The following is a 72,089-nucleotide window of genomic DNA, read 5'->3' on the forward strand; positions in this document are numbered from 1 at the left end:
ATTGTTCTTCGCGATCGCGAAGAAATGGACGCGATCACGTAGTGATTTATGGAACTAAGGGATTTTCCTCAACACATTCGAGACAGGCCGATCGCGTTTGCGTAGAGTTGGGGCAAGTCTTCTTCGCGTTAGCGTAAGAGGGATCGCAGATGCGTAGGGTTAAGTTGGGAGCTAGAGTTGGAGGGCTTCTTCATCGCGTTCTCCTAGTTCAAGTCGTGTTCGCGAAGTTCTGAGCCAACTATAAGTCGCGTTCGCGAGGAGTGTACCACGAACACGAAGTGTAATTTTGTGGCAGTCGCGTCTGTGCTTCACAATCGCAAAAGTATTCCCATGATTGCGATGAGTATTGCTGGAGCAGTGTTATAAAGTACTCTATTTCGGGGGTTTCGGCTATTTTTACATTTTTGGAGCTATAAAGCTCGGATTGAGGCGATTCTTGAAGCAATTTTCACCATGTGGATTGGGTAAGTGTTCTCTACTTATTTTTGATTTTATATCATGAATCTATCTTCATCTTTGGCATTTGATTAAGGGTTCCAAAAGAGAAATTGGGGGGGGGGGGTTGCCTAAAGTTTCATAATGTGAATTTTTGAGTTTTGAACATCGATTCAGAGTCGGATTTGAGAGAAACTAGTATGGTTGGACTCATAATTGAATAGGGTATCGGATTTTGTGAGTTTTGTCGGGTTCCGAGATACGGGCTCGGGTTGGACTTTTTGGATGATTTTGGGCTTTTGATTAAAGATTCAACATTTATCGATGGGTTTGTTTTCTTTGGCATTATTTGATGTATTTGAGTTGCTTTTGGCTAGTTTTGAGTCATTCGAAGGTCGGTATGTGCGAGATGGCATTTTTGGAGCATCACTTGGCTTGCTCCTTATTGGAATTGGCTTGCTCGAGGTAAGTAACACTTCTAAACTTGGTGTTGAGGGTATGAAACCCCGAATTATGTGCTATGTATTTGGTGTCGAGGTGACGCACATGCTAGGTGATGGGCGTGTGGGCATGCACAGTGTAAGTTGTGACTCTGTTATTCCTATAGTACTATGTAGCTACCTTATCTTATCTGTAACCATGAAATTTCTACGTACTTGAGCTTTGAACTGTGATCCATGTTAGAAACCATGTCTAGGCCACATGCTTATCTTGTTGGGACCCACTGAGGTCGTTTCTGCTGTTGAGTTATACGCATTCATATGCATATCATATCTCAGTATCTATTACCATTTATTAACACATCATATCATCATTTTGGGCTAGTTTTATGATATTGTGAGCCCGAGAGACTTGAGAGATTGATGACTGAGTGAGGCCGAGGGCCTGAGTGTGAGTGATATTATGGGATCGGGATGCACACCGCAACATGTTATATCGATTATATTTATGGGATCGGGTTGCACGCCGCATCAGTTATACTAATTTATGATAGCGCTTGGGCTGAAGGAGCCTCTCTGGAGTCTGCACACCCCCTAGTGAGCGCGGATGATTATATTGAGGGATGTATCTTCCCTGAACATGGATCTTGTCCGAAGCATTTATATACCTGGAGATGGATCTTCCCCACGTGCTGGATTTGGACCTACTCGGTATTGAGTGACTGATGGTCGGTTGATGTATATATTCCGGGATGGATCTTTCCTGGGCCAGATTGGCCATATACAGTAGTGACTGATTGAGCATGAAGAGTGGAAAGTGTGAGACAGTAAGATTGAGTACTCTGAGAGTGTGAGTACATGAGTTCATCTCTGAGATACATTGTATTGACATGTACACATGACATACAGGCATAAAGATGTATTTTACTCATGTTGTACAGTATCACGTCATTCATGACTTCTTACACATATTGACATATGGGCATAAAGAGGTATTTTACACTTTCTATCTGTAAAGAAAATGAAACATCTTATTTATTGTTGAAAGGTTTTTTGGGAAAAATTACAATTTTCAAACTCACGCGTCTTCGACGATTTCGGTAAAGATTTGGGTTTTCACTGATATACTTGAAAAGCGGAACTATTTTTTGGGAACTATGAAAAAGCTAAGCATTTTATCTCTAAGTTACTACTTTTATTACTTGTTTTACATTATTATGAAATGTTGTTGGCTATTGGTATTGGACCCAACCTTTGTTCCAGCTCGCGGCTTTCAACCCAAGGTTAGGTTTGTTACTTATCGAGTACATGCGGTCGGTTATACTCAAACTACACGTCTGCACCTAGATGTTGGTTGTTGATGTTGATGTGATCGACGGGAGCTGGAATTGAAGACGTGCCTACGTTCTGGTAGTAGCTGTCTCTTGTTCATGGTAGCCTTAGATTATAAAAATCTGTTTATGTATTTTTCGAACAAATGATGTATTTATTTCATACCAGCCTTGTAAATTCTAATCTTAGAAGCTCATGATTTTTACTACCAATTCTTGGAAAATGTATAAGATTCAGATAATTTCTTCTATTTAATTTTTTTATTAATTTCATTGGAATTGGACAGTTGTTAATTGGTTTACCTAGCGGTTTGGGTTAGGTTCCATCACTACTAGTTGGATTTTGGGTCATGACAGTATATTAGACTCTGGAGGGGCGGATCCTGCCCAAGCTCTAATATAAAGCCAATATGGCATGTTGCGACATCCAACCCGATCACATTATAATAGATAAAGCCTATAAGGCCCACTGCGGAGTGTAGCCCAATCCATAATAATAATATATATAAAGTCAAGAAGGTCTGTTGCGGCGTGCAGCCCAATCCACAACCTCACTCACAACACAACTCTCAGGCCCCAACTCAGTCATTAGTCTCTCCAGTCTCTCGGGCTCACAAATTTCATACCAATCATCCTAAATAATGATACATGATGCAACAATAAATAGCTACAGAGACTAAGATATGATATGCATATGATGGATGTGACTGAGTACGTAATTACCATTTAAGAAAATAATGACCCTAGTGGGTCTCAACAAAATAAGCATATAGCCTAAACATGATTTCTAATATGAATTTCAGCTCAGTTACTCTAACACATAGGGATCACATGAATAGAAACAAGGTTTGATAGCTACACAGTACCACGGAATCGACCGAATCACAATTACCACGATGCACACCCACACGCCCGTCCCCTAGCATGTGCGTCACCTCAGCACCAATCACATAACACGTATTTTAGGGATTCATACCCTTAGAACCAAGTTTAAAAGTATTACTTACCTCAACCGCGCAAATCTCTACTCCAACAAGCCCTTGTCTCGCGAATCAGCCTCCGAACAACTCGAATCTAACCACAAACAACTTAATACAATTAACACAAGCTATAAGAATCAATTCCATTCGATAAAGTTAAGTTCTTTAACAAAAGTCAAAAAGACAACTCAAAAAGTCAACTCCGGGCACACGTCTCGGAATCCAACAAAATATATAAAATATGAACACCCATTCAACAACGAGTCCAACCATATAAAAATCACCCAATTACGACCACAAATTGACATGCAAATTCCCAAATCTTACTCTACAATCCCTAGTCCAAAATTCCCCAAATTCCACCTTAAAACACATAATCAAGGTGGAAAATTCAACGAGTATTCAATATTAATGAATAAAAAGACCAAAAGTGGCTTACCTCTTTAAATCTAGTGAAACCCCTCTCAAAAATTGCCACTACCCGAACTTGCAAAGTCCAAAAATGAGAAAATCCTCAAAACCCTTGATTTTTATTTTCTGCCCATGCATCTTCGCACCTGCGGACTCACCAGCCGCACCTACGACTCCGCTTCTGTGGAAGAAGGTTCGCTTCTGTGGAAGTCACTTAAGAAACCGACCAGCCGCACCTGTAGCTCAAAACTCGTATCTGCGGCCTGCTCTTAGCTCCTGCACATCCGCGCATGCGGATTCCCATCCGCTTCTGCGAGTCCAAACCCATATATCAAAATTTGCATCTGCGGAGATTCATCGCATCTGCGGGCTCGCATATATGGAAAACACCTCGCACCAGCGACCACTGCCCAGACCCATAGGACCGCTCATGTGACCCCATGCTCGCTTCTGTGGTCGCGCACTTGCAGCAAATTCTTCGCAGGTGCGATCGCACCAGATCTGAAACACTTTAGCATTTCCTCAAGTCCAAACTCATTTTGATTCCAACCCGAAGCACTCCCGAAGCCTTCGGGACCCCATCCAAGCATACCAACACATCCCAAAACATCATACGATATTAGTTGAGGCCTCAAATCACATAAACAACATCAAAAACAGAAATCGCACCCCAATTTAAGCCTAATGAAACTAATGGATTTCCAACTTCAATCGATGTCAAAGCCTATCAAACCAACTCCGATTGACCTCAAATTTTTTCACACAAGTCATAAATGACACAACATACCTATTCTAACTTCCAGAACCAAAATTTGAGCCCGGTAACCACAAAGTCAACTCTTGGTCAAACTTCTCAACTCTCCAAACTTCAACTTTTCCAACTTTCGTCAATTCAATCCAAAATCATCTACGTACCTCCAAATTAATATCCGGACACACTCCTAAGTCAAAATCACCATAAGGAGCTATTCGAACTATCAAAACTCTATTTTGTAGTCATTTACATATAAGTTAACATCCGGTCAACTCTTTCCACTTAGGCTACCAACTTTGGGACTAAGTGTCTCAATTTATTCTGAAACATCCCCGGAACTAAATCAATCAACCCGGTAAGTCACCTAACAACAAACAAACATGAATAAGCAATAAATGGGGGAATAGGGCTACAATACTCAATACAACCGGCCGTGGCATTATATTCTCCCCCTCTTAAAAAAACATTCGTTCTCGAACGGGTCTAGAATCATAACTGGAGTCTCAAATAGGCATGGATATCTGCTCCACATCTCCCGCTCAGTCTCCCAAGTAGTCTCTTTGACTGGCTGACCTCTCCACTATACTTTCACTGAAGTTATATTCTTTGACCTCATCTTTCGAACCTACCGATCCAAAATGGTCACCGGCTCCACATCATAAGTCAAATCCCCATCTAACTGAACCGTGTTGAAGTCCAAAACTTGAGACGGATCACCGAAATACTTCCGTAGCATGGAAACATGAAACACTAGATGAACACTCGATAGTCTGGGTGGCAATGCAAGCTTATAAGCCACCTTTCAAGCACCTCAAAAGGGACAAAATATCGAGGGCTCAACTTGCCCTTATTCCCGAACCTCATAACACCCTTCATGGGCAAAACTCTGAGCAATACCTTCTCCCCCACCATGTATGAAACATCATAGAACCTTCAGATCGGCGTAACTCTTCTATCTAGACTATGATATGCGAAGCCGATCCTGAATCAACTTAACCTTTTCCAAAGCATCCTGAACCAAGTCAGTACCTAATAGCCTAGCCTCACCCGACTCAAACTAACCAAGCGGAGAAGGACACTACCTCCCATACAAGGCCTCATACGACGCCATCTGAATACTCAATTGGTAGTTGTTGTTGTATGCAAACTCTGTAAGCGATAGAAACTGATCCTAATAACCCCCAAAATCCATGACACGAGCGCGTAGCATATCTTCCAATATCTAAATGGTGCGCTCGGACTGTCCATCCGTCTGATGCTGGAATGATGTACTCAACTCAACCCGTGTGCCTAACTCTTGCTGTAATGCTCTCTAAAATACCGATGTGAACTGCGTGCCCTGATCTGAAATAATGGGCACTGGCACACCGTGAAGGCGAACAATCTTGTGGATATAAATCTCAGTCAACTGCTTCGAAGAATAGGTAGTACCAATTGGAATGAAATGTGCAGACTTAATCAACCGGTCCACAATCACCCAAATAGCGTCAAACTTCTTCAAAGTCCGTGGCAGCCAAACTACAAAGTCCATAGTGATATGCTCATATTTCCACTCAGGAATCTCAAGCCTCTGAAGCAAACCACCCGAACTCTGGTGCTCGTACTTCACTTGCTGATAATTTAAGCACCAAGCTACAAACCTCACTATATCTTTCTTCATTCTCCTCAACCAATAGTGTTGCCTCAAGTCCTGATATATCTTTATGACACCCAGATGAATGGAATATCATGAATTGTGGGCCTCCTTAAGAATCAACTCACGTAACTCATCCACATTGGGCACACAAATCTGACCATGCATCTGCAACACCTCATCATATCCAATAGAAACCTCATGGGCATCGTTGTGTTGAACCGTGTCCTTGAGGATAAGTGAATGGGGGTCATCATACTGATGCTATCTGATGCAATCATATAAAGAAGATCGAGAAACTACACAAGTTAGAACCCGAATAGGCTCCAAAATATCTAACCTCATGTCCTTATTGATTAAGGCCTGAACATCTGACGCAAGTAGTCTCTCACCAACAAGAATGTATGCAAGGGTGCCCATACTTACCGACTTTCTGCTTAAGGCATCAGCCTCCATATTGGTCTTCACGGGATGATACAAAATGGTAATATCATAGTCCTTTAGCAACTCCAACCATCTCCACTGCCTCAAATTTAGCTCCTTTTGCTTGAACAAGTGCTAAAGACTCTGTAAATACCTCACAAGACATACTGTAGAGATAATGCCTCCAATATTCAATGCATGAATGGTGGTTGCTAACACTAAATCATGAACGGGATAGTTCTTCCCATAAGGCTTCAACTGGCGTGAAGCATAAGCAATCACTCTACCCTTCTGCATCAAGACACACCCAACACCAATCCGAGAAGCATCACAATACTGTATAAGAACCCGATGTTGAAGGCAAAACTAGAACTGGAGTTGTGGTCAAAGCACTCTTGAGCTTCTGAAAGCTCTCCCCATACTCATTGTACCACCTGAATGGGGCACCCTTCTAGGTCAACCTGGTCAAAGAAGTTGTAATGGATGAGAAACCCTCCATGAAGCGACGATAATATTCATCCAAGCCGAGAAAACTCCAAATCCCAATAGTTGAAGATGGTTTGGGCCAACTTTGAACCGCCTCAATCTTCTTCGGATCCATATTGATCCCCTCAATAGACACCACGTGCCCCAAAAACACCATCGAACTGAGCCAAAACTCACATTTGGAGAACTTAGCATAAAGTTTCTCCTCCCTCAACGTCTGTAGTATAATCCTTAGATGTTGTGCGTGCTCCTCCTGGCTACCTGAGTACACTAGAATATCATTAATAAATACTATGACAAACAAATCAAGATATGGTTGGAATACATTATTCATCAAATGCGTGAATGTTGCTGGGGCATTGGTCACCCAAAAGACATCATAAAAAACTCATAGTAACCATAGTGGGTCCTGAATGACGTCTTCAGAATATTCGAGTCCCGAATCTTCAACTAGTGATACCCAAACCTCAAATCAATCTTAGAGAGCACTCTAGCTCCCCGAAGCTGTTCAAATAAATCATCAATGCATGGCAAAGGATACTTCTTCTTAATTGTAACTTCGTTCAACTATCTATAGTCAATGCACATATGCATATTACCATCCTTCTTCTTCACAAACAGAACCGGTGCACCCCAAGGCGACACACTAGGCCTAATGAAATCCTTATCAAGAAGCTCATGAAGCTACTCTTTCAATTCCTTCAAATCTGCTGGTGCCATACGATACAGAGGGATAGAAATATGCTAAGTGCCCGGCACCAAGTCAATACCCAAATCAATGTCCCTGTCGGGTGGCATGCCCGACAGGTCTGCATGAAACACATTCGAAAATTCTCGTACACAGAATCAATGGTAGGAATGTCAGCACCAACATCCCTCACAAAAGCCAAATATGACAAGCACCCCTTCCCAACCATCTGTGGGCCTTCAGATATGAAATCGCTCTACTGGGAACATAGTCCAGAGAACCTCTCAACTCGATCCTAGGTAACCCTGACATCGTCAACGTCACAGTCTTAGTGTAACAAACCACAATAGCATGACATGGGGACAACTAATCCATACCCAGAATCACGTCAAAAATAATCGTACTAAGCAATAAGAGATCAACTATAGTCTCCAATCCCCAAATAGTCACCACACACGACCGATACACTCGGTACACAATAATAGAATCGCCCATATATGTAGATACATAAACAGGCAAAACTAAGGACTCACGAGGCATATCCAAATAACGAGCAAAATATGATGATACATATGAATAAGTAGAACCAGGGTCAAATAATATGAAAGCATCCATGTGGCATATTGAAACAATACTTGTGATCAATGTGTCTGAAGCAATAGCCTCTGGTCTGGTAGGGAAAGCATAGCATCAAGCCTGACCGCCACCTGATCGGCCTCCCCCTCTAGGGCTACCTCTAGCTACCTAAGCCCCACCCGAGCTGGTTGGGCAGGTGGTGAAGTACTGGTGCGGAAGTCAGAATTGGACCCCTCTACTGAATTGGACCTCCCAAGAAATGGGGACAATACCTCTTCATATGTCCAAACTCTCCATATTTGTAGCAACTCTGATTCGTCAATAGTGGCGAACACTAAATCGAACCCCGAGAACCAGAATACCTACTAGAAGAACATGGTGCAGATGAACCCTGAACTAATGGAGCACGAGATGGACGCTGAGCTGAGAGGGCACTAAGAGATGACTGGATCGGACGGGCACTATATGAACCATGGCTAGTTGATGCACCATGATGAACCGGATGAGCCATTTGAGCGGACCTATAAGGACGACCCCTGCTGTGGTGGGATTGCCCTACAGAAGAAACACTGTTATAACCACCTGAATCATGAGGCCTCTTGGCCTCCCTCTCCTCACGCTCCTGACTACGGGTCTGATCTAGCCTCCTAGCAATATCAACCACCTTGTCAAACCTAGCATCTGATGCAATCTCCTGAGTTATGACAAAGCACAGTCCATAGTTGAGGCCATCAATGAACCTCCTAATCCTCTCCCTCTCTGTGGGAACTAACCAGATCGTATGTCTAGCCAACTCTGAAAATCTCATCTCGTACTAGGTTACGGACATACCCTCCTGATGTAGCTGCTCAAACTGCCTAAGGGACTCCTCCCTACAGGTATGTGGAACAAACTTCTCCAAGAAGATAACGGAGAACCCGTGCCATGTAAGTAGTGCAGCGCCAGCTAGACTGCTCAACTCATATGCCTCCCACCATCTGAAGGCTGCCCCCGACAGTTGAAAAGTAGTAAATGAGACTCTACTAGTCTCCTGAATACCCGTCGTGGTAAGGATCCGTTGGCATCAGCCTAAGAAGTCCTAAGCATCCTCCGACTAAGTCCTTCTAAATGATGGAGGCCTAAGCCTTCCAAACCACTCTAGCCTCTTCTGCTCCTTATCACTTATGGATGGACCAACTGGGGCCTGAGCTGCTCCAATCGGTTGGGCTGATTGTACCCTCGGTGTCTGAAGTCCCTGAACTACCTGCTCTGGAGTACGGGCGGCAGGAGTCTGAGCACCTCCCCCGGCCTGAGAAACGGTTGGCGCGGCCGAAACTGAAACCGCCTAAGCAAGGATAGTGCATACAGTTAATATCTAGGCCAAAGCATCCTGAAGGCCTGGAATCATAACGGGCACAACTGGTGCCTAAGCTAGTCCCACCGACTCAACCACATCGAGTGTCTGCTCCTTAACTGGAGCAACTGGTGGATCTATATGTGCTGCTCCAGCTGTTGTACGAGCTGCACCTCGGCCTCTCGCGGCCCTAGCTAGTGGTACTGGTGGTTGTCCGCCCCGTCTAGTAGAACGTGTCCTCACCATCTATGAGAGAATAGAATAGCAGAAGTTTAGTTTCCAAAATCAACAAATTCGCACGACAAGAATACAAGAAAGTGAAGTTTTCCTAATGGTTTGGTAGCCTCTCGAAAATAAGTACAGACGTCTCTGTACCGATTTGCAAGACTCTACTAAATTTGTTCATGAGTCGTGAGACTTACGTAACCTAGGCCCTGATACCAACTTGCCACGACCCAAATTTTACATGTCATGATGGCGCCTATCATAATACTAGGCAAGCCGACAATCACCAATAACTACATATTTTGAATTAAAAACATAATGAAACAAGTTTAATAATGAAAAATCTCAAATATAACTGATAAGAAATACTGCGACTCAATACAAAATTCCCCAAAATCCGGATGCCACTAAGTGCATGAGCTAATAAACATCAATATAGTCAAAAATTCTAATACAACTAGAAAGATAGAACAATGCTAAGTAAACTGAAAGGAAGGAGAGTCGAGATCTGCGGACGCCAAAACACCTACCTCAAAAGTCTCTAAGCAGGAAATGCTCCAAGTCTAGCAACCACCGTGCCTAGAAGTACTTGGATCTGCACACAAAATGTAGAGTATAGTATGAGTACAAACGACCCAATGTACTCAATAAGTAACAGGACTAACCTTGGGCTGAAAGAAGTGATGAGCTCAGAAAGGTACAGTCCAAATCTTGTTAATAACAATAGAGATATGACAGGAAAATGAGAGTAATAACTCAGAGAATATCATAATAAATTGTACTTGTATATTGTATAGAAATGTAGACATGCTTTCAATTTTAATAGTTTAAGCTCAACATTGATAAATTATGCTAAGTATGACTGATTTGAGGAATGTTACATCTCTATATCTACATGTCAAATGTGCATGTTACATGTAATGCATCACAATGATAACCTCATGTTCACACTCTCAGAGTACTCAATCTGACTATCTCAACTCTCACTCATCACACTCAATCACTCAGCATTGTATGGTACCTGCGCTCGCTGCTGGTATGTCAGACTCCGAAGGGGCGGATCTCGACCAAACGCTAATATAAAGCCAATATGGCCTACTGTGGCGTGCAGCCCGATCCCATAATAATCGGTAAAACCTATAAGGCATGTTGCGATGTGCATCCTGATCCATAATAATAATGTATATAAAGCCAAGATGGTCGTTGCGGCATGTATCCTGATCCACAACCTCAATCACAACACGGATATCAAGCCCCAACTCAGTCCTCAATCTCTCCAGTCTCTTAGACTCACAAATCTCATACGAATCAGCCCAAACAATGATACATGATGCAACAATAAATAAGAGAATGAGATATAATATGCAAATGATGGATGTGACTGAGTATGTAATTGCCATTTAAGCAAATAAATCAACAACAGAAATGACACCAATGAGTCCCAACAGAATAAGCATATATCCTACACATGATTTCTAACAAATTTTAACTCAATTACTATAACACATAGGGATCACATGAATATCAACAATGTATGATAACTACATAGTACCACGAAATCGACTGAGTCATAATTACCACGGTACACGCCTACACGCCCGTCACCTAGCATGTGTGTCACCTTAACACCAACCACATAATATGTATTTAAAGTATTCATACCCTCAGAACCAAGTTTAGAAGTGTTACCTACCTCAAACCGCGCAAATCTCTACTCTAACAAGCCCTTTCCCCGCGAATCAACCTCCGGGCGACTCGAATCTAGCCACAAATAACTTAATACAATCAACACAAGCTATAGGAATCAATTCCATTCAATAAAGTAAAGTTATTTAACAAAAGTAAAAAGTCAACTCAAAAAGTCAACCCTGGGACCACGTCTCGATATCCAACAAAATTTATAAAATCCGAACACCCATTCAACAACGAATCCAACTATACTAAAATCACCCAATTTCGACCACAAATCGACACTCAAATCTCTAAATCTTACTCTTCAATCCCTAGTCCAAAATTCCCCAAATTCCACCTCAAAAACACAGAATCAAGTTGGAAAATTCCATGGGTATTCAATATTAATGAATAAAAATGATCAAAAGTGGCTTACCTCTTGAAATCTTGTGAAACCCCTCTCAAATATTGCCACTACCTGAGCTTGCAAAGTCCCAAAATGAGAAAACCCTCGATTTTTATCTCCTGCCCAGGCATTTTCGCACCTGCGGACTAACCAGCCGCACCTGCGGCTCCACTTCTGTGGAAGAAGGTTCGCTTCTACAGAAGTCACTTACGAACCCGACTAGCCACACTTGCAAGACCGCTTCTGCAGCTTGTTCTTCGCTCATGCGCATCCGCATCTGTGAGTCCAGCCCCATCTATCAGAATTCGCATATGCGGAGATCCGTCGCATCTACGGGCTCGCAGATGCGAAAAATACCTCGCACATGTGACCACTGCCTAACACTCATAGGACCGCTCCTGCGACCCCATGCTCGCTTCTGCGGTCGCACACGTGTGACAAATTCTTCGCAGGTGCGATCGCACCAGACCTGAAACACTTCAGCATATCCTCAAGTCTAAACTCATTCTGATTCCAACCCGAATCACTCCCGAGGCCCTTGAGACCCCTTACAAGCATACCAACACATCATACAATATTATTTGAGGCCTCAAATCACATCAAATAACATCAAAAACACAAATCGCAGCCCAATTCAAGCCTAATGAAGCTAATGGATTTCCAACTTCTACAATCGATGCCGAAACCTATCAAACCAACTTCGATTGACCTCAAATTTTGCACACAAGTCATAAAGGACACAACAGACTTATTCCAAGCTTAGGAACCAAAATTCGAGCCCGGTAACTACAAAGTCAACTCTCGGTCAAACTTCTCAACTCTCCAAACTTCAACTTTTCCAACTTTCGTCAACTCAAGCCAAAATCATCTACGGACCACCAAATCAATATTCGGACACACTCCTAAGTCTAAAATCACCATACGAAGCTATCAAAACTCCGTTCCAGAGTCATTTAGATATAAGTCAATATTCGGTCAACTCTTTTCACTTAAGCTACCCAACCTTGGGACTAAGTGTCCCACCTCATTTCGAAACATCCCCGGAACCAAACCAAACAGTACTGCAAATCACATAACAATAAATGAACATAGAATAAGCAATAAATGGGGAAATGGAGCTACAATACTCAAAACGATCGGCCAGGTCGTTACATTGAACCTCTTGGCAGACTTCACGACCATATCTTGGCCATGCCTTTCAATAAAAAGGGAAAAAGCCGCAACCTGATAACGTATGTTGTGACTCCATTATACTTGCAAGTTTCAATTAATTCAAGAAAATCAATTAGATGGGTGTGAGGATCTTCACGTGCATCAACAGTAAATTGACACGATTGCTGAATAGTTTGAATCAAGCCTATGCAAATTTCAAAGTTATTTGCTGCAGTTGGTGGTCTCCTTACATTTGATTCTCCTTCAAAATGTTATGGCCTTGCATAATCTCTTAGTATTCTATCACGTCATGGTGTCACCTCATCAAACTGTTCTTCTACTTGATGTGGCAGGAGTTGGTTGTTGTTGTTAAGTTCTTCGTTCTCTATTTCTTCTTATGAAAAAATTTGAGATCGTGAAACCTGTTCTTTTCGCAACAACCGCAATGATTTTTCAATTTTAGGATCATACTCAATTAGTTCTCTTGAGGAGGATAGGCCATACATTTCTTATTTTTTTTGCAAAAAAGTTAAAATAATTAGACAATAAAAAAATTATCAAATTAGTAGTAAACAATTAATCTTTAGTAGACTTTGCCAATCTCCGGCAACGGTGCCAAAAAATTGACGAGTGTCTGGCGTATATAAAATTTAAATCGTACTCTGTCAAACTAACGAACAATGTATGAATAAAACAATAGAACATATTTTTATTTTTCACAAATATAATATAAAAGTGTTAGGATCCTGACTTCACTTAATATTTTTATTATATAGTAGATATATTTATTCTTCAATTTCTTGGCACGCCAAATGTAAAAATGCCTCTCACGATTACATTTATATATTATTGCTATAGTTGAACAATTAATTGCACTTCTCTCAGTTATACAAATTAATCTTTAAAATAGTAATATCAAAGAACCAGAAATATATATTTGAACCAGAACATGCTCTTTTAAAGTAAGTCCCTTTTGGTTACCCTACTTGTTATAACTGATACACTATCAGCATCTCTCGATTGCAAATAAGGTAGAATCAATTTTAACATATAAGAGCTACATGTCACTAAATTAAAGTTAACATCTATAAATACCAAAATTAACGGTATTACTTCTTCCGCCTCTCTCGATTACAGAATTAGCAATAAGTTAATATGTAGTACGAAATAGATAGATGTTAACAAATCAAATAACAACTAACTATAAAGCAGATAAAATTTGAATCGAAAGCTTCAACTCAAGCATGTGAAATTAAGGAATAATATCTACTATTATATAAAAATATTAAAATCTGTCATCCTCCCAACACATGGGATTACTCCATATTGGAGCTAGTACTGCAACAAAAATATTCTTGTCCATTAGATAAGAAAATAGAAAGAAATATTCAGAAAAAATAATTTACCCTATTTAATTAAAAGTAGGATATAGAATAATTTTCAAAGCTAAACTTTGTTAGGAACTAGAAACAAAAGCCACAGTAATGATTGGGCAAAAAAAAAACTGAACAACTGATTGAAATGAAAAGGAAAAGCTCTGAAATGAATTCAATTGTCTGCCGAGCTCTCCTTTCCCCAACTGCTTTCTTCATTCGCCGAAGTATGCTTTTATAACCAAACCATAACAAGTTGGCTTGGTTATAGCTACTCGTTTTGATTGTGAAAGATTCTTTTATTCTTGGATCTGATAGTGGACACTTTGTTGCGGTAGATGAAGTTTATACAAGTTCATATTTTTTTCGTAACTTGCTTTCTTTTTCTTGAAGCCTTATTGCTTTTGCACCAATTCTTCTTGTAACATTTCCTGCGCAATCAAGTTAAAAATATAAAAGAAACATGATAATTTTTATGCTTTTACGAAGAAAGTTATATATTTAAAATCAAATAAAATACCTTATCAACATTAAAGATCAAATTGCTTCATAGCCCATAGCCCACTAAGGTTTTTATATCTCTTCTATCCACTTTAACTCCAAGCGCGAAGCTGCATCTTTGACAAATATTTGAATCCTTGGGTGACGAATTTGACAATTTGCCGCAAACTTCCTACTGCATTTGGTATTCTCTTTCATTTCAGTGTATACAATCAGAAAACTTCATTCTTAAAGCTCAAGTTTCTCAAATTTGAAATTTGACTGATTAAAGAATTTTAGTGTATCATTCTTCTTCTTCTATGGTAATTTTAGCGTTGAAAGTAAGGTCTAGTAGTGCCTAAAAGGTATTTTCTTTGTAAACGTGTATAATCGTTAATTATACACAATTATTAAATGTAGAACATCATCTAAACATTATAAATACATGTATATACATTGTGTAAATGTGTTTACGTGTATAATTTTAATTGTATATACCCGTGTATACGAATGTATAAAAGTGAAAATGATTTTTTTTTGTTTTAACCTTTTTCTCGTGTTGTACAACCTCCTTTACTCATTTTTAACTTATTTCTATTTTAGGTTAAATTCTACTAATGGTGCCATTAAAGAAAAAAAGCAAAGAACTATAATCTGGTGATGATATGTATATAAGAAGGAATAGCGGCCTATTTTACCATTGACAAAGCAAAAAAGCAGCAAAATTATTTTTTATCAATTTATATTTAAATATATGTCTTACTAATTGTTTAATTGAATTCTTCTTCGTTTAAATTTAAATATATGTTTAGTTACTATTTAATTGAAACCACCAAAGTCACAAAGAGAAAATGCTATCAATTCCACACTTCTCCTCAAATATATGAATGCTGAATATCATGGAGGCAGTAGTATTGGCCGCAACAATTAGTTGTGGGAAAAAATATTGGAACTAGGCTTATAGGCTATAGATTTGCAAAGTTATGAAGGAGAATGTACGTGTATGGATTGAAATTGTGTGTAATATTCCAACTAGTAAAAGACTCCAACTAGTAAAAGATTCCGAAGTGTCACTGTCCTATTTGCTAACAGTCGTGGCCGCTCGTAAGTCCCAACAAAGACACTCCTCGGAAACCCCTTTCCCTTTCGGCTAAAGAAATATCTTCTTGTTCCAATCGCCCTGATATTTATATGTATATATAAACCACGCGCTCACTCTTTTTTCAGTCTTTACTTCTCGCGATACTTTTCGCCGTCGGCAAGAGATTATTGTAGCGTAAAGACACAGCAATGGCGCCGCCGGTTATTGAAGGTGGCGGAGGAGAACAGCCGGCCCCTGCGCAGCAGCAGCGGCAGCAGGGAGGAGTTGGACAGATGCTGACGGGGATAATAAGAGTAGCGGTTTTCTGGTACTTCGCTTCCAAGTTTTTCTCGCCGAAAAAGCCAATCTCCTCCGATCCGTCTGCTCCTAATCTCCAGATCTCCAATCTCTTCCACAAAGGCGAACCTTTGGTCCGTCCTCCTTCCCTCTCTCTCTCTCTCTCTCTCTCTCTCTCTCTCTCTCTTTGAATACTATTTCTACTTACTAGTATTCATCTGATTGTATAATTGTAACTGTGATACTAGGTTATTTACTGATAATTACCTAATAGGTGACCTGGTCATGTAAATATGGGTGTTTAACAGTTCACAGTAGAGGCGGATTTAGAAAATAGTAGTAGTCGGTTCGGAGTGTGCGCAGTTAATTGAACCCCTTGCCACAAGCTAGCTCCGCTGCTGTCACATTGTGAACAAATTTGTTATAAAAAGAAATTGCTTGATGGATTTCGAATGGGATAATTGGAGCACACAACAGTGAATCTGAAACTGATTGATTTTTAAGTTTTGAGCAACAGCTGAACGTAGAAAGATAGTTTCTTTCTCCTTTCTGCATGTAACTTGCTGTTTGTCCACCACCACCAACATACCCAGGGTATTCCCGTAGATGGGTTTGTCCACCACCAACAACATCAACAGCATACCCAGTGTACTCCACACAGACCTTTGCTGTTTGTCCATAGATAACATTTGGAATTTTTGAAAAAAGAAGAAATCAAACCAGTGTTTGTTTTACAATTTGGTGAATTTCAATTTCAACTCGAACTATAGATTTTGAAGTTTGTAAAACTGGTTTGAGGAGTACTTCAAGTGAAATATGATTTGCACTTATAAAACTTCACCTTTTTTTTTCCCCAACTGAAATTCATGTTTAATACCCAACTTCCAACTTTCAAATACCCTTTTTCCGACTTCAACTTCAAATATTCTTTGTATTTTTCAATCTTCAACCATTTATTTTCCTAATTTTGCGTATGGATATTTAGCTGAAGTTTGATGCAAATAGAGTGGACAACTTTTGTTGTTTCAATGGTAACACTATTTCCTGGGAAACGGAGTTAGGGAATCGAGTGATGTGCAAACTTGGATGTGATGTGCGAAATAATGGAGTTGCTGCTAAGCTGTGCTTTTTGCCCAATGTGAAAAATGATTCACGGCAAAAGATATTTTAATTGATGGATATAATTCTGTAAGATCAAAGGACAAGTAAAGTTTGAACCACGCCACTTGCAAAATCCTGGTATTTAAGTGGAGACGGTAGAGGACAAGCCCATTATATACTGAGTTTCGTACCGTGCATCAACTGTCCTTGGGGTTTTTTTGATTATATAAAAAAGATCGAGGACAAGTACTTGTTTTGTTTGCAATTGCGATTGATATGAACTTGTCCCGTGAAATTCTTATGAGTTTGCTACCTCAGTAATCCCCCTCTTCGCCCATGCCTAAAGAAAAGACTTAAGTAGAGAATGATAGAAAAGAGGGAGAGAGAAATAGATTCTTGTCTTGTGGTTGTATTTTATCACTGGGGATCCTATAGCAAGCTGTTATCCACTACTGTTTCTTTAAACATTGAACTAGCATCATTGGCAAAATGATTTGCTCGAGTGGTAAGAACATTCCGTTTACAACCAAGAGGCTGGGAGTGCGCAGAGTGGGAAAAACCAATGCTGGCTTAGGAAGGGAGTGGCTTTAGGGCGCTTGGCGTTTACCGCATAAAAGAAGTTCAAATAGTGTCATTCACAGATAATAGCAAACTTATGTACCTACATAATGCTATTCCGTTTTATCCATTTGCTAATAAAATAACATAAACTTTATAAAAACTGAAAAGTCTGTCATTATGCAATGAAAATAAAGCAATTGAGAAAATTTTAATGCAGTAGAGGATTGAGGAATAGGAGGGTTTTTTTTTTTGGGGAGGGGGGGGGGTTACAGGATTATGCCAGGTATTTCCTATAAGTGCTTTGTGAATACATCATGTCTTATTTAACTACAATTATGCTCAACTTGAAACTTTCTGGCATGGCCTTTTTATAGGACATGTGGTTCTATCTTTCCGAACAAGAAAAATTCAGTGACTTTGGCAGTGAAGGTGCACTTATTTGGCATGAGACAAATATACCATATGCAGTTTGGGGACCAGAAAGTACCAGGTCTATTTCTTTGAAGTATAATCCATCCGAGGTACCATTAACTGCCTTTTGAAGTGTCTTATTCAATTAGAAGAAAAAATTGATTCAGGATACTGTCTTTTGCTTTTGAATGCATGTGCATTTCCTGTTTTGCACTTTTATTGTGGCACAGTACTCATCTTTACTTGGTTGCCTATGATTTTTCCTCAGGCAGTGAAGCATAATGGGAGTCTATATGCTCATGTTTTCTTTGCACGTTCTGGGTATTCACCCGATCCAAATGATCCCGAGTATCAGCCATTGGCTGCTTTTGGTCAGACATATTGTAAGATCATATTATCTGTGAAGTTTTTGTCCTTACCTATGGTGGTAGAAGGTGGAATTCCTTAAGTACCTAATTCTAATGTACTGTTTCTGTGAACTCAGCTGTTGTGAAATATTTGCCCAAATCTAAAGCAGACAAGAAGAAGAGCCTTTTAAAAAATTCTGAGGACTCAAATGAGGGTCTTACCATTCCTGAGGTACACCTGTGTTTTTTATAGTTGGAGTGTGTGCGTATGCAGTATCTGTGGGCTTGTTTTATGGCTTAAGCATCAAATCTTTAGTTTCTGCATTTAATGCCTGAGTAATTTTTTCCCTATCTCAGTTTTCCTCAAATATACCCTCTAGATTCTTAACTTCGGATCCCACCCAACAGAATAATCTTTCTGACTATTTCACATGATGACATCAACTCCCGAGCCAGCATAATGACTGTTTTGACTATTTCACATTGTGGTGTAATAAATTTTGTTTGCTCCTATATGAGTTATCGTTCCTTTCGTCACCATATAAGGTTTTAATTCCATATGATCATGAGGTATGATGAGCAGTTTTCTCAGGCAGTTCAAGAAGCACAAGATGATAAGGAGGATGCTCCTGTTGAGTGGATTTCATATTGGAAACCTAATGTTACAATCAACTTGGTCGATGATTTTACAAGGTATGCATACTTGCCTCTCTTTCTGATCTGTTTAACTGTATTTCCTTCTAATGTATACATTCTAACATTCAGTTCTTTTTCTTCTTTCTTTTTCCACTCTTTGCTCTTTTCCTTTTTGCAGATACACTGGAAATGCGATTCCACCTATTGTTGCTCCTTGTATCCTTGGTTTTATGGCCTATGTGTCTTATTCTTCTTGTGGGTTCCTTTTACACACTGTACTGTGCTGAATAAGCTGCAATATTAGATACTTCTGCAGTACGCAAGAAGCAGCTCGATTAAACTTGTGGAAGAAATTGGTAAACTTGTTTCACGCAAGTTTATGATTACCTTCATGCTAAATCCTATCTTCTCTTTGCTATTTTATTTCTGTGTGAGTTGGCATCTTTCATCTGTTCTTCTTGTTAGCAAAAGATATTTTCCCACAGTTGAATTCCTTTACCTGACTTGTTAGATATGAATATCGAATCCACAACAGGAAACTACTATCCGACCGTTTTCTTCAATGAGTTTTGGTTACTTAGGGATAAATTAATAGCTCTCAATGAATCAGTAACTGAGGTGCCTCTGCATTTAGAGGTGAGCCCCATGAGCATGACAAAATGGCAGCTATTCCTGCAGATTGACCAATCCTTCCAGGTTCATCGTAGTTATGGTAGCATGCTCGAGGGGGAGTCTGATGAACTAAAGGTATAGTTTACTTCTTTTTTCCTGGGGTACTATGTATGCATTGGCATAGCATTTTTGCACATGAAATATCCAGATGCAAGTGATTTGTAGTTGAGCCTGAAAAGTGTGTAGATAAATGTAAATATTATACAGACACCACAATGCTCAAGAATAGGGGTGTACAAACCGAACCGGGAAACCGCACCAAACCGAAAAGTCAAACCAAACCGACTAAAAAACCCGATTAGGTTTGGTTTGATTTGGCTTGGTATTGAGTAAAAAAATCCAAACCAAGCCTACATATAGATATGTAATTTTTATATATACTTTTAAGATTTTATATAGAGTTTTCTTTAAAAAATATCTAGAAATATTTGGGATTATCTTGCGGGATATAATATTTAATAGTATATGAAGTGCTCCATATTTATTAACCTATTATTCTCATCAAGTGTTATTGAAATGCGTCAATCTCTTTCTTCTTCCATATTCGTATCATATGTTAAGATCTACTGAATTGTTATATCTTTTTCGAATGTAAAGTGATTATTATTATTATTATTATTTAGGTATCATTTTAATTTTTATGTTTAATTACTAAATTCGGTTAACCTTGAAAGTGTACATCAACGAAACATTATTATCAGACGACTAAAAAAATAACTAATATATGTTACTAAGAAAATTCTCTCACAAAATATTTTAATAGATAATTTTTGTCAAATTTTTATATTTTTACTAAACATATATTTACTTATCAAAAATTTAACAAAGTAAGATTGAAATAATATTTAAGTAACAAAAAACCCGAAAAATCCGAAAAATTCGACAAAACCGAACCAATCCAAACCGATATAGTTGGTTTGGTTTGGTTTTGATAAAAACCGAACCAACCCGGTCCATGTACACCCCTATACTAGATGTTGCAAAAATTGGAAAACCAGGAAAAGTACATTATCTGTGTATATTCTGTTTATTACCTAGAATATGCATACTTTTTTTCTATCTGAATTTACTTTGTTATACTTCTTTCTTTTATTAGTACCAATTTGCATGTCTGCGTCCAGTAAATATCTATAAAATTTCCAACTCCAAAAGTTAAAACTAACGTATAGAGTCCTGCTTTAGATCATTGTGGTCATGGTGTGAAATTTTATCAACATACATTATTGTCACACAATTCAACTATTATATATGTGTTTGTCACGTGATTTATTGCACTTTTTCCAGAGAGTTTTTTTGGAAGGAAATCCATACCTTTTGGGAGTGACCATGATGGTCTCACTACTGCATTCAGTATTTGACTTCTTGGCGTTCAAGAATGGTAAATATAATTTTGCTTTGAGCATTTGGGCCTTCCTAGGAAATGACAGGAAGCGTGCAGTAGATCGGATTCAGAATAAATATGTTTTCTTTCCTTGCAGATATTCAATTTTGGAATAAAAACAAATCCATGGAAGGGTTGTCTGCAAAATCAGTCATAGTGAACTTTATTTGCCAGCTCATTGTCTTCCTGTACTTGCTTGATAATGATACTTCATGGATGATACTTGCAAGTTCTGGTATTGGTTGTTGTATAGAGTTCTGGAAAATAGGGAAGGCGATGCACATTGAGGTATGATCACTAATAATAGAGATGAATTTTTGTTCAGTTCTTTAATTGTCATTTGGCGTCATTGTAATAAAGTCTTCTAATTTCATGTTGGTGCTTGGCCGTTAGTTCATTCCTCTATTTGCTTTAGACAGTTAGAGTGATTGGAAGTTCAAGGCAAAATTTTATTGATATTTCCTGCCCTTTTTTTCGGTAATCTTATTGAGCATCTCAGTCCTCCGAAATATTTTCTTATTTACTATGTTCATTGACTAGTAATCAGGAGAAACACACACACACACACACACACACACACACACACACACACACATATATATATATATATATATATAAACAGGAGCCTACTAACATGGTTGTAGTAGGTTAGCAATGTACGCAGATTTGGTTTGCCTTAAATGCCCCTGACAACAAATTAAACAAGCATAATGATTAGGGGCTTTTTTGTCTTTATATCAAATCTTAAACCCAGATATATTCTCCCCTCTTGTTCTTTTTACTTCTCGCTGTCGTTTACGGCGAAAGCGGAAAAGAGAGAAGATTGATGTGGCTACTCAAAGAAATACCCAAACAACTCTAAATCCTTGAACAAGAAAGAGACCCATTATCCGACATCTCCAATTCCAATCTCATATCAGTTCCACTCCACAAGCTTTGCTCTTCCTCAGCTTCTTCAAAACATCAAAAATGTTAATTTCAAATCTGATTTGAATACCTCAAAGCCCAATAACAATTCCTCCAATAACACTTCCACGGAGGTTGGCGTTAAAACTAGTGGTTCTAAAAGAGCAGGAAAGAACAATAAAAAGATATTCCCGTCAGCCAAATGGTTCTGAAAAGAGAAACTATTGTTTGTCTTTAATTTATTTCCCAATTTTATGTTTGTTATTTTGGGCAGTCACCATTGACGAGGGAGACACAGAAAAGAGAAAGGAAAAGGACAACCATGTTTAGATTTTGGTAAAAAGACAGTAAAGCCCCTCCTATTAATGTTTTGTCAGTGTGCTAATAAGGTATTTAAGACAAATCAAATGTGCGTGCATTGCTATCCTACTAGAACTATGTAGTAGGTTAGCAAACCCCCCCCCTCTCTTTACACTTTATATATATATATATAAAGAGAGAGAGAGAGAGAGATTTACTGTTCCTTATGTCATCATGATCGGGCTACTTATCTTATATGATTGCTTCTTGTGTGGTTCTCGCTTAGTTTAGTTTGATGTACTTGGAAGATGTGAGTTGCTTAGGGGGTAGAATACTATAACTAAATTGGAGATTAGAAATTGAGAATTCAAACTTCTTAATGTCTTCTTCATTGTTGCTACCTTCTTTTTACATACTGTGATTGATTAAGCATAAATTCAAACCGCCAACAGTTCTATTGTTAATTGTCCTTGATTTCTAGATTGACAGATCTGGTAGAATACCTATGTTGAGGTTCCGAGATCGGGAATCGTATGCTGGAAATAAGACGAAAGAATATGATGATCTTGCCATGAAGTATTTGTCCTATGTGTTGTTCTTCCTTGTCGTGTGCTTTTCCATATACTCTCTAATGTATGAACGTCACAAGAGTTGGTACTCGTGGATCCTCTCATCCATGACAAGCTGCGTCTATATGTTCGGTAAGTTTCTATTGGTCTTTTCATCTTTTATCTTTAGGTATTTAGGATCTCAGTAATGTAGTTCAAAGCCTCGCATCAGTTGAACAATGTGATAAACATTTTCAGATCATCTTGCAACTGATAGTACAATTTCCATAAGTGCACAGTTCACACTTTCTAGAAGCATGTACTCTTAAAAACATTTAAAGCAAGGACTTCTGATAGCATATACTCCTATCACTTTGCTTCTTGGTAATTTATTATTTTCTACTCTTATTGTTGCAGGTTTTGTTATGATGTGTCCCCAGTTGTTCATCAATTATAAGCTGAAGTCTGTTGCTCATTTACCTTGGAGGCAGATGACTTACAAATTTCTCAATACCATTATTGATGATTTGTTTGCATTTGTAATAAAAATGCCATTGCTACATCGCCTGTCTGTGTTCCGTGATGGTAAGTTTTTGAAATAATATTCTTTGTAGTTGATCGGTTGTTTTTATTTGGTTAAGTAGCGGCCTTTCTCCTCTGACCGTTGGAATCCAAGCCAGTTTTGCCTGTTACTTTGAATTGTAATGTTGTTTCATAAACTCAAAGCCATAGAACATAATACAGACTCTTTTGAGAGTTTCATTGACCGTCTTTGACCTCTCTATTACGACACCAACGCCAAGGTCTTGGGACTTTCTTGGTTAATCAAGTGACCAGCTAGATAAGAACATCTTTTAAGATGCTAAGTCTGTGTTCTCACTGTTGAGACTTCAATACTGGTTGCTATAGACATCTTAACAGAAGCTCGAGCAATCTTTAACCATTATAAACGATGACCTTGGTTATTTGATTGTAGCAGCTTATATGTTGGATTCAGTTGACCATTTTGTAATACTGTTTTTTGTGAAAACCAAAGGAGCAGTAAGCAGACATTGCCTGGATGCTACTGTTCCTTTTACATTTGTCTTCAGCCTAATTGATATAGTTGAGCCACTAATTTTTGTGGTCATTTGTGTGGTTCTATTATATGCATTAGCTTTCATCCAATTGGGTTATTAATGCTTCATCTGTCTTTGCCATGCAGATCTTATATTTTTAATATACCTATATCAGAGATGGGTTTATCCAGTGGATAAGAAACGAGTCAATGAGTTTGGTTTCGCTGGGGAGGATACGGATCAAGCTTCTAGTAGTTCAGAAACTTTAGCACTGAAAGAAGACGAAAAGAAAACTAACTAAGCTGAATTTCGCTTACGTTTTACTACAGCATCAATGAACTATGGAGTTTGGTTTTGGAATGTTCTCAGAAATGAGTAGCTTCATCGAGAATCTGAGATGACAGACAGCGGCTTGAGAGGTATTTCTGGCACTTCCAGGACATTAAGCTTCCCCTGACTTTCCTTAAGATCCTTTTCTTCAGTTTTTTTTGAAGCCATAGTACCAGAATCTATTGTCATAGGTTTTTTGAGTTTGTTTTTCTTTTATTGCTTGTTGGAATCATGTTTCGGGTGTAACTAAGATAACTGCTTAGTGACTTTAATTTACTTGATATTTTTGACAATCGTCATTCAGAAAATTTTCAAATAGCAGTCTTGGAAAAGCTTGCATATGTGATAATCTAACCAGAATTTAGGCTATGTCAACCCTTTTCCAAATGGAGTTTCATAGCAGAGGAAAAGAATTGTTAACTGATTATAAAGTCGTACATAGTTTCATTTCCACGGACACTTGAGATCCTTCGTTCCTCTTAGTAGCGGAGTTTGCAACTGGCATTTGAATATTTACAGTATGATTTATTTGAAAATAATTCAAAGTGCAAGAAAAAGTCGGTCAAACCATTAACGCACGCTGTTTTTCGAAAGTGAGGAATTGACAAAATTACTTGTGTTAGGGAATTAATTTAAAAGTCCTTTAGATATAGGGTATAGGTTTGCGTATACACTACCCTCTCTCGTGGTATAATACTGGTTATGTTGTTGTAGTACTCTTTTAGATATAGCTCCCATTTAGTCATAGATTTTGACAACTTTTTTTCAATTTTTTCTTTTAAAAAATATTGTTTGTTCATGGAATATGATCAGTTTTTAAATTTTTTTTAACTTCCCGAAATCTGGTTTAGGGAAGTTCCTATGATGACAATTTTTCTCGAACTCACAAAATTTCAAAAAAAAAATTCAAACAAAATGCATGTTCAAATATAATTTTAATTTTAAAAAATTATTTTTTTTAACACAAATTTAATTTTTTTTTTAAGTTTCGGTTAAATCTATATCCAAATGCGAGCAAAGGCTTGAGCATACTGGGTGACGAAAATCTGGCCGAAGTAATCTTTTGACGGAAACGACTTGTGAGAAGCACATGAGAGTTTGAACTGAAAAAACTATTGGAATGGATTTCTTCCGGATTTATTTCTCTCAATTCATATTTTTAAAGAAAAATGCTAACTTTAGGATCTCGACAAAAAATGATGCTAGTGAAGGTTCAAAAAAGATATAAAAATTGATTCATTCGCTATTTCATAAAATATTAAGTAAAGGGAAGCGTATGGTTGGTTGAATTTGCTGGACTAAGGTTTTTCTTACGATACAACTGGGAAGAAATGAATCATAAGAAATGCGCCTCAATGGTTCTTTGAAGCAGTTCATGTGTTTCTTAATGAGCTAATTCAGCATAAGATAACTATTGTTGTGCTTGTGTGTATTAATTAAATATAATGGGAGATTAAAAGTGCTCAACTTTGACGAATGTAAAAGATAAAAAGTGTTCAATTTTGATAAACATAGAAGATTAATGGAAAATCTTGGATCAACTCCTAAATATTGAGGCGCTGTTGTTTTTCTTACAGAAGTCAAACCAAAAAGCAAGTTTCAAAATGAAACCAGAAAGACTTTTTCCAATGCAAACTCTACAAGAGAAAAAGGAGGACCTTGTCCAGCATCAACTACGGGCAAAGACATCCTCCTGTTTGTTCAGTTCAGACTTGAGAGAAAGGAAAAGAGCATGCAGCTGGTTACTTTTTGAAAGAGATAGTGATATTATATGGTACAGGTATTGTGTGTTAGCTAAAATAGGAATAGTCAAAACAAAAATAAGCAAAGCTGGGAATGGCAGTTAACGTGAGAGGATGATATCTCTGTCCTATAGACCAAATCCCTCAACCCCACCAAATCTTTAACAGTGTCGAGTAGTTCAAATACTGCATATTTTCACTGAAAGGAAATAGTAAGGAAGTAGGATGCTTTCATTGAAATAGGAAAGCATTAATTGGTTTGTCAAACAACTCTGTCCTTAGCACGATTTTGGTGCTTTAGTAGGAGCATCAACAGGGAACAATAGCGTGTTTTATAGTCAAATATGGGAGAGGAAAGAGGCAAGTAAATGAGAAGAACAAAAGCAAAAGTACTTGACTGACTGCAGCTTTCAGCCATTTTGCTTATTGCAATTCCTACTTTGGAGTAATTTGTGCAGCTAAGTACAGATAAGGTCACTTTCCTTCTTGTTCTTTCTCTAGACCTTAGGACTAGTGGTTATTACCTACTTAAGCATACTTTGACCCTTGGATATTAAAACATGCTAAGAAAAATTATTTGCCCCCCCCCCTTAAACCAAATATTTGAACAAGCTACAAATTAAAATAATAATATCACTTAGGAGAGGTTTATTTTATACTCTTTTTATTCTATTTTATGTGAATTTATTTTCTTATTAGCATGTTTAAAAAATAATGATTATTTTATAAATTTAAAAATATTTAACACCACAAGTTTAAAGAAAGTTATAGCCACACAAATGTTATACTTTACTTAAAATCATAAATTTCAAAAGTTTTTTTTTTATATGTGTTATTTAAAATGGATTCACATAAATTGAAACGATGAGAGTAAATATTTTTATGCAAATACATTCATTTATTGGTGCAAATATCAAGTATGAGTTTAAATATAAACTTTGGTATTACGGGAGACATTTGATAATATTTTTGTATTAAATAAATATTATAGAGAAGCGGTTAGACCGGTCATGATGTATGGGGTTGAGTGTTGGTCTGTTAAGAACTCACACTTCCAAAAGATGAATGTAACAGAAATGAGGATGTTGAGGTGAATGTGCAGGCACAAGATTAAGAATGCTGATATTGGGGAGAATGCAGACGTGGTTCCCATTGATGACAAGAGGCGGGAAGCGGGGCTCAGATGGTTCAGGCACATACAGAGGAGAAACCCAACTGCTCCGGTAAGGAGAAGTGAACGGCTGGCTTTAGAGGGTACGAGAAGAAGTAGAAAATATGAATATTGAGGACATTAAAATCAATTAAAAAGTTATTTTATATAGATCGAAAAAATATAACCATGGTTGTTCACACGACGGTCCATGTTATTACCAGTTTAGCTTTTAATTCTAATTAAATATTTATAGTCTTACACAACTTTTTTTAAATATTTTTTTAGAGAGTTACGTTGAATGAGGCTGAAACCAAATTTGAATGGAGTAGTATGTTCTATACTACGTGCACATACATTGCTAGGAGAAAATTAGGAATGCCAATTTTGGTTTTTTAATTTGGCCGTTTAATTATGAGCACGCTAATAAACATGACAAAATAAAAATATTGGTTACAAAAAATCAGAAAATTATTTTGGTAGCAATTTTCTCATGAAAATATATTAAAAACAATTATAATGTTCTTTTTGAATTAAATTAGACTAACTTTTAAAACGTCCCAACTAAAATATAAAAATTGATTATACAAACACAAGAATTTTCACACTAAATCCCTGAGAATTGATTGAAAAATAAACTCTAATTCTGATTTTTACATGAATTTCATATTTTTACTCCTTCGAGAATAGTATTAACGTCTGATGTTAGTTAGATGATGTCATGTTTATGACTTTTTAGAATTAACACAAGAATATATAACTTTTTGAAAATATAAATATAATAATTCTAAATCTTCAAAGTTATATGATCTTGTTAAAACTAAAAAGGATGCATAACTTATAAAATTAAAGTAATAAAATTATAAATCTTAAATAAACTTTATGTTAAATATATTGACTGAGATGACTAAGAACTCATGTCGAACAAAGTTTCTTCATTTATTGAGTAGTAAAATAAAATCAAGAATCATCAATTTTAGGGACTTAAATTTTTTTCTTGACATATATTTCATGATTCAATAAGAAATTTAATAAAAAAATTTAAAAATTTGTTCTCATAGAGATAAAAATACACGCACAACGTGCATATCTTAAACTAGTGTTTTATAATAGTAACAATTATGTACGTAACTGAAGTTATATCCTTAAAGTAAAGTGTAATTTCATAATTCATACTAAGTCGGCTTCCTTTCTTGATGAAAATTAAGAAATCATGATTGCATTATTCATAAGAATAATAATATTTGTACCAAAACTTGTATGTTTGCACTAATTATTAGAGTTATTGTTTGCTCAAGATAGTTCTAGAAATCTACAAAATGGCATAAATTGTACCTCCCCCATTCCCTTTTATTTGATTTTTAGCAGTTTTTATTTGTTCCGAAATGATTATGTTTTCCACAAAACCGAGTAGGTGTTAATATTTTAAAAATACCCTCTACTTGCGGTGGAAAAGATTTGAAAAAAGGTTTTTAAAGGGCAGTTTCGTCTGTATATATGCTTTTCCATATATTAAAAATCATGATATTGTTAATGACGTGGTTTGCAATGTATGCGAATAATACTAAATAGGGTATATAACTAATTGTGACAATCCGATAGGTCGTTTTGAGTACTAGCCTTTATTTTCATGTTTCGGAATCTCTATTAGCTTCATTTGATATTTTTCGATTTGTGTGCGTGATCCGTGTCATTTTCTGGAAATTTTTTTTACGTAAAAATTGGAAGAAATAGTAATTTTAGGCTTAAAATGGGACTTGAGTAGATCATGGTCAACATTCTTGGTAAACGACCTCAGATCGGTGTTTTGATGATTCTGATAAGATGTTATTACACTTGTGTGCATGTTTGCTTTGGAGCCCGATGGGCTCGGGTGAGTATCGGATGAACTTGGGATAGTTTGCTACTGCTGGTACATTACTGCAGATCTCGCATTTGCAAGCCTCGCTTTTGCGATCAAGAGATCGCATTTGCGAGCATGGGCCTGGGCTGGGTGACCTCGCATTTGCGAGGAAAATGTTCGTTTTTGCGAAGTGTTGGCGGCCGCTTTTGCAAATATCTTGGTCGCATTACCGACCAATGGTAATTATTGTCAGCTTCGCATTTGCGAAGTATTTGGGCATATTTTCGATGGGCGGACCTTTCGCATTTGCGAAAAAAATGTCGCATTTACGATGGGGGACCTTCGGTGTTGGTACTAACCGTGTATAGCGGAGACTGCTTGAATTCAACTACTATATGATATACTCGGATTCGACTGCTCGATGTTGGTCCCCTACACGCTGCTAGGACCAACACCGAAATCTGCACAAGAACAACAAAAGTAAAACATAAGTACAATCGAGCTCATGTACTCTGTAAATGTCGAGCCTAACCTCAACAAAGTAGTGACAAGGTCATGACAAGACACTCATAATAAACCTGAACAAATAGTAATAACAAAATACAGAAATAGAATGTAAAGCAGTATACTCATAAAAACGGACCCGAAGGTCAACTACGAGAGGGCCCCAGAATAACATGATCTCAAATCTCATATCACATTACCAAGATAAACTCTAAAATTACAAACAGTTACAACACATCATACTCTGTTGCAGTATGCAACCCGATCCCAATATCAATTCATTTCAATATTGTTGCGGCGTACAACCCGATCCTAATGCCAACTCATTAACATAAATAACTCAACACAACCAACAACAAAAATCTCAACACGAAAGGGAAATGAAACGTACGAAACATTAAGGAACTAAGAGTACAACGGAGTATAACCAACACCTCGTATTTATTATTCTCTACTAATCACCAATACAAGAATAGCTAAGAACGCAAAGAAATCAGAATAATATAGTAAAGTGGAACAAGTAATGAAAAGTCAATGAAAGCAAGTTAAACATGAAGCAGATAAGTCGATACAATTAATACAATTAGGAACACATAGTAGGTAAACAGATATTGAGTGATGTCAAGAGATAACATGGAATAAGTGATGACATAAAGGTAAATAACATAATCCCGCATGCTTTAGCCCATGATGGTGCATATACACTCGTCACCTGGCATATACAACGTTCCTCACATAATTCACATAACAAATAGACCAACAAGTCCTAATTCCCTCAAATCAAAGTTGGACACGATACTTACCTCTTTGCGTAACCAACTCAACAATCCACCACGGCTTTTCCTTTCGAACAAGCCTCCAAACCAACCAAATCTAGCCAAATATCGTTCAAAAGATGTATAATAAGCTTTAGAAACTACCCATAAATGAAAAAGAAACAATTTTTGATGAAATTGAAAAAAGTCAACAAAAATCACCCTCGAGTTTGCTTGGTCAAAATCCAAGATCCGAACTATAATTTAATATTCATTCATCCCCGAGTCTGGTTATGTGATTTATTTTGAAATTCGACCTTAATTTGAGGTCTAAATCTTAATTTTACAAAATTCATAAATTCTACCATGAAAATTTCAGATTTGATATTAAAAACTCATGAAAAGTAATGGGAAATGAAAGAAAGTGAATTGGAGTTGCTTACCAATGATTTTAGGAAGAAAAGCTCTCAAGAAAATCGCCTCTAGAGTATTTAGGGTTGAGAAATAGTGTAAAATGAGCTAAGTCCCATTTTTTTCCTCTTTTACCCAGCTGCAGGTATCGCAATAGTGAACTCTTGTGCGCAATTGCGGAACCCGCATTTACGACAACGGATCGAAAATACGATACGTGTATCAGTTGCCCAGAAGTCGCGAATGTGATATTTTGTTTACGGATGCAGAAGGTCCCCCATCTCATAGGCGCCCAAATGCTTCGCAAATGCGACCAAGATATTCACAAAAGCGGTTGGCCACACTTCGCAAAAGCGAACATTTTCTCGCAAATGCGAGGTCACTCAGCCCAGGCCCATGCTCGTAAACACGATCTTTTGATCGCAAAAGTGAGGCTCGCAAAATCGAGCATCGGAAATATAAGCCAGACCTTGCAAATGCGAGATCTACAGTAATTGATCACGCCCAACTATGCCTTATAAAAGGACAATGCGGAAGTTGCAAATATAACCTGAGTATTTATGCCCAGAGTCGAATCCACAGAGAATTAATCTATCAATTACTTTCGTTGGACTTACTAAATTCTTTAGAATCAACTTCCTCAAACGTTGTGAATAACAGTTGATGGTATATTTAATAACTAAGATTGAAAGTCAATAAACAGTTGTAAACTAAATATGCTTAAGTTGTGAACAATAATGAGAAGGTTCTAAGGTAGTGATTTCCCCTATTGATGGAATACCTTCTGTTTATGTTTCATATAGATTTACCAACACATCTCTATCAATCATGAACACTCTTTTTACCGTGAATCTCTCCCGAGTAATCACGATAATTTACTAGACGCACTCTTCCGAGATACGCTAGTTGGCTTTGTTTATTACAGTTCACTTTAGATTGCACCCAAGACTTTGTTATCCCTAATCCCACCTTTAAACCCGCAGTTATAGATCTCTCTTATACTTTGGGAGTGATGTTGTTCAATAATTACCTAAATATGCACTATCTCTCGAGTTATGCATACTAAATAGGCACAACTAATTAAGGATCCTGTCAATTAACTACAACAAACACGTAGTTGAACAAATAGAGATTAAACTGGCAAACTATATTAACATAATCAAGAAGTTCATCCTTCAATAGGTTCCATCAAAACCCTAGACAAAGGATTTAGCTACTCATGACAATGGGTAAATAAACTATGAAAATATTCATGATCAAAATTGCAAGAAAAATAAAGAGAAGAAGAAAATATGATGTTTTGAGTGATCTCTCACACTTGTTTTTCTTGTCAAAATACTTTCTAAAATATTACATGCCTCCCTTGGGCGAGTTCTGTTGTTTAATATAGGGTTTTGGGCTAAAAATTCCGTGTTTTGCACTTCAGCCCCTCAATTTTCCGTTTCCTATTGCAGTCCTACCGCGGTTACGCCAGGACCGCGGCCAACTAGCCTCTCAGAATCCGCAACAGCCTTCTGCCGCGGTCCGACCGCGGTTACGCCGGGATCGCGGTAGTCCATCTCCAGTTCTGGTTTTGCTGCCTTCGCGTGGTGCACTTAGAGGATATTGTATGATTGGCCTCTTTTTCTCCGTAATTGATCCCAGAAGTACTTCATAGACTTCTTTTATTGTATATAGCCTGCAAAGCATGAAAAACACTAATCAGAGCATTTTGTTATCACTTTTTACCATAAAAACTATACAAGAAGGTGGTTCTTTAGGGCCTAATTATAGTCTAATTCACCTATTATTAACACCCCACTCTTAAATCTTTGCTCGTCCTCGAGTAAGTTGAACCACACTTCTAGGCCTAATCGTTCGATGCATTACCCAGTTTATGTCACACCCGCCATTATGAAAGAACAATCTAAGCAGTGCAACAGCCACACCTCAGATGAAGACTCTAATGCCATGCCACACTCGTGCTTACTCTAGTTACTCTAAATAGAGGTGAAAACTTGCTTTTTCTTCCTAAGTCGCATGCCCTCACATCACATTTCTGAGAGAAGTTTCACACACATAAAATCAATCAACAAGGAACTATAGATAGAACGAATCCACTCACTCTCAGCAAAGAACATTCACATACCACACAGATACACCATAAGCTTGCCCTTAGTGTAATACTCTACTAATCGAGCTGTTCAGTCCAAGATCAAGAGGTCTTTATTTGGTTATAATGTAGGCTAAGGGACATTTAGGATATATTTGGATATAGTGACTAACATCCCTAAGCACTTTTAATACAATCGTTCCCTTTATTTCAATTTCTATGTTCAACCCAATCATTCTTCCACACTTGTTTCATAGGCTACCCCACTTTTCTTTAGGTGTAACTGGCCTCTTTTTTTTTCATAGCCATTTCACCATTCAAGTATTTTCCTGATTTTCCTTTTCCCACTCCATTACTACCCCACACTTTGACTTTTATATGCTCTTTAACGATTCAAGTGCTTCTAGGAGGTACAGGTTCAAACAGTCAAACTATTCAAACACAGGGATGTAGGTTGTTGTAAGGTTATCAAAGAACAGGTTTCAGGCTCGAAGGGGTTAGCTATGACAATATGTACAAGTGGATTCATAATTATACAGGCTACACAAGGAACTTCCTCAATCATCTCTAAGGCCAAACAACTTCTATTTCGCTTTGCAAACACACAAGGCAAGTTCTAGGTATTGCATGCAAGCACAGAATACAAATATTATCTCACACACACTTGGCATGTAACTCATTCCGAATTAGTTTGTCAACACACTCACGTGAGCGTTCAAGAAAGACAAGGTGTGCAGAATTAAGGCATAAAATTACGAGTCTACAAACGAGCCTAGACGTCGCACCCTCAAGTTCGTTTTCGTTATTTGCAGGTGTGTACATTACGGGTTGCATTCTTGCCTTCATACATCTTGGTCCAATAGAGTCCTAAGGGTCCTAAAAATATTAAAGAAAAATCTACCTAACCCGATTCAATAAAAGCCCTTGGAAAAGAACCGTGGTCAAAAGAAAAACTAAGGAGAAATTACTACACTACCTAAAAAGAAAAAAGAAAATTAAAAAAAATCTAAATGGACTACTTCCCTCAAGAGTACTGTCCAAGTGGTCCGTCCTCAGGAAGAGTCTTCTACATTTATTTATTTTACAACCAATGTATATGTACACTAACAATATACCACTAAAGCAAGTCTCCCACCCCACACAAAAAGAATATGGCATGTCCTCATGTCATAACACAAATAAAGTGCAGAAGGGTAAGAAGACTTCCCTGAGCGTCACTCGAAGTCAGAGACGGTGCTGGGATCTACATGACAAGCCCTCCCCAAAGCACGGAACCAAGCTATCATCCGGCTCTCAGACCTAGCCTGCCGCTGAGACATGGCATCCATACACACATGCAGGCCATCCACCGAGAAATGAAGATCTGCCACCTCTTCCTCCAAAGAATGCAACATGGGTCGGCTGGACTGTGATCTAGAGAACCCTGCCCCAGTATGGGGTCGCCGAGAGGATCCGGCTCCATCATAGGATCTCCTGGATGGTGCCATGGGTCTTGGGGCATCATCCTCATCATCAAGCTCAATGGTTGTGGGTGCATCTCTGCCCACTGTGATCTTTGAAGCTCTGAATGCCGTTTTTGCGGGCAAAGCTCCATCTGTAAGATTGGTGGGGACACCATCCAGCAGACACAACCTCTTTACAAGTGAGGGGAAGTAAAACTCCTTAGATAGCAGGGGTGACCGAAGGATCATTTCATCTCCAATAATTCTCGCCACATCAAAGTATTTCTTGGTGATGAAGCACCACACCAATAGAGCACGTAGGTGGTTCACATCTGTCGTGTTGCCCGTCGGCAATAACCGGCTGCAAATAATGGTGAACCAGCACTTAGCCTCATGTGTGAACGACTTGGAGTGAAGGGTAATGTTTTCCTGTAGCCAGATTGGTCGACCCCCTGCGCAGATTATCTCAATCATAGTGTCCCAAGTGACCTCTTGGGCATCGTGGTAATGATCAATGTCACCAGTGAACTGGGGCAGCTGCAAGACCTGGCGAATCTTCAGATTTGAGGCATCTACCACCCTGCCCCACACAATCACAGACCGGCACAAATTTTTCGGCCAGTTCGCGTAGAACTCCCGGACTATCATCTGGTTTGCCGTCTCAGGTTCATCAAACAAGAACTCCATATCCCTCCGTCTGACTTCCTCATACATGTCTGCTTTTTCAATACGGAGGGCAGCCCTGTCAACAGGAATCTCAGGGATAAAGCTTTTGGTGGCCTTAGCATGAAACGCGTCCTCTACCTCCTGTGACTGGAACCTGGTGGCATCATATATTGGCATTTGGGATGTCTTGCCGAGCTCTTTCGCCTTTTTCGGGTCATATTACCTACAGACAATTCAGGGTAACAATGAGATGCATCCTAACATGTGTCAGTCGAATGGGTACTCAGACTTCGTCACCCGATGGCACCAAACATTTTTCTTTTGTCAAACAATGCTAGTATACCCAACTAGTAAGGTGCCCAAAGTTGACAACCTCCACTATTGCCCTCACACCACTATTAATTCTACAATTCCGCCATATAATACCCCACACAATCTCCCACAAGTGAATCATGTCAAATGCTACCACCACCACAAACTAAGAAGGGCACAAAGTGCTCCAAAATTTTACAACACACCCTAATTTTCGGCCATTTAGGCCCCTCCACCAAGATTCACCCGAAAAAATTTGTTTAGGCTTCCAAATATTCTAAAAATCTCCCCCAAGTTAAGCACAATGAAAACCCAACCATTTAAGCCTCAATTATGTCCAAAAGAAGCAAATAATGGAGAAAAGGAAAGAAAAGAAAGAAAAAAATAAAAAATTTACACTAAAACACTACCTAGGGTGTAATTGAAACTAATTTAGACTATTTATTACACTAAGTTATGGAAAAGAAAGAGAAAAGAATAGAGAAGCTTACCTTGAGGATAAATGGAAGGGATAGGTTGTGGAGAGAGAGAGATGGAGAAGAAAGGAGGGGCAACAATGGGGGTTTGAGGGATAGGAGATGGTGTGAAAGAGAGAAGGGGATGGGGGATGCGGGTGGTTTGAAGAAAAGAAGGGTTTGGGGGAATAGTGGGAGGTTAGGTTTATTAAAAGGGGGGAAAAAAAGGAAAAAAAATAAATTCTGCACTTACCTGGCCTGCGCTGGTCTGCCGCGGTCCTACCACGGTTACGCTGGGACCGCGGTAGACCTCTTTCAGAGGGGGTATTTGATCGCGGTCCTACCATGATTACGATGGGACCGCGATAGACTTCTTTCAGTGGAGGTCCTTGACCGCGGTCCGACCGTGGTTACGTTGGAACCGCGGTCCGACCGTGGTTACGCTGGAACCGTGGTCTGGGCGTGTTCCTGCTACTTACTTTTTTTTATGCTTTACACTTACAACACATTCTTGGGTTGCCTCCCACGCAGCGCCTGATTTAACATCGCGACACGACGCAGATGAGCGCATTTAATGCTCGCTCGACCTCTGTGATTCAGTCAGGTGTAGCTCAGACACTTCCTTTGGTTCGCTCATGCACACATATAGTTTCAATCTCTGCCCATTGACTCTAAATGTATGAGAGTCTTTTTCTGTGGCAATCTCGATAGCACCTGAAGGGAAAACTTCGACCACTCTGAATGGTCCAGACCATCGTGACCTGAGTTTACCCTGAAATAGCCTTAATCGTGAGTTATAAAGCAACACCATATCTCCAGGATTGAAATTTCTCTCCACAATGTTCTTGTCGTGCAACCTCTTTATTCTTTCCTTGTACAACTTTGTGCTCTCAAAAGCAAGATGTCTGAACTCGTCGAGCTTATGCAATTCTGTGATTCTCATTGTGCCCGCAACCTCAATGTCTAGATTCAGCTGTTTCAGTGCCCACCACGCTCTATGTTCAAGTTCCACTAGCAAATGGCAGGCCTTCCCAAACACCAGCTTATATGGTGACATACCAATCGGTGTTTTAAAAGCAGTTCTATAGGCCCAGAGTGCATCATCTAACTTTTTTGCCCAATCAGTTTTTGTGGCGTTCACAGTCTTGGTTAGCACACTCTTTATCTCTCTGTTGGACACTTCAACCTGCCCACTAGTTTGTGGGTGATAAGGGGTAGCCACCTTGTGGCGTACATCATACTTTGCAAGCAACTTCTCGAAAGCTCTATTACAGAAGTGAGTGCCTCCGTCACTGATAATCGCTCTTGGTATCCCAAATCTGGTGAATATGTTCTTCTTCAAAAACTCCACCACCACTCTTGCATCATTAGTGGGCAACGCTGCAGCTTCTACCCCTTTGGACACGTAATCCACAGCAACAAGTATGTACTTATTGCCATAGGAGCTGACGAAGGGACCCATGAAGTCAATCCCCTAGACATCAAACACTTACACCTCTTGAATTGGGTTCATGGTCATCTCATGGCGACGGGAAATGTTCCTGGTCCGCTGACATTCATTGCAGCCCTTCACCTATTGGTGCGCATCTTTAAACACTGTTGGCCAAAAGGATCTGGCCTCAAGCACTTTCACAGCTATCCTGACCCCTCCAAAATGTCCTCCATAAGCCGATGCATGAAAAGCCTGCAAAACAAAAAATTATTCTATCTCCGGGACACACCTCCGGATCATATTGTCAACACAAATTCTAAACAGGTAAGGCTCATCCCAATAATACATGCGGAAGTCACGATAAAACTTTTTCTTTTGTACAGATGAAAGGTCATAGGGAACTATACCGCAGGCTAGGTAATTTGCAAAGTCTGCATACCATGGCACTTTCTCAAGATTAGTTGCGAGCAGCTGCTCATCTGGAAAGGTTTCCAGAATATCTTCAACCTCAACTGTATTTTCATCTCCCTCAAGTCATGATAGATGATCAGCGACTTGGTTCTCTGTGCCCTTACGGTCACGAATTTCAAGGTCGAATTCTTGCAGCAGCAACACCCAACGAATCAGGCGCGGCTTAGACTCCTTCTTCTCAATCAAGTACCTGAGAGCTGCATAATCAGTGTATACAATTACCTTAGAACCAATCAGATATGATTTGAACTTGTCGAAAGCAAACACCACAACCAACATCTCCTTCTCAGTCACAGTATAATTCAGCTGGGCTCCACTCTACGTTCTACTTGCATAGTAGATTGGATGCATCAGCTTGTTTTTCCGCTGTCCCAGCACTGCCCCCACTGCGTAGTCACTGGCATCACACATGAGTTCGAATGGTTGCTCCCAGTTGGGGGCAACAATGATAGGTGTTGTGACCGGTCTCTTTTTTATCACCTCGAATGCTACCCTGCAATCATCAGAAAATAAGAAAGGGTGATCTTTTTCTAACAACTTACAGAGAGGATTGGCAATTTTTGAGAAGTCTTTTATGAATCTCCGGTAGAAACCGGCATGCCCAAGGAAGCTTCTGATTGCTTTGACTGAAGTTGGAGGAGGTAGCTTTGCTATTACATCCACTTTAGCACGATCCACCTCAATTCCTTTGCTTGACACCCGGTGCCCCAAGACTATGCCTTCTTGTACCATGAAGTGACACTTCTCCCAGTTCAGAACCAAGTTAGTCTCGATACACCGTTTCAGCACACGCGTCAAATTTATCAGGCACTCATCAAATGAATTCCCCATCACTGAGAAGTCATCCATGAACACCTCCATTATGTCCTCTACCATGTCAGTGAATATAGCCATCATGACCGTTGGAATGTGGCGGGTGCGTTGCATAGGCCAAAGGGCATCCTCCGAAAGGCATAAATGCCATAAGGGCAAGTGAAAGAGGTCTTCTACTGTCCTCCGGTGCAATGGAGATATGGTTTTATCCTGAGTACCCGTCCAGAAAACAGAAGTGTGACCTCCCTGCCAGTCTGTCTAACATCTGATCAATGAAGGGAAGTGGGAAGTGGTCTTTTCGGGTGGCTAGATTTAGCTTTCTATAATCCATGCAAATTCTCCAGCCCGTGACTGTTCTTGTAGAGATCAATTTATTGTTATCATTATTAACTACCATCATGCCACCCTTTTTAGGTACACATTGAACTGGGCTAACCCAACTGCTGTCAGAGATTGGGAAGATAATTCCTGCGTCTAACCACTTTATTACTTCCTTCTTCACCACTTCCTTCATGTTAGGGTTCAGCCTTCTTTGGTGTTGCCTGGAAGGTTTGTGTCCCTCTTCCAGTAGAATTTTGTGCATATAGTAGGCGGGGATGATCCCCTTTATGTTTGTCATGGTCCACCCAATGGCAGTCTTGCACTCCTTAAGTACCTGCAAAAGTTGTTGCGCCTGCACATTTAACAAACTAGATGAGATAATAACAGGTAATGTGGAGTTAGGTCCAAGGAATTCATACCTGAGATGGTTGGGCAATGGCTTTAACTCTAGCTTTGGTGGTTCTTCGATAGATGGCTTGGCTGGAGGAGTCTCTCGATTTTCCAAGTGCAAGGGCTCAAATTCGAGAGTTCTATCCCATAACCCTCTACCCTCTAATGTCAACACCCATTCTGCCAGCTCCTCTCCATTCACCTCATCCAAATTCATTAAACATGCAGCAAGGGGGTCCTCAATGGTTAGCACCTCATCATCAGTCTCCACGATTACATACACGACATCAATAAGAGAACAATTGGCGAATTCACTTGGTCGCCTCATAGATTTCTGCACATTAAATGTTATCTCCTCATCGTTCAATCTCATCTTGAGCTCCCTGGTTTCATAATCAATGAGAGCTCTCCCTATGGCCAAGAATGGTCTTCCCAAAATTATGGGAATCTCTTCATCCACTCTGCAGTCTAAGATCACAAAATCTGCAGGGAACACAAATTTCCCTACCTGAACTAGCACATCATCCAGTATACTAGAGGGTCGTTTCACTGTCTTGTCAACCAGTTGTAACAACATAGAGGTGGGTCTAGCTCTTCCAATGCCCAGCCTCTTATAAATCGCCAGGGGCATAAGATTGATGTTGGCCCCTAGATCACACAGTGCTTTAGCAAAAGCAAAATTACCAATAGTGCATGGAATTGTAAAGCTCCCTGGGTCAGACAGCTTTTCTGCAATTGGTCTAGTCACCACTGCACTACATGTCTGAGTAAGAGTAACTGTGGCCAAGTCTTGGAAATTAAACTTTCGGGACATCAAGTCCTTCATTATTTTTGCATACCCAGGCATCTCCTTCAAAGCTTCAATCAATGGTATGTTTACCTGGATTTGTTTCAGCATTTCGAAGAACTTATTGTATTGTTCCTCCTTTTGGTACTTAGCCAGCCTCTGAGGGAAAGGTCCAGGAGGTCTCTTCTTCCAAATCAACTGGGATTGATCCTTATCAGCTGCTACATCAACTACTGGTTCCTGGACTGTCTCAGCTTCTTTCTCGGTCGCATTTTGGATGCTAATTTCTTCCTGGGAAGGCTGGACTAGCACCTACGTCAGTTTCGTTGACTCATCCAGCTCAATGGGCACTGGTATAAGTGTCTCAACTTGTCTAGTTTCTCGAGCCATCTCTTGCTCTACATCCAGATCTCTACCATTACGTAGACTTACCGCCATTAGCTGCTTTGGGCCTTGATCTTTTGGATTTATCTGGGTGTCTGCAGGTAGTGTCCCATGAGGACGATTGTTTAGAGACATAGAAATTTGGCCCACCTGCACTTCAATATTCTTGATTGCTGCATCATGTCCATCCACTCTCTCATTAATCTTTGCATTAGACCCAATAACCTGCTGCATCATTGCCTCAAGTCTAGCAAACCCATCTTCCTGCCTTCTACCATGCTGTTGCTGATGAGGGTTATACCCCTGTTGCTGATTCTGATTATTATATCCCTGTGGCCTTGGGTAAGGTGCCATATTGTTAGGGGGTCTCATACCTCCCATGTTTCCATTGTTAAACTGTGGATGGACTGGCTTGTATTGCTGATTTTGCTGGCCCCAATTCTGACCACCCTGTCTCTGGCCTCCATAATTAGACACATAATTCATGTCTTCAGGGTAGTGGTGATGATCATGTTCTGCATTCCATTGGTTACCGATTGGCTGACTAATGCAAGATGCGCACAAGCCCCCATTGGTAGTATCTACGATGTGTACCTGCTGCTTCTACCCTGACTCTTCCACCTTTTTGGTGAGTATACTCATCTGTGTCAATAAGGTGGCCATATTTTCAGCCATAGAGTTGGATGGATCTAAGGGCACCGAGTGAACCACTGGAGTGATAGGTGCATTCCTGGTTGTCCATCCCGAATTTTGTGTCATCTTGTCAAGTAGACTCTGGCCTTCTCTCCATGTTTTGCTCAAAAATGCTCCACCAGCTGAAGCATCAATAATGTTCTTCATGCTATCTGACAATCCCATGTAAAACCGCTGCCCCAATATCAGATCTGGAATACCATGGTGCGGGCATATAACCAACATCCCTTTAAAGCGCTCCCATGTTTCATGCAGTGTCTCTATTGGTCTCTGTTTAAAACTCAAACTTTCATCAATTTGTTGAGCAGTCTTATTGGGTGGGTGGAACTTGTTATGGAATTGCCTGACTAACTCATCCCAAGTTGTTATAGAATTTATGGGAAGTGAGTTTAGCCAAGTCTGGGCAGCTCCTATCACTGAGAATGGAAACAATAACAACTTGATTGCTTCAGGAGTTACATTGGGCTGCTTTTGGGTTTTGCAGATAGAGAGGAAGTTCTTCAAGTGCTGCTGAGGATCTTCGACTTGCGACCCCGAAAATAGTCCCTTGTTCTGCAACAAGTGCAGCATGTTATTCGTAATTTGGAATGACTCAGCCTGTATCTACAGAACTACAATGGCTGTGGACAGATTTTCAGCGGTGGGTTGTGTCCAGTCATAGAGAGCAGCCTCTAGCACTATTGGTACCGCTGGGTTTTCCTCGTGATCCCCCATGACTATTTCGAATTGTGCAGTTGTTGGTTGTTGTTTATTTTTCCGATTAGCCCGATTCAAGGCCTTGAAAACTTTCTCGGGATCTGATAATGCTTCAAATACTTCACTAGATCTCGATGAGTTTCTAGGTATGCACCTGTGCAGCCAAGTCAACAAACGTTAAAATTTCAATGTAAAAATTGGGTATAGAGAAAAAATGACTACAATAAGAATTTTTGTACTTCTTTCAATTGTTATTGATAATACCGTTAATTCCCCGGCAACGGCGCCAAAATTTGATCACGCCCAACTATGCCTTATAAAGGACAATGCGGACGTTGCAAATATAACCTGAGTATTTATGCCCAGAGTCGAATCCACAGAGAATTAACCTATCAATTACTTTCGTTGGACTTACTAAATTCTTTAGAATCAACTTCCCCAAACGTTGTGAATAACAGTTGATGGTATATTTAATAACTAAGATTGAAAGTTAATAAACAGTTGTAAACTAAATATGCTTAAGTTGTGAACAATAATGAGAAGGTTCTAAGGTAGTGATTTCCCCTATTGATGGAATCCCTTCTGTTTATGTTTCATATAGATTTACCAACACATCTCTATCAATCATGAACACTCTTTTTACCGTGAATCTCTCCCGAGTAATCACGATAATTTACTAGACGCACTCTCCTTGATACGCTAGCGGAATTCGTTTATTACAGTTCACTTTAGATTGCACCCAAGACTTCGTTATCCTTAATCCCGCCTTTAAACCCGCAGTTATAGATCCTTCTTATACTTTGGGAGTGATGTTATTCAACAATTACCTAAATATGCACTCTTTCCCGAGTTATGCATACTAAATAGGCACAACTAATTGAGGATCCTGTCAATTAACTACAACAAACACGTAGTTGAACAAATAGATTAAACTGGCAAACTATATTAACATAATCAAGAAGTTCATCGTTCAATAGATTCCATCAAAACCCTAGACAAAGGATTTAGCTACTCATGACAAGGGGTAAATAAACTATGAAAATATTCATGATCAAAATTGCAAGAAAAATAAAGAGAAGAAGAAAATATGATGTTTTGAGTGATCTCTCACAATTGTTTTTCTTGCCAAAGTAATTTCTAAAACATTACATGCCTCCCTTGGGCGAGTTTTATTGTTTAATATAGGGTTTTGGGCTAAAAATCCCGTGTTTTGCACTTCAGTCCCTCAATTTTTCGCTTCCTATCGCGGTCCTACCGCGGTTACGCCAGGACCGCGGCCAACTAGCCTCTCAGAATCCGCAACAGCCTTCTGTCGCGGTTCGACCGCGGTTACGCCGGGACCGCGACAGTCCATCTCCAATTCTGGTTTTGCTGCCTTAGCGTGGTGCACTTAGCGGATATTGTACGATTGACTTCTTTTTCTCCGTAATTGATCCCAAAAGTACTCTATAGACTTCTTTTATTGTATATAGCCTGCAAAGCATAAAAATCACTAATCAGAGCATTTTGTTATCACTTTTTACCATAAAAACTATACAAGAAGATGGTTCTTTAGGGCCTAATTATAGTCGAATTCACCTATTATCAGTAATGCACCAGCAACTGTTGAGCACCAGCAGTTGCAAACTATCCTAAGCTCATTCAATACTTACCCGAGCTTCTCGGGATCCAAATGAAACATGCACACAAGTGCAATAATATCCTACAAACTTGCTCGCTACCTCAGATCATCAAAATAATATCAAATAACAAGAATTGATCATCAAAACTCATGATTTTAACCTTGAAAGCTCATTTTCACAATTTTTCACATAACGCGCCAAAATGCGCGGGTCACCCCGGACCCCAACTAAAAGTATGTACAAGTCCAAAAACACCATACAAACCTACCAAAATTATCAAAATACCGATCCGGGGTCGGTTACCAAAAATGTTGACCGTGGTCAAGTAAATTTCCCTTTTAAGCCTAAAATCACATTTTCTTCAAAATTTTACGTAAAAACTATTCGAAAAACGACGCGGACCTCGCACACAAATAAAGAGACATCTAATGAAGCTAATAGAGGTATCTGAACATGAAAATAAAGGCTAGTACTCAAAATGACCTATCGGGTTGTCACATTCTTCACCTTTAAATTATTAAAACTGGTTAAGTAATTAGCTAACGTTGACTTGCCTAGCAAGTAGATGTTAGGCGCCATATCACAACTCCATGGTTAGGATTTCGGGTCGTGATATTAATGTATTAGTTATACATAAATTGAATAAATACTACCAAATAACGAATTAATAATGCAAAGTTAATGCATATTTTTTTTAATACATCCTACTAAACGACCCCTTAATGTGTATTAAATAATCAAATAGTTAGGCGTTTATGCGACAAGACTTGCTTACGTTTTTTCTTCTTTGGTTTGCTCTAGTCCTCTCTCTATCAGATATTTCCAGACGTAGTACATAAAATACTTAAAGTTTTAAATAGGTGTTTGTTTTACAGTATAATTCATTATTTTGGTTTTAATTTGAAATAGAGAGTTGAATTTGAAAAACTGTTTTAAAGAGCATTTCAAATGAGATACAATTCTCCTTATGTATAAATTTGTATAACACATTTCGAGAGTTAATTTGACTAATCTTTGAAACTTAAATAGATTAGTTTAACTCAGTATTTCAAAATTAAAATTTAGATATTCGGGAACTATACGAGAATATTATAAATTAATATGATAAAAAATAGCATATTTTAAAATATTGATTAAACTTCACACAATTTGAATTTCAAAAAGTAAAATGTGTCAATATTAAAACAAAGGATAATAGTTTTCGCCATGGGCGAAGTTACATGTTACAAACCACCCTTCGTCGGAAAATTACACTGCGTATATAGAGAAAATATTAGATTTTAGAAGTATGTAACATCTATTGAACACTCTTTCTCGGAGTATTTTTTCACTTCTTTCAAGTTTAAACACCCTTGAGTAAATTCTTGGCTTCGCCACTGATTTTTGCCCACAAAAAATCTATATTTCTCTTTTCAAGTAAAACATATTCAAACACTAAAACGTCCAAATGGAGTTTATCATTTTTTAACGTCAACTCTAAACAATTTTAAGATCAATCAGACCTCAACTATATTATCCAAAACCCTAGTACAGTAGGAATAATGCTTTCCATTATAATAGGTGCGTAAAATGAAGAGAATCTCTCATAAATATTCGAAATAAGTCATAATTTATTCATTTCTAGCCATTAATCATAAATTTACCAAAATTAATCAAGCACGTATAAAAATTAAAATCTAAATAAATAAGATTCTTTCTCCAGAAGAATCACACGCAAAGATCTTCTTATATATTTTTAAACGTGATCAGCAACATTAGATGCAAGACGAAAAGGAAATTTCGTGGATGAGGTAGCGAATAAGGTGATAAAATATATATACAAGATTCCAAAAATTTAAGCAACAAATGGCTTTTTTCAATGCGTATAATTGAAATTTATTGAAAACATATAGATGAATCAATATACAAAATTTGAGCAAGATTGGGGGTGTTTGGATTAGTTTGGTATTAAAATACACAGTTAAAATCGAGTTCAATTTTTTTTTCTGCGGCACATGTATCTCACACACATGTATATATGGATATATATGTGATACAAAAATGGTACACATATCATTTTTTCATGTTCATTTTCTACTTCAAATTTATAATTCAAACCATCTCAAAACTCCACTAAATCATCCCAAAATTGAGAGTCAAGCTCCTTAAGATGTACTCAATCTATTCTAATAACACTCACTCAAAATAAAGCAAAAATTTGGCTTTTTATGCTACAAATAGTTAATTGACTAATATTGATAATATTTGGCTAATATTATGAATATTTTATGAATTGACTAATTTTTATAATAAACTGCTTATAAATAGATATAACTGGTAGTTTTCCTAAAATGAATCCTTAAAAAAGGTAGAACGTATTCCTTGTGTTTCAACATGTGACATTTTTTGTTTTTCGAAATTTAAACTTCTTTATTTAATCGAGTATTGGATATAGAATCTTTATAATTTTCAAAATACAACAACAACAACAATCCAATATAATCCTACGACTAAGATTTAGAGAGGGTGGAGTGTACTCGGACTTATCCTTACTTTCAAGAAAGCTGAAAAACGGTTTCATGTAGACCCTCAAACTTTTCAAAATAATATTAACATATTTAAAAATTAGGTAGAATAATTAATAATTTAAAATATTTAAATAATATAAAAAAAAATTACAGTAAAAAATTAATTTAGTTAACTTTCAAAGTTTATACACCATCACAATAATAAAAAAGAAAGATAGCAGAGATGGGAAGGCAAGTACGAGAAAGGCAGAAGGGACAGGAAGTGGAGTAATCGTCCAATCCCCAAAATCTCGAAAAAATTAAAAAGGCTTCGTTCGGCCGCCACTGAAGCCGAGCATTAAATGAAAGGTAATAATTAAAGAGGATCTCAAGTTCCTATTTCCATCATTACAGAGATTTTATTATATCCCCTATTTTTGTAAAAACCTACTACTATAGTACTCCTGCTCTGCTCTGACACACTTGCCTCCCCCCAATATCCCAAATCCCCATAATCCTCTTCATCTTATTTGAATCAATAATTTCTACTACTAACAAAAAGACAAACTAATTACTTAACATTGTTTTGGATATTCTTTTACGTGTGCACAAAAATAAATACCAAGGGTTGTTTGGTATGAAGTATAACAAAATATAAAGGTATTATAAAAATTTAATATCATTTTAATACTCTATTTGGTTAGAAAATCAGGTATAAGTTATTTTGGTATTAATTTTAACACTGAAATAACTTATACCTTATAGAATGTGGGGTAATTAGCACCGGTATAACTTATACCTTTTTCTTAGAAATTATGCAACTGACATTCTTAATACAACATACCAAATTATAAATAAATAACAATTCTATTATAACTAATCCTAATATAACTTGTATCGACATAACTTATACCGGTATAAATCGAATTTCAACCAAACGACCGCTACAGTGTTTATGTATTCTTGCACTGGAGATTTTAAGTATTATTATTGTTAATAGACGTACAAGTATATTAATGGAAATACATTGGGTATGCTATTATTCTTGTTATAATAGACAGACAGGTAAATTGTTATAAGAACAAGATGAATTAAGAATTTAAATTTGAAAGATTTAGACTTTAAATTATAAGAACTACTATACTTTTAAAACTATAAATTTAAAATTTAATATTTTTCAATTTTATATATGTATATATTTTTATGGTGCATGTCGAAAATGTTAAATTCTAAACCATTACTGATAGTATTATAATATAAGCTATATTCGCCACTGGCAAAGAAAAGGACAAATGGAAGGGAGAGGAACATGTTCATATACTCCACAATCCTATTGTGGAGGACGTTTAACACAACTTTAGGTTAGTTTAAGAACAATATATATATCTTTTTAAAAAAAAAAATCAAAGAGGTATTTTGAAAACCCAAGACAACATAAATGAAGACATTAGTTCTGACTTGAAATTAAAAATTTGTGATTATTAATTAAACTTTATTTCATATTAGTGTCATTTTGAAAATGTGGACTTAAATGACTAACAAATATACGAACTAACAAAGATTTGTTAAAGTTTTTTTTACTCTTGGAATGATATACTAAAAGCTTTGTCACTTCATGAAAGTAGTACTACTTAACAAAAACTACAAAAAAGTTAGAGAAACAAATATAGCATTTAAGTTATAACCATAAACAAAAGACAAAAGTTTAAGAAATAGACTAAAAAAGAAGAAGGTAGGGTTTTATAGGGTGAGATTATTACAAACTCAATACGTTTCCGATTTCCATCACCATATACTACTCATAAGCTAGGGCTGTTTGGTTTAAGGGAAAGAATAGTTATTCCAGTATAAATTTTGAAATTAAATTTATTTCATATTTAATTGAAAGTATTAATTAAAATTAATATTATTTTATATCCAAATCTTAATATTATTTATCCTATATTAAAAAAATATAATCTATCTAAGTTATATTTTCAACAAGGCAGAATAGCCGAGTAGATACTTGTACTTATACCGCTTTGATATTTCGGTCCCACTACTTTGTGAAGTTTCATCTAAGCACTTGTACGTGTCCATAAAGAGTATTTTAAACACTTCTGACCATTGAATATAATACGTATTTCTCACTTGCTTGACAGGAATGACACATCAGATCCAAATCACTTGCCATGTCATTTTTTATCTTTGTCAATTAAAAATTCCATTTGAAAAACTAAAATTAAAACCCTATGTTTCACATTTTCTCACCCTTTTTTGGGTCCTTTAAATCATGTTTCAGTCAACCCACCGGAACAATGGCTCATATACATATTTTCTCCAAACTGACAGAATTTACAAAATTTTAATTGACACTCACATACAAATTCACAATCACTTCACCCCTCACCGTCAACTTTCCAGTTTTACTCATTTTTAGAACCACTAGTGATCATCGCGACACCACTCCTTCCGCCAGCGACAAGAAATAGTAGCTATAGAACATAACCATCAAGCTCAAAATTTTGAAATACTTCACTCGCCGGAAAATATACCCAACAAGCTTAATATTTAAGAAGTACTGAAATTCAAACAAAATTTATTTATTTTAATATATTTTTATTTTTGAAGAGTATTGGTGGAAGAAAATTTTGATTTAAAAACTTTAACCACCAAAAAGATTGTGTACAAAGCAGAAAATCTTATGAAGAAAAGAATAAAGAAAGAGAAAGGGAAAGGGAGGGGAGGGATCTGATAAAGAAAAGAGAAAGGGAGGGGGAGAAACAAAGAAGGACGACAAGGGAGATGATTCTATTTTTCTTTCTTTATTTTTTGTTTATTTTTTGGTTTTGTTGTTTTCTTATTTCCCTCGAAGTAAAATCACCAATTTAGTGAATTCACGTACCATATGTGCGTATAAATCACGCGCTTTGTCCAACTCATCCATATAAATGACACATAAGCTCAGTCAATGGTCAGAGGTGTTTAAAATATTCTTTTTGGTCACGTACAAGTGCTTAGATGAAACTTTGTAAAGTAGTGGGACCGGAATATTAAAGCAGTATAAGTACAAGTATCTATTAGGCTATTCTGCTTTCAACAACAACAACAACATATACAGTATAATTTTACAAGTGAAATATAAAGAGAGTAAATTATAGGAAAAATTACCCTTACCCGGTGATATAGAAATACTTATTATTGTCACACCTCCTTTTTACCCGTGCCCGCAGAGGCATAAAGGAGTTTTTCCACTTAAAGGACAATCGGAACGGGATTTATTATTGAGATTCAGAGTCCCCACTTGGGAGATTAATGGTATCCCAAGTCACCGGTTGAATCCCGAACCGAGTAAAATATGACTCTGTTAACAGTCCGCGAATCAGAAATCCGAGTAAGGAATTCTGTTAACCTGGGAGAAGGTATTAGGCATTCCCGGATTCCGTGGTTCTAGCACGGTCGCTCAACTGTCGTATTTGATTTTATCTAACTTCAAAACATGCTCTAGCTTATGTGCTGTTTATTCGCTTTAAAATCGCTTTTATTATTATATTTATTTTTAAAGGATTACAACGTCGTGAAAACGCATCTCGAACCACGCCGCAATCAATGCATCCGTGGTGGTCAACACATTTCGACTCCGTTGAGATTTGAATTTGGGTCGCATAAATGCGCACCCGAGTTTAGGAATGTAATTTCATTAAAATCGCGCCTAAAGAGTCTAACGCGCTATTATTTGGGGAAAGTCGTGAAATTCGCTAAACGGACCTCCCGAATTCTAAGTATTTTCATATAATATTTATTGAGGGCCCCGCAGTTTGTATTTTTGTTTGGCGAGGCTCGTCTCATCATTCTATTAAAAGGCCAACCTAAAAGTGACTATGATTTTCTATTTGTTTGTCCCTAAAAAATTTTCCCAATTAATTAAGAACTGAATTATACCAAGCTAAACTATACATTGAATTTTAAAACAGATCCAAATCTACGCACTAAATGGGCCTACTTGAAAGCTGCAGTGAATGGGAATCGTTCCCAGCTTTGGAAAGGGGAGCTACTTGGGCCTATGGGGAGTAAAACAGGCCCAAACAGCCGTAGTCCCCCCAATACCAATATCGAATCCTGGCGTGGGCAAAATAATCCAAACACGCTAAGAGGCCAGGAACAAAGTGTTATTAACTCAAAACCTTCTGATTTTTCTAGCTAAGTTGCTCTGAACCAAAATTGAATTAACTAGGACCAAAAGGAAATATCCATCAAGATTAATCTAATAGTTTACTCAAATCAGGTAAATACACTAAACTAACTATGAATCATGCTTTTCCGGTTCCAGTTCGACATTCAAATTCATGCAACATTTAATTAATAATAGTGAGGCTAGACAAGGCTACATAATTCCAAAACAAGTGTTAACCTAAATATCTGAACATTAACAGGGCTCAAGCAACGATATAGACACCATGAACGATTTTCATACATCTCAGATTAGCTAAGAGACCACCCTCATCACACACATGCTTGAGACTTTAACACACTACTGGATTCAATGTCTGCCTACTAGTTTCAACTCAATGTTGTTAATAAAAGTGAAATCCATAAACTTCTAAACCATTTTCTATTTCAGCCTGCTTTTAATTTCAGAATTATACCACACAAAACAAAATTAAATCAATACTATAATAGTTCTATCCGTTCAGTTATACACCATAAAACCAAAATGAGTTTAAACAAATGCAAATTATCTACTACTACTCTACTAACAGCTTAAACACATAAATTCCAAAGAAGACCATTTCATTTCAGCTTTCAATTCAAACGGCTACATTGGGCCAGTTTCAGGCGTGTACCTGGATTGGAAAAACAGAACAAAAGAAGGAAGAGCAGTCAGCAGCAACGGATGACACAATAACACCAACAGCAAATCACCAGCAGTAATAGAATAGTTAAAACAAAACCCAACACGGCAATACCACTCTCCAAATCAGAAATACACTCAAACAAAAAAACCACACTGATTTGTAGAACCAAACAGCAATACGGACGCCCAAACAGAACAAATTGAGCTCGGATAAGTTCTCTCAGATTGACTTTTCCTCTCCCCAGGTCTCCCAATGCCTATCTCTCTATCTCTTCTCACATAATCTTTTAACTCTCTGTCTTCTCTCTATATCTTTGGATTTTTCTCTCTGTGTTTTCACTCTCTCCCCTCTTACTGTTTGTTCCAGTCTCTCCCTTATGTCTCTACTCATCTCTATATTTAAACCCAAACTCTTCAACCTTTTTCAGGCCTCCTATTTTCTTTACAGTTGTAAGAAGGATCTTTTATTATTACCCCCCATGTTTCTTTTTCTTTCCAGCTTGTAATATTCCTCTACTACGTGTATCCTTTAACTTTTTATCATTACCCCCCATACCATTATGTTGTGTTCCCTACTAATGCATTATTTTAATGGTACATTAGTACTTAGTGGACAGAACATTCAACTTAAACCATTTTCAAACCTTTTAAATCCCAAAATACCCTCTTAAAGTCCCTGAAATTACTGTCCTACCCAATCCCTTTTAATCTGTATTAAACCTTTCAGCTCTAACCTATTCAAACCTACCAACTAACTAAGTTGAATCCTAATTAACCAACAAACTACAATAGCTATAACCAATTCAACTTGTCAAATCAGTCAGTAATTCAAGATAGAAACTCATATCAAATCAAGTGGCATCAAAAATGAAGACTAAGGGTTCAGGGCAGTACATATTGAACTAACTATATTGGGCAACCAATCATATTTAGCTCAGAAACAAATGAACTAAAATCAACTAGACGAGCATACGCTTAATTAAATTGGAACACATAAGAAGAAACAGCCAGAAGAGCTTTAAGGGGATTGACAGATTCAGGATAACAAATGACCAAGGAATTCAGTTCAATGTGATGAACTGAATATACCAACAGGCTCAGTTCTAAGTTCAAATATACCAACAGGCTCATTTCAACACAAAATTTAGAACAGAAACGAAGCGGGAGGGGAAATAGACTGGAATGAACTATGAAATCAAGACCAAAATTAAACTACTATCATGTTAAACTAACACTCAAACCTACCGGACTAATGGACGAAATTTATTTAATTGATCAAACAATTTATAACATATAATCAACAATAGAAAATTTGGACCAAGAAAAATGTCTGATGGAGAAGGGAGAAAATAGCGGACAAAAGACGAATTACAACGAACCTAATTTAGGCAAACGAATAATCAATTGAACTACACCAGAATCAGAAAAAGAAGCGGAGTATTTAGTTAAGAATTATCTTAAACTGAAAACCCAAAGAAACGACTTATTACAACCTAGCACAGACAAATCAACATATAGAAAAAGGAAAAGAAGAAGCTAAGAAGAACTTACTGTTCTTTTCTCGGATCAAGAACTTACTGTTCTTTTCTCGGATCCCACCAACATGCCTTTTCGAGCTTGAGTTCCAGTTAGTATTATATGTCTATTTCGTCAGAAATAGGCTTATAATACTAACTAGAACCTATTCGACCATGACAGCTTTGATACAGTCCCGAACCGTTTGAACCCTAGATCTGTCATTCGACGAGTTTTACTCAGATTCGAGCCAATTTGGTTAGGGATTAGCGACAAGGAGGTCAAGGGGATTATTGGGTGTGATTTTGGGGTTAAGTGAACAGGCTAGGGTTTGGGACGTGGATCTTTGATCAAAGATTCGAGAAGTTGTAGTATGATTCGAGGTTAATGGAGTGTGGAATCGGAGAGGGGGGAGCAGGGTAGTTCAAGGGTGTTATTTTCACGGCCATCGAGGCCGGCGCCGCCGGGTTTACAGGCGAAGGGAACGAGGGCAGCTAGGGTTTGGGGGGGGGTCATCTCTGAAGGGTCTGAGAGAGACGATGGGGCGAGGGGGGTTTGGTTTGGGGGGTGGGGTATGGTTTGAAGTATATATATGAAAGGGTGGGATGAATCCAGGCCGTTCGATCTGATGAGATCAATGGCTTGGATCCATTCATAAATGGAAACGATGTCGCTTCGTTTACCCTTGATACCAGATCGGTCTTGGATGGGAATGGGTCGGGTGACGGAGGATTTGATTTGGACCGTTGATTAGCTGAGATCAACGGCCCAGATTGAGCGTTACTAAACGACGTCGTTTGGTTTGTCTCTAAGACGGACTGGACTGGGGCGGGTATTGGGCTGATTTTTGGTATGGGCCTGGTCCGAATTTCTCATCTTTCTTATTTGTTTCTTCTTCTTCTTCTTATTTCCTATCTAAAATTTAGATTAAGTTACCAACCAAAATTAAAAAAAATACTAATTATCTTCTAATAACAATTATCATGCACAATCAAATACCAACCAAAATAAAATCACACAATTGGAGATTAAATTAAAAATGCAAAGTACATATTTTTTGTGATTTTCATTCTTATAAATTCAAATATTGTTTAATTAATTCCTACTTGTAAAGTTAAATCCTAAATGCACATATATTTATTTTTTTTGTATATTTTTTTCTTCTTAATTAAAGTAAAAACAATCATGCACAGATAAATACAAATAAATCACAAACAATACAAAACTATCTTATTTTGAATTTTCTGGGAGTAGTTCTCATAGGGCAAAAATCACTTGCTCACAATTATTTTTGATATATCATCGGCTAAAGCAAAATGCAAAAAAGAAAAGAAAAAGAAGAAAGAGGGAGAAGACGAAAAGGGAAAAGGGTAGAAAAGGAGAGGCCGGAAAAGAAAAAGTAGAATTAAATAGTAGTAACAATAGGGAAATTGTTATAAATATATTATATTATAGATGTTCATTTAGTACTCCGTTGTAAATAAGCTTCTTGAAGAAGCTTACCCATATGGGACTCCACCGTAAATATGTTTACCTATTTAGTACTCTATTGAAAATAAGCTTCCTGAAGAAGCTTATCACTTCGGTACCCGATTATGGATAAATATTACCCCCTATAGAAGATTATCCATACCGGGTATAATAAGCTTATCCTTTCAGTACCCAGTTATGGATAAACATTACCCCCGGTAGAAGATTATCTATATCGGGTATAATAAGTTTATCCTTTCAGTACTCCGTTATAGATAAACATTGCTCTCAGTAGAAGATTATCCATATCTGGTATAGTAGCAGCTTACACAACAGCTTCCTTTCTTCTATAAATAGAAGAGATTTCAGTTCATTATGTACATCAGTTTGAATTCGAATAATATAACAGTTTCTCTCTATACTTGTCTTTACTTTACAGTCTTTATTTTATAACACGTTATCAGCACGAGACTCTGACATCTCGAGCAAATACTTTGAAAGTATTAGAGGTAAGAACTTTCTTTTCCTAAATAATGTCAAATCTTTCTAAACTTGAATTTGTAGCCCTGGATATATCGGGCAAAAGCTACATGTCTTGGGTGCTTGATGCTGAAATTCATCTTGATGCGATGGGTCTGGCAGACACCATCAAGGATAAAAATCAGGCATCAAACCAAGACCGTGCCAAAGCAATGATATTCCTACGCCATCACCTTGATGAGGGCCTGAAAATGGAATATCTCACTATTAAAGATCCAGTCATACTGTGGAATAATTTGAAAGATAGATATGACCACCTGAAGATGGTCGTTCTTCCACAGGCACGTTATGATTGGACTCATCTAAGGCTACAAGATTTTAAATCTATCAGTGAGTATAATTCTGCTATGTTCAGAATTATTTCCCAATTGAAATTATGTGGTGATAATATTACTGATCATGATATGTTGGAGAAAACTTTCACCACTTTTCATGCCTCGAATATGCTCCTGCAGCAGCAATATCGAGAGATGGGATTTAAAAAGTATTCTGAACTTATCTCACATCTTCTTATAGCAGAGCAACATAATGGGCTATTAATGAAAAATCATGAAAGCCGACCTATTGGTTCTTGTCCATTCCCTGAAGTGAATGAGACGAACTTCCACCAAGCTAAACGTGGAAGAGGTCGTGGCCCCAGTCGTGGTCATGGCCGTGGTCGGGGAAGAAACCCCAATCATGGTAATAATAATGCACCAAAGAAGCCTCCTCACCACCAGCAGTGGAAAAGGAAGGAACAAAAGCATGAAGCGGTGCAAGCGCCAAATGCAGAAAATGCATGCTATAGATGTGGAGGAAAAGGGCACTGGTCACGTACTTGTCGTACGCCAAAGCACCTGGTTGAGCTTTATCAAGCCTCCCTGAAGAAGACAGAGAAAAATGCTGAAGCAAATTTTATTTCTGAAGATAATTTAGACTTCATGCATTTGGATGTAGCTGATTACTTTGCACTCCCAGAAGGAGAAACAAGTCATGTAATCGGTAGTGAATCTGTAGAAATGTAAATATTTTAATTTTTGTTGTTTGTAATAGATAGTATGGTTATGTAATTATTGTACATAAATAAAAGTTATGCTTTGATAATGATGTTTACTATAATATATTTTATTTATGTTATTTTGAAGAATATGGATAACCCTCAAATTATGTTTGGATCAAAGACAAATCATGAAGATATTTGTGTTATTGATAGTGGAACAACTCATGCCATATTCAACGATCAGAAATACTTTTCTTATTTGCATAAGGAAAAAACAAATGTTTCAACAATTTCTGGTAATATAAGTTTGATTGAAGGCTCCGGAAGAGCCATAATATTTCTGTCTAAGGGAACAAAACTTATTATAGACAATGCATTGTTCTCCTCCAAGTCCCGAAGAAACTTGTTGAGTTTTATAGATATCCGCCGAAATGGGTATCATGTTGAGACAATAGATGAAATGAACAGGGAATATCTTTGTATTACAAAGAATATTTCTGGCCAGAAATGCATTGTAGAAAAGTTACCAACTTTATCTTCTGGCTTATACTATTCAAAAATTAGTACAATTGAAGCACACTCTATCGTAAACCAGAAGTTTACGGATTCAAATACTTTTGTGCTTTGGCATGGCCGTTTGGGCCATCCCGGATCAATAATGATGAGACGAATTACTGAAAATTCGAGTGGGCATCCATTAAATAACTTGAGGATTCTTACAAATGACGAATTTTCTTGTGATGCTTGTTATCAAGGAAAAATGATCACTAGACCATCACCAATAAAGGTTGGTATTGAATCCCCTGCCTTTTTAGAGAGTATAGATGAGGATATATGTGGACCAATTCACCCACCAAGTGGGTTGTTTAGATATTTTATGGTCATAATAGATGCATCTTCAAGATGGTCTCATGTGTGCCTACTATCATCTCGCAACCTGGCGTTTGCAAAGCTATTAGCCCAAATAATTCGATTAAGGACACAATTCCCAGATTATCCTATAAAGGCTATTCGTCTTGATAATGCTGGAGAATTCTCATCTCAAGCTTTTGATGATTATTGTCTATCCGTTGGGATAAAAGTTGAACATCCTGTAGCTTATGTTCATACTCAAAATAGCCTTGCAGAGTCATTTATTAAACGCATGCAATTGATAGCAGGACCACTACTTATGAAAACAAAATTGCCCACTACTGCTTGGGGCCATGCTATCTTGCATGCAACATCACTTATCCGTCTCAGACCGACATATTATAATAAATATTCTCCGTCACAATTAGTTTTTGGTCATGAACCAAATATTGCCCATCTACAAATTTTCGGATGTGATGTATATGTGCCAGTAGCATCATCACAACGTAGTAAGATGGGACCACAAAGAAGGATAGGAATATATGTTGGGTTTGAGTCACCCTCTATTATTCGCTATCTTGAACCATTGACAGGAGATTTATTTACTGTTCGATTTGCAGATTGTCGGTTTGATGAAATAAATTTTCCACAATTAGGGGGAGAGAAAAAGGAAATCAAAAGAGAAATTGTGTGGAAAATTTCATCATTATCTCACTTTGATCCCCGTACCCCTATACGTAATCAAGAGATCCAGAAGATCATCCATTTACAGAATATAGCAAATCAAATGCGAGATGAATTTACTGATTTGAAAAGGATAACTAAGTCACATTTCCCAGCAGAGAATGTGGTTATCCGAATTGATGTCCCAGTAGGACCATCTACTAGCATGAGAGATAGTGAACCTAAAGCACGCCTGAAGCGTGGTAGGCCTTTGGGTTCTAAGAATCGAAATCCTCGAAAAAGAAAATCCACAAATGATCAAAACGATACTATGAAGAGATCTCCTGAAGAGACCCAAAATCTAATTAGTTCTGAGATTCCTGAAGAAATCAATGAACCCGAAGCTCATGTGAGTGAGGAACTTTTAATAAGTTCGATCGGTGATGGGATTAATTTAAATCGTTCTGAAATAGTGGTGGATAATATTTTTGCATATAATGTTGCACTTAATATTATGCAAAATAGTGATGATCTTGAATCTCGATCTGTCGAAGAATGTCGACAAAGATCTGATTGGCCAAAATGGTAAGAGGCAATTCAATCGGAATTGAAGTCACTTGCTAAAAGAGAGGTCTTTGGACCAGTAGTCCAAACACCTGCTGGTATAAAACCAGTTGGTCATAAATGGGTTTTTGTGCAAAAAAGGAATGATAAAAATGAAGTTGAAAGATACAAAGCTCGCCTTGTTGCACAAGGATTCTCACAACAACCTGGAGTCGATTTTGATGAAACATATTCACCTGTTATGGATGCCATAACATTTCGATATCTCATCAGTTTAGCACTACATGAAAAGCTTGAAATACATCTAATGGATGTAGTTACAACTTATCTGTACGGTTCACTTGATAATGAAATTTATATGAAAATCCCTGAAGGATTTAAAATGCCTGAAGCAAAATCTCAGGAAATGTATTCAATCAGATTACAAAGATCTTTGTATGGTTTAAAACAATCTGGGCGCATGTGGTATAATCGCCTTAGTGAATATTTGCTGAAAGAAGGTTACATAAATGATGTTATTTGTCCATGTATTTTTATAAAGAAAATGGCATCAGAATTTGTTATACTTGCTGTTTATGTTGATGACATAAATCTTGTTGGAACTCCAGAAGAGCTCCAAAAGGCAATTGAATATCTTAAGAAAGAATTTGAGATGAAAGATCTTGGAAAGACAAAACTTTGTCTTGGTCTGCAAATTGAACATTTAGCAGACGAGATCTTTATCCATCAATCTGCCTATACAGAAAGGGTCTTAAAACGCTTTTACATGGACAAAGCGCACCCATTGAGTACACCAATGGTTGTTCGATCACTTGAAGTGAATAAGGATTTGTTCCGACCTCCAGAAGAGGACGAGGAACTCCTTGGTCCCGAAGTACCCTATCTCAGTGCAATTGGTGCACTAATGTATCTTGCTAATGCTACAAGGCCTGACATAGCATTTTCTGTTAATTTACTAGCAAGATATAGTTCTTCTCCTACACGGAGACATTGGAACGGGATTAAGCATATATTGCGATATTTAAAGGGAACTCTTGATATGGGTTTGTTTTATGCTAACAAAGATAGTGCAGACCTTGTTGGTTATGCAGATGCAGGTTATTTATCTGATCCCCATAAAGCTCGATCTCAAACCGGCTACGTATTTACATATGGAGGTACTATCATATCATGGCGCTCCACAAAGCAATCTATTGTTGCTACTTCTTCAAATCACGCTGAGATAATAGCTATTCATGAAGCAAGTAGGGAATGCGTATGGTTGAGATCAATAATTCATTTTATTCGAGAAAAATGTGGTTTGGAATGTGAGAAAAGACCCACAATTTTATACGAAGACAATGCTGCATACATAGCCCAATTGAAGAGAGGATTTATAAAAGGAGATAGAACGAAGCACATTTCACCAAAATTATTCTACACATACGATCTTCAGAAAAGTGGTGACATTGATGTGCAACAAATCCGTTCAAGTGATAATCCAACAGATTTATTCACTAAATCTTTGCCAACTTCAACTTTTGAGAAGATGGTATACAAGATTGGAATGCGGAGACTCAAATATTTGAAATAAGGTTTTCATCAGGGGGAGTAAAATACGCGATGCACTCTTTTTCCCTTACTAAGGTTTTTCCCCATGGGGTTTTCCTTATAAGGTTTTTAATGAGGCACCTAGCAATGCGTCTTACTAAATATGTGTACTCTTTTTCTTTCACTGGGATTTTTTCCCACATGATTTTTCCTAGTAAGGTTTTAATGAGGCACATTATCTTTTAATGAACATCTAAGGGGGAGTGTTATAAATATATTATATTATGGATGTTCATTTAGTACTCCGTTGTAAATAAGCTTCTTGAAGAAGCTTATCCATATGGGACTCCACCGTAAATATGTTTATCTATTTAGTACTATATTGGAAATAAGCTTCCTGAAGAAGCTTATCACTTCGGTACCCGGTTATGGATAAATATTATCCCCGGTAGAAGATTATCCATACCGGGTATAATAAGCTTATCCTTTCAGTACCCAGTTATGGATAAACATTACCCCGGTAGAAGATTATCCATATCGGGTATAATAAGCTTATCCTTTCAGTACTCCGTTATGGATAAACATTGCTCTCAGTAGAAGATTATCCATATCTGGTATAGTAGCAGTTTACACAACAACTTTCTTTCTTCTATAAATAGAAGAGATTTCAGTTCATTATGTACATCAGTTTGAATTCGAATAATATAATAGTTTCTCTCTATACTTGTTTTTACTTTACGGTCTTTATTTTATAAAAGAAATTAAATTAAGGGAACGAAATAATAACCAAGTAACAAAGATCGAAGAACTATGTTATATTTCGGACAATTATCCTAAAATTATAATCTTAAATTTGTCCAGATTTTGATTCAAACCACCATAGGCATCCGGTTTCCATCACCCTATATATGAACTAGCTAGTACTCATAACTTTTAGCAAAAAGCATGACTAGATCTTCTCTCTGTATCTCCTATCCCCAAGTTACACTCTCTCTGTACATATAGTTAAACGTATGTGGCATTTTCTTGTTATTCCTTCAACTTGTATAATCGTCTAAGGGGTCTATTACTCGAGGATCTGCATCCTACATTTCATATAGGATAGCTAATGTTATCATTAACTTTGGGCTGAGTTATTCTACGAAACTAATTATTCTATTTTGTATATAAAATAATTAATATCATTATTTTAAATATAAAATTATCTCACCATCAATTAATACCCATAATTAAATATAGTTTTAATTAAATATAATGGGCGTAACCTCACGGAGGATAAGATGCACGAAACTAACACTTATGGTTCAGGCATGTAAAGCGGAGAAGCCTTAATGCCCCAATGATAAGGTGTGAACTATTGGCACTCGCAAGTAGGAGGAGAGGTAGAGGAAGACCTAAGAAGTACTAGAAAATGTGATCAGACAGGATATGATGTGACTTCAACTTACCGATGACATTGTTCTTGATAGGAAAATTTGGAGGTCGAAGATTAGGGTGAAAGATTAATATGTCATGACATGTTTTCTGAATCGTTTCGGGTTTATTAGGGCTAGCCTGCTAATACTTTGTCGTTGTTTCTTAGAGTGCTAGTATTATGGTGGTTTTTATTACTGTAATATCTTCTGCTTCGGTTTTTTAGTACCTTGTCATTGTTTCTGCTTGCCTATTGCTATTGCTATTATTATTGCTTTCTTCCATCTTTTTTCGGTCGATTTATATGTTATTGGTTTTTTCTAGTTTTCTAGATTTTAGCCGAAAATCTTTCGAAAACGCATTATTACCTTCTCAGGATAGGGATATAGTCTCAAGATTCCACTTAGTGGTTGTTGTCGTTGTAATTAAATAGTACTATAATTTAATAGTTTATCGGAAGATTTGTATTTTTACCGCGTCAACCGAACGAGGATAACCCTTTTTTAGATGATAGATCGTCTCTCTATCTCACCCCCAAATCATGTGTGTATAACATAACGTGGCATTTTGTTAGTTCACTAATTAACTTCAACTAAATATATAGTCTAGTACTCAGAAGTTGGGAGGTGTATCTATCTTTTAACCCTTAAAGAAAAAGCTCTCTGATCCTTCAATGGCAGTTAGCTGTACGAAAACAAAACTCAACCCAAAAGCTAATGAGTGGAAACCAGAGAAAAACCTAGTGCTTTGTTACCCTCCTCATGAGATTTACCATCCACCACCACCACAAGGTAAAAATGAGCTAGTTGTGTATAATCCAGCAACCTCTCAGCCACAACCATCTTCTCCTCACTTCTTCTTCTACCAACAACATGTTCCTTCTCCTCTTATCAAAGCTCCCTTTTATTGGTTTTATACATGTCATGTTGATTTTCAGCCACCGGAAGAGTCTTGTTTGGCCAAAGAAATGTTTACTGCTGTTGGCATGAAAAATGGGACTAGGGCTTCGTTTTTTAGGCCACGAGCTGATCACAAAAGAGGCCAAAAACAACCCTTTTTGCCGCCAAGGCTGAGGGCTGCTGAAACTGAAAGAGGGCGTTTTGGGATGAAAAAACGCCGTAATAATACTGACGGGGTTTACAAATCTCCAGCTCCTAAGGAAAATCCTTCTTTTTCCTGTGACAAAACCACCGTTATGATCCGTAACATCCCTAACCAGTTTAGGTCTGTCTATTTTATCTTCTTGTTTTTCATCTTATCATTCTCCTTTTTTGTTTACTAACATTTTCACATCATATCACTTTTTGCATGTGGAAAATGAGATTTTGTTGCAGAATACTATGATGGGGTCACTTTTGTTTTTCCCCTTGTATTAGTATACATTTTGCATATTTACTTGTTAATGAATAATCTTGCTCTAATATTAATGAACAAGGTGATTTTGGTATGTTGAGTTTCAGTCCCATTTTAGGTAGGAGTATTAGTTTATCTGACCCTTTAGTGTTCAGTCACTGAAAAGGCGATAAAAAAGTTAGGCTTTTAATTCAGGCTTTAATTTTACTGTCTATTCCTATTCCGATGTACAGTTACTGTGGTCTTGCATGCACTTATTATTCATGATCAGCTATTAAATGCATTTTTATTGTCCATTAATGCCTCATTCCAATATTAATGGAGTTTTTTTGGTTATATGCATTTATGAATCTGCCTGTTTCTGACAGTATATACTTTTTTGTTATGGATTTAAATAGCCGAGAGCCATTCATGCGTTTTATTGATCATTTCTGCCGTGAGAATCATTGGGAGTATGATTTCCTCTATCTGCCAATAGATTTCGGGTAATACTAGCTACTAATACTATTTATTAATGTCTTTGATGTTATATTTTTAGTTGCCATACACTTGTGATAAAAATATTAATTTAGAGTACTATTAAGTTACCATGAGGAGTTAAAATATAATGTCAGCACATACTATTAAGTTAACTCCTTAAAAGATTCATTGTTTTCTTTGTTTATGATCTCTCACTCTTTAGGTCTCTATTCTTTGTTTTTATATTAATAATGCAGGACCGAGAACAATTTGGGCTATGCTTTTGTCAATTTTACAACAAGGTTTGCTGCTTCTGGAATTGGGGAAGTACTCAAGAACTTCAAGTGGGATGGTATTAAGACTCCCATGGGAATTTTTGCCTCGAAAAAAATCTGTGAAGTTACTTGGGCTCGGATTCAGGTAATAATGAGAACTTAATTACATTTCTTGCTCTCTTTTAACACAAACTGCATTATGTTTGGTAAAAGGTTCTATGAATACTTGAGCTGATTTCTGGTTCTCTTGATCTTGTGCTAATATTTATGCAGTGTTTCTTCATGTATGTTTGTAAATAAATTGTAAATTTGACTTGTTAAGTTGGATCAAGTGTCCAAAACACCACTACAAATCCTTCTTCAAAGAATAAAAGAAAGAAAAAGAAAAGGCTACATTATCACCTTTGTTGTAACTTGAAAAGATTTTCATCAATTTGGTAGGTATTAGACCAACAGTCCTAAACCTAACTGTTTAGGATTTGGTCAAATCATTTGGAAACAAGTTTTTTAGTTTCCGGTTAAATTGTGTTCTATACTACTATTATAATATAACATCTATTGCTTATCCATTTTCTTCCGTTTGAGATTAATGAGAGATTATGGGATTATGAAATAAAATTCGAAATCAACAACAACAAAAAACCTAGTGGGATTTCATTAGTGGAGTCTGAGTAGTGTAATGTGTACGCATACCTTACCTTTATCTTAAGAAGGTAGAAGGTTGTTTCCGGTAGACCCTTTGCTCAGGAACAGTGACTAGGACAACTGATAAATTTGTGGAATTTCACATTGAGCATTTTAAGCAAGAAATAGCAATGCGATTCATACAAGCTTTACTTTATATATAGGAACATTATTTATGTATGATGGTGATTGCTTTCTGTGCTGTAATGGTACTTGTTTTAATTTCAGGGGAAAGAAGAATTGGTGAAGCATTTCTCAACATCGAAATTTATCTGCGACACAGATGAATATCTTCCAGTTGTTTTCTCTCCCCCAAGGAATGGTTCAACTAGCTTGACAAATCCAGTGGCTATCGGCAAACTAGCTGGTTCTTCAGTTTCTCCCAGTCCGTCTTCCTAAAGATTATTAGGGTTTTAGTATGTAAGTAGTGATGAAATATGGGTTGGCCAGTGTTTTCATTTTCTCCCTGGTGCTCGAGTTTTTGATCTGGGGTGAAATGGAAACATCGGATCATGTCTTAATGTCTTAGAATCTTAGGTTCTTTGTTAGTGTGTTGTATGTTTTAAGAGTCTTGTTTCTTAGTTTAGTGACTCTCGACTCCAATGTTGTAATAGCCCTAAGTAGTAGTAGAAGACTCTTTGTCATGGCTTCGAGTATGAATGTGAGGTGACCCTCAAAAAACTTCATGTCTATTTCTTTGTTTAGCACCTCAATCTCTAAACACGTTTCATCTCTATTTCTTTGTTTAGCACCACTGGAAAGTGAAAATGAGGGGTTTAGTGATCGTTTGGACATAAGAATTGCAAAATTCTAGAAAATAGTGAAAAAAATTTGAAGTGAAAATGGTATTTGAATATTAGAGTTGTGTTTGGATAGGAATATAATTTTAGGTTATTTTTGTAGGTGATTTGAATGATAGTTTTGAAAAAATAACTTTTTGAATAATTTTAAAATTTATTTTCAACTGAAATTTGAAAATTTTATGGTTAAGTATTAATTTCGTAAAAAATAAAAAAATTTCATGGCCAAACGGGCTCTTAATTTTTCACAAGTTTGTGTGGACGAAGAGCAAACAACCTTTAGACTAAGAAGTAAGAAATTATTTATTGGTATTAAAGCCATAGTTTTACATTTGATGGTCCTGTGCAATGTTGAAATTAAGAGTAATTTTTTGATCTTTTTATGTCTAAAAGATAGATGTCTGGTGAGTAAAAGTAAATCTTACATATCTAAAAAAAAGGTAAAAATAGTACGGTATAGCCAGTTTTTGGACTGATCATTTAAAAATAGCATGCGTTTACCAAGTCAATAAAAAATAGCTTTGCTGCAGTACAGACCGGTCCAACAAAATATACTGAAGTTCGGTGCACTTGTGTATGAACTCTAGCATAAATATGCTGGACCGGTATACTTTGCTGGCTCCAGTATAATATACTGGAGACTGGAGCACCGGTGCTCCAAACTTCAGTATATTATGCTGGACCGGTATACTTGCTGGAATTCCAGTATATTATGCTGGAGTTCTAGTGTACTTATGATGGAACTCCATCATATTATGCTGAAGTTCCAGCATACTTATCTTGGAACTCCAGTATAATATGCTGGAGTTCAAGTATACTTATGCTGGAACTCCAGCATAATATACTAGCGTATTTTCTGGTTTTAAATAGTGTTTTTGCTCAGATTTATCTTTACATGAAAAGTGGCTAAATTTCGATTACTTTTGAAATTGAACTATTTTTGAACGATCAGTTGTAAATTTGGCTATTTTTAAATTTTACCCTAAAAAAAGAGATAGGATCATAAAACTAAAAAACAAGCTTGTAAAGGCCCACAAAACTATTTGACTCCTAAACAATGTTTATAAAAAAGTAAACTGTATCTTCTTCTCACAAACTTGCAATTGTTTTTAGCAAAATGTATGTTCAAACACAAGTTAATTTTAATATTTTTTTTCATCTTAATATCAAGAACTACTTTTTTTTTTTAAATCTCACTTTTTTTATGGGAACGCCCACTTAATTTCTTCCTTAAAATCAAAGTCTACTATCTATCCAATTTTATGTTGGTCTTTTAGAAATAAATAACTCTCAAATTAAGTAAAACTGCTGTGCGTTTCTACTATTTTGGTACTGTTGTGATAATGTAATGCATATTTTTCGTTGAAGGAAATTGTTATATTATAGATGTAGAATTAATAGGTTTACAAGAAAATGATTGCCCTTAATTTATTTTTGAAAAGCATCTACTTTCAATTGTCTAAACGTTGTGCTAAAAAATTTCCTTTGGGATAACCAGCTTTATTACCAATTTCTCTCCACAAACGCAAAATGTAAACACTTGAACAAACAATGTCATTATGCTGAAATAGTAAGTTTCTAACATCTCTCAGAAAAAGTAGAAAGATGAAGTACATGGTTGATTACATTAAAAAAAGAGAGAGGATAAAATGGAAAGAGAAATTTATGAAGAGTATAGGAATATATAATATAAAATGAAGGATAAATTATGATGGCTTGAAATAAGTTTAAACGTTTTGAAATTAATAACACTCACAGTTTCATCCTATGTGATAGTATTCGATTGGACATGGAATTAAAGCTGTGATTGAAAATATTACGTCAATGTCAAAATTTGGCAGTTTAATGATTCTAATTTTTTGAAAGTTGTGTTAGTTGCATAGAACGAGTCCGAAACTTAAATGTCAAACTTTTTGGACTCAAAAACATGTTACACTATAAAAAAGAAGAAGTTACTTTTCTATATAACTTTGGGTCGTGGTATTTTCTGTGTTTTCAGGAATTCTCAGAGTATTGGAGACAAGTTGGGCGCACGAGCACTGGCAAAAGAAAGCAACCTGGGCGAGTGTCAGCAAAGGGCGGTAGAAAGTGGTGCGCGAGCGTACAACTACATCGAGTACAGCAAATCAGCCACAGGTTTTGTTATCAGGAGTTGGTACCTCCTGTTTTACTGTTTCCCTTTTGGTGTTAGCTAAATTACTGTTACTTTACTTCGCAATAGTTAAACCTTTCATTTAGGATACTAGTTACCACTGGTTTCCTTCTGGTTTGATTTGTTGTCCGTTGTGCACTAGCGAGTCTTCTCTAGATTGTTGTAAGTGTAGTGGCTGCAGTCTGGGATGATAGAATAAGGGCATGTCCTCGGGTGGGGCAAAGTGTGGGGCTGGGGTCAGGGGATGGGTCGGGTAGCAGTGGAGGTAGAGGGGGCAAGGGAGCCTATAGGTTGAGAATCGGGTCATGGAACATAGGTTCACTAACGAGTAAATCCATAGAGTTGGCGAAAATCCTGCAGAAGAGGAAGATTAATATAGCGTGTGTCCAGGAGACTAGGTGGGTCGGATCGAGGGCGAAAAACGTGGATGGGTATAAGTTGTGGTACTCTGGTGTCCTGAGGGGTAAGAATGGAGTGGGTATCCTGGTAGATAGCCATCTTAGAGAGTCCGTGGTAGAGGTCAGGCGGGTGAATGATAGACTAATGACTATTAAGTTGGTGGTGGGTAAGGGTACTTTAAATGTCGTTAGCGCGTACGCACCGCAAGCAGGCTTGGATGAGGATATTAAGAGGCGCTTTTGGGAGGGGTTGGATGAGATTGTTCGTAGTATACCACCTTCTGAGAGGTTATTCATAGGAGGAGATTTCAATGGTCATATTGGGTCATCTGCAGGTGGGTACACTGAGGTGCATGGCGGCTTTGGTTTCGGGGAGCGGAACGGAGGGGACATTTCGCTGTTGGACTTTGCCAAGGCTTTCGATATAGTCATTGCGAATTCGAGTTTTACGAAGCGGGATGAACATTTGGTTACTTACCAAAGTTCGGTGGCGAAGACTCAGATTGACTATCTCCTCCTCAGGAGATGCGACAGAAGGTTGTGCGAGGACTGCAAGGTTATCCCAGGTGAGACCCTCTCAACGCAGCATAGGCTTTTGGTGATGGACATTTGTATTAGGATAAGGAGGAAGAAGAGGTCAGTACAAGGACGCCCCAGGATTAGGTGGGGCGCCTTAACTAAGGATAAAGCTAAGGAGTTGGAAGGAAGGTTATCGGCAATGGGAGCTTGGAGAAGTAGTGGGGACGCAAACACAATGTGGTCGACGACGACGGACTGTATAAGAAAGGCGGCGAGAGAGGTGTTAGGGATATCTATGGGCCGCAATGGTGGCCACAAAGGAGATTGGTGGTGGAATGCAGTTGTCCAAGATAAAGTGGAAGCAAAGAAGGCGGCTTACCTGCGGTTAGTAGGGAGCACTGACGAGGAGGAGAAGAGAGAGAACAGTCAAAGGTATAAGGTAGCTAGGAAGGAGGCGAAGATGGCAGTGACGGAGGCTAAGACGACAGCTTTTGCTCGTCTGTATGAGGAACTAAGGAACAAAGGTGGGGAGAAGAAGTTATTCCGACTCGCTAAGGCGAGAGAGAGGACAACTCGGGATCTGGACCAAGTGAGGTGCATAAAAGATGATGACGACAAAGTTTTGATGGGAGATGACCAGATTAAGAGGAGGTGGCAGACCTACTTTCATAAACTTCTAAGTGAAGAAGGGGATCAGGATATTATACTTGGGGAATTGAGGAATGCCAACAGTCACCATGAATTAAGTAATTGTAGGGACATTGAGATCGATGAAGTCATGGAGGCAATGCGTAAGATGAGAAGGGGCAGAGCTACCGGGCCAGACGAAATTCCGGTTGAACTGTGGAGGTGTGTGGGTAGAGCAGGCTTGGAATGGCTTACTGCATTGTTTAGTGTTATATTCAAGACTAATAGGATGCCTGAAGAGTGGAGGTGGAGTACAATGGTCCCGTTGTATAAGAACAAAGGTGATGTCCAGAGCTGTAACAACTATAGGGGCATCAAATTACTAAGTCATACCATGAAAGTTTGGGAGAGAGTGGTAGAAATGAGAGTGCGAAGGACGGTGTCTATTTCAGACAACCAGTTCGGGTTCATGCCGGGGCGATCTACCACAGAAGCTATCCACCTTATTAGGAGGATGGTGGAACAGTACAGGGATAGGAAGAAGGATCTCCACATGGTGTTTATTGATCTGGAGAAAGCGTACGATAGGGTTCCTAGGGAGGTCTTATGGAGCTGCTTAGAGGATAAAGGGGTCCCGGTTGACTATATTAGGGTGATTAAAGACATGTATGCTGGAGCTAAGACTCGGGTTAGGATAGTAGGAGGCGACTCTGAACACTTTCCAGTTATTACGGGGTTGCACCAAGGGTCTGCGCTCAGCCCATTCCTATTTGCCCTGGTGATGGATGCACTGACTCATCATATTCAAGGAGAGGTGCCATGGTGCATGCTATTTGCTGATGACATTATTCTAATTGACGAGACACGAGGCGGCGTCAACGAGAGGCTAGAGATTTGGAGACATGCTCTTGAGTCTAAAGGTTTCAAGTTGAGCAGGACGAAGACGGAATACCTCGAGTGCAAATTTGGAGTTGAGCCGACGGAAGCGGGAGTTGAAGTGAGGCTTGACTCTCAAGTCATTCCCAAGAGGGGTAGTTTCAAGTACCTTGGATCGGTTATTCAGGGGATCGGGGAGATTGACGAGGATGTCACACACCGTATAGGGGTGGGGTGGATGAAGTGGAGGTTAGCGTCGGGAGTCTTGTGTGACAAGAAAGTGCCACCGTTACTAAAAGGTAAGTTTTATAGAGCAGTGGTTAGGCCTGCCATGTTATATGGAACTGAATGTTGGCCGGTAAAGAACTCACACATCCAGAAGATGAAAGTAGCAGAGATGAGGATGTTGAGGTGGATGTGCGGGCATACAAGGATGGATAAGATTAGGAATGAAGATATTCGAGAGAAGGTGGGCGTGGCCCCCATGGAGGACAAGATGCGGGAAGTAAGACTCAGATGGTTCGGGCACATTCAGAGGAGGAGCACTGATGCACCGGTGAGGAGGTGTGAGCGACTGGCTGTAGTGGGCACGCGGAGAGGTAGAGGGCGACCTAAGAAGTATTGGGGAGAGGTGATCAGACAGGACATGACGCGACTTAGGATTACTGAGGACATGGCCCTTGACAGGGAATTATGGAGGTCGAGCATTAAGGTTGTAGGTTAGGGGAAAGTTGTGAATATTTCTACAGCACAATAGAGTGAGACTAGCCAGTTAGGAGTTAGACTAAGAATGTCATTGGTCGTCTATTGATGCAGGGCTTTACCTGCTAGTTTTACTATACCAGCCATCTATTTCGTATTTCGTATTCTGTATTTCATATCTCTTATATTGCTGTTATTTTATTATGCATTTTTATGGTACTAATATATCGGCTTATGTTGCTTTTTTGAGCCGAGGGTCTCCTGGAAACAACCTCTCTACCCTTCGGGGTAGGGGTAAAGTCTGCGTACATATTACCCTCCCCAGACACCACTTGTGGGATTATACTGGGTCGTTGTTGTTCGTTGTTGTTACTTTTCTATATAAAATGCGGTATTATACCACATTTTACTTTAAGAGAGTTTTAGTCGTTAAAGTAAAGCGCGGTATAATACCTCATTTTATATAGAAAAGTACGATATAATACCGTGTTTTACCTATTAAAATAAAACGCCCATCTTCTTCTCCACGACAGAAATAGAAACAACCCCACCATTTTAAAAAGAAAAAAATCAGCGCCCCCCCTCTTTTTCTCCAAAAATAATTCGAGTGGACCCCACCCGTCACACAAAAATTTAAGATTATAGGTCCCGCATACAACCCAAGCCTTCTATTGTTGTGGTTTCTTCATTTCGGGCTCAAATTTTTAATTTTTCGAGTTTTCTAAAAACATAAATCGAGATATTCCAATTTAGTTTTGTGAGCACGTGATTTTTGCCTTACGAAAAAACTACTCCAAAATAAATCAAAAATAAAATAAATTTCTTTTACTATGTAATTTCTGAATTTGCGTGGTGTTAAATATTTGTTTATGTCCGTAAATGTTTACTTTGTCATGATAAAATGAAAAATAAAATAAAATACATGTTGCATGCATATAGGATATAACTATGCATTTTAAAAGATAATTTAAATAAAAAAATATATGCGTTAGTTCTATTTTAAATATCCCACTGTGTGATTAATGTTTTTGACTATGTGTTAAATAATTGTTATGAAGTAATTAATATTTTTGTGTAAGGTTAAAAATTGTTTTATAATTTTTATTAGGATTTTTTATAATTTAAATAAAATTAGAAAATATATATAAATTGTGAAAGGAAATTGGACCTGGATTAAAATCCAGGCCCAAGTGAATTAATTCCCCCCAGCCCAATCCAAAATAGCCTGTCCGGTCCAATTCAATGCAGCTACGCCAAACGACGTCGTTTGGTGATCATTCATCAAGGGCCGTTGGATTAAGTCCATCCAACGGCCAAGATTTCATCACCCTAACCCGTGATCATTACCCGACCCACTGCCCCGGTTCAACCCGTCCCCCAACCTTAAACCAAACGATGTCGTTTGGTTAAGTGGATTGATCCTAGCCATCCATTCTACTTGATCCAACGGACGATACCAATCCACCCCACCCCTATATAAATCCCAAGCCTTACCCCGGCCCCTAACTGAACACCCCCCCCTCCTACACTGTTCATCATCGTCCCCCAAACCCCCACTCCTAACCCTAGCCGCCCTAGGATTCCACCGCCTGAAACCCGGCGGCATCAACGCCGCCGGTCACCATCTTGACACCCCAGAACCCTCTGAACGTCCCCTACACGAATATGACCTTAGATTCCTTCGGATCAGGCCCCAACCCTTCGAATCTTAAATCGAAGGTTGGCCTGAAAACCTGATCTAAACCAATCAGCACCTAGTTAACACCATAACTTCCCCTAGTCATCCTGAGTATGGATCTGTTGTTTGTTTGGCTCGAATCAGTTCCGAGTTTCTCGAATCTTCTTTTGAAGATTCGGACCAAACAAGAACAAGCTCAGATTTGTTTTAAGTTGACACCAAATGACCCCTAGGCTACCCTCACCCTTGTGTCATGTTTGGGTCTTCTCGAATCTGACCAGAAATGGTTAAATCCCAAATCGAATATTTAAGAACCCTAAAAATACCAAACTTTCGGATTCTGTTCAGATTAAGTAAAGATTGAGGTTCAATCGACCTTAGTCGAAGTATTTTCAGTGGAAAATACTTCGACTAAGGTCTGTTTGATTTCAAACAAAAATCCAAATCCAAGCTGAGTTCGAGTCGGATTAAAATTGAAGATTCAAAGGTATTTTTTCTATTATTTTGTGTATTCTACGTGTGTTGTTGTTTGTCTTAATAGCTTGTTAATTTTTCATGATTTTATTTGATTAATTCTGTCACTTTTGTCTCATGCCCGTCTATATGGTCAAATATGAAATTGTTTTCAATTGGTAGTGATTGTTCATAATGTAAGTAATCGACTCGATTAAGTTCGTCGATTAGTTATATTATGAATTCTCACTTATGATAATGCTAATAAAAAAACAGTCTGCTTCTATTGTTTTAGACTAATTATTGACAAATGTTGTAAATAGCCAACTGATTAATACTCGTCAATTAAATCATGTTTGTTTGTGAATCAGTGAATTCAAATGTATGCTGTATATGTTGTTTTCTGAACAGGGCATTGTCAGTATATTGACAATGCTCCTGTGTATGTTTGATCTTAGTTCAATTATAAGTTCAGTTTGCATTATTATGCTGAACCCAGTGTAATATTGTCAAGTTTGAGTTCAAGTTTACAAATGATGATTAGATGTAATTGTGATAGAATGTTTACATTCTTAGGATTCAGTCCAGAACCTAAGAGAATTGGTATTAGCTGTGTTAAATCAGGTTGATAATTAAGTTTGAACAGATTTTTAAATCTGTTTTGTAAATTCTGTTATGATTTTTACATTTAAGGCAGTAATAATAGTGATCACAGTAGGTATTTCTGGGTTAGAAACAGTAGGGTAATGTGATAATAGTAGTGGGTTGAAAGTGGAATGTAATGGCTATAATTTAAGTAATAAAGGGGAACAAGGGATAATGGGGCTGCTGAAAATCATGTTAGGATCACATAAAATATT

At 37.8% G+C, this 72,089-nt stretch overlaps 2 protein-coding genes, 1 non-coding gene and 1 pseudogene across 3 annotated transcripts; 3 read left to right on the forward strand and 1 right to left on the reverse strand.

The window, feature by feature from the left end:
- Window positions 1-15,945: 15,945 nt before the first annotated feature.
- Window positions 15,946-24,719, forward strand: LOC104222933 (uncharacterized). The gene is made up of 12 exons (XM_009774266.2): window positions 15,946-16,309; window positions 18,212-18,358; window positions 18,517-18,631; window positions 18,733-18,827; window positions 19,188-19,288; window positions 19,410-19,447; window positions 19,743-19,978; window positions 21,188-21,281; window positions 21,382-21,572; window positions 22,972-23,191; window positions 23,456-23,623; window positions 24,243-24,719. Exons 1-12 carry the CDS (start codon window positions 16,088-16,090, stop codon window positions 24,395-24,397), a joined length of 1,782 nt encoding a protein of 593 aa, XP_009772568.1. The 5' UTR covers window positions 15,946-16,087; the 3' UTR covers window positions 24,398-24,719.
- An 11,650-nt stretch (window positions 24,720-36,369) lies between these two features.
- Window positions 36,370-41,803, reverse strand: LOC138868545 (uncharacterized; annotated as a pseudogene).
- Window positions 41,286-41,392, forward strand: LOC138869862 (small nucleolar RNA R71). Its single transcript, XR_011400112.1, has one exon. It is a non-coding gene; the product is annotated as a small nucleolar RNA R71 (small nucleolar RNA).
- Window positions 41,804-60,910: 19,107 nt separating the features above from the next.
- Window positions 60,911-63,650, forward strand: LOC104224361 (protein MEI2-like 7). The gene is made up of 4 exons (XM_009775991.2): window positions 60,911-61,477; window positions 62,005-62,091; window positions 62,323-62,485; window positions 63,253-63,650. The coding sequence occupies exons 1-4, from the start codon at window positions 60,927-60,929 to the stop codon at window positions 63,421-63,423; spliced, it is 972 nt and encodes a 323-aa protein (XP_009774293.1). The 5' UTR covers window positions 60,911-60,926; the 3' UTR covers window positions 63,424-63,650.
- The last annotated feature ends 8,439 nt before the right edge of the window (window positions 63,651-72,089 follow it).

The sequence above is a fragment of the Nicotiana sylvestris genome, chromosome 5 (assembly GCF_000393655.2).
Source record: "Nicotiana sylvestris chromosome 5, ASM39365v2, whole genome shotgun sequence".
NCBI lineage: Eukaryota > Viridiplantae > Streptophyta > Magnoliopsida > Solanales > Solanaceae > Nicotiana > Nicotiana sylvestris.

Excerpts from the sequence above, each read along its gene's own strand:
- LOC104222933 (XM_009774266.2), top strand. The coding sequence starts at position 16,088 with ATGGCGCCGCCGGTTATTGAAGGTGGCGGAGGAGAACAGCCGGCCCCT. Across the intron at positions 19,448-19,742 it reads TCCACCTATTGTTGCTCCTT|ATATGAATATCGAATCCACA; the intron begins GTATCCTTGGTT and ends CTGACTTGTTAG. Across the intron at positions 23,192-23,455 it reads AAGCTGCGTCTATATGTTCG|GTTTTGTTATGATGTGTCCC; the intron begins GTAAGTTTCTAT and ends TTATTGTTGCAG.
- LOC104224361 (XM_009775991.2), top strand. The coding sequence starts at position 60,927 with ATGGCAGTTAGCTGTACGAAAACAAAACTCAACCCAAAAGCTAATGAG. Across the intron at positions 61,478-62,004 it reads AACATCCCTAACCAGTTTAG|CCGAGAGCCATTCATGCGTT; the intron begins GTCTGTCTATTT and ends GGATTTAAATAG. Across the intron at positions 62,092-62,322 it reads TATCTGCCAATAGATTTCGG|GACCGAGAACAATTTGGGCT; the intron begins GTAATACTAGCT and ends TTAATAATGCAG.